Source organism: Oncorhynchus tshawytscha, linkage group LG01 (assembly GCF_018296145.1).
Source record: "Oncorhynchus tshawytscha isolate Ot180627B linkage group LG01, Otsh_v2.0, whole genome shotgun sequence".
NCBI classification, from domain to species: domain Eukaryota; kingdom Metazoa; phylum Chordata; class Actinopteri; order Salmoniformes; family Salmonidae; genus Oncorhynchus; species Oncorhynchus tshawytscha.
This window is the reverse complement of record NC_056429.1, coordinates 80892496-80964584: the sequence shown is the minus strand read 5'-3', so window position 1 is coordinate 80964584 and position 72089 is coordinate 80892496. Positions and strand designations below refer to the sequence as shown.

The 72089-nt window shown below is 41.3% G+C and overlaps 2 protein-coding genes across 2 annotated transcripts; both read left to right on the top strand.

Annotated features, from left to right (window-relative positions):
- Positions 1–12555: 12555 nt before the first annotated feature.
- Positions 12556–28233, top strand: kcnj16 (potassium inwardly rectifying channel subfamily J member 16). Its single transcript, XM_024431809.2, has 2 exons — positions 12556–12699; positions 25464–28233. The coding sequence occupies exon 2, from the start codon at positions 25474–25476 to the stop codon at positions 26674–26676; it is 1203 nt and encodes a 400-aa protein (XP_024287577.1). The 5' UTR covers positions 12556–12699; positions 25464–25473; the 3' UTR covers positions 26677–28233.
- Positions 28234–31914: 3681 nt separating this feature from the next.
- LOC112257877 (inward rectifier potassium channel 2) lies at positions 31915–40612 on the top strand. Its single transcript, XM_024431803.2, has 2 exons — positions 31915–32082; positions 36810–40612. The coding sequence occupies exon 2, from the start codon at positions 37089–37091 to the stop codon at positions 38364–38366; it is 1278 nt and encodes a 425-aa protein (XP_024287571.1). The 5' UTR covers positions 31915–32082; positions 36810–37088; the 3' UTR covers positions 38367–40612.
- The last annotated feature ends 31477 nt before the right edge of the window (positions 40613–72089 follow it).

Here is a 72089-nt window from a genome sequence, read left to right as displayed (position 1 = left end):
ACGGAGAGTGGTACTCAGTAATGTGTTATATTGGATTTGCCCCAAACAAACTGTATCACTTTGTATTCAGGACAAAACAGTTCATTGCTTTTTTTCATTATTACTTTAGTATTGCATGTTTTGTAATATGTTATTCTGTACAGGCTTCCTTCTTTTCACTCAGTCAATTAGGTTCGTATCGTAGAGTAACTACAATGTTGTTGATCCAAACTTATTCGGGATCTGTGTCCTTTCCACGGGACACAGATTGAGCTAAGGTAGGCTAATGCGATTAGCATGAGGTTGTAAGTAACAAGAATATTTCCCAGGACATAGACACATCTGATATTGGCAGAAAGCTTCAATTCTTGTTAATCCAACTGCACTGTCCAATTTACAGTAGCTATTACAGTGAAATAATACCATGCTATTGTTTGAGGAGAGTGCACAATGTTGAACACGGAAAGTTATTAATGAACAAATTAGGCACATTTGGGCAGTCTTGATAAAACATTTTGAACAGAAATGCAATGGCTCATAGGATCAGTCGAACACTTTGCCCGTACACTGCTGCCATCTAGTGGCCAAAATCTAAACCACACCTGGGCTGGAATAATACATTATGGCCTTTCTCTTGAATTTCAAAGATGATGGTAAAAAAACAAATAATGGTCTGGGGCTATTTTTCTTGGTTCAGGCTAGGCCCTTTAGTTCCAGTGAAGGGAAATCTTAATGCTACAGCGTACAATAACATTGTAGATGATTCTGTGCTTCCAACACTGTGGCAACAGTTTGGGGGAAGTCCAGTTTGGGGAAGGCCTTTCCTGTTTCGGCATGAAAATGCCCCCGTGCACAAAGTGAGGTCCATACAGAAATGGTTTGTCGAGATCGGTGTAGAAGAACATGACTGGCCAGCACAGAGCCCTGACCTCAACTCCATCGAACACCTTTTGATGGACCTCTCTGAATTGGAACGCCGACTGTGAGCCAAGCCTAATCGCCCAACGTCAGTACCCGACCTCACAAATGCTATTGTGGCTGAATGAAAGCAAGTCCCCGCAGAGATTTTCCAACATCTAATGCAAAGCCTTCCAAGAATAGTGGATGCTGTTATAGCAGCAAAGGGGGGACCAACTCCATATTAATGCCCATGATTTTGGAATGAGATGTTCAACAAGCAGGTGTCCACATACTATTGGTCATATAGTGTATTTATAACTAACCCATAATAGTTAATCTGTGTCGTTTACAGCGGGATTAAATTATTAAACATAGTGGGCAGAACAAGCAAAGTGGTGGGCAAAGCCAAGCACAAATTAGTGAGATCCATTGGCGCATTGTTTCACGTATTTGCACATTTCTGTTAGGGAACGCCTCCTCTGCGTACACAAGCTAAATTAAATATTGCACTCCTATTAAACCCAGTGCAGTGTTCGTAGCATATTACAGTTTTGGAAACAGAAAAATGTATTGACATCAGATGTTTCCCCAATGAGAAAATGTGCAGAATGTTGGCACCGTTTCACCTAGTTCCATCCTCTTCCACTGTCTGCAACTGGACTTCCTCTCACTACCATTTTTGGTAGTGAGAAAATAGTCTAAATTGATGCTTCAGCTTTATAGCCTGTGTGACATGTCTGCGTCACCCCTTCTATCTGTGCCTGTATCTTTGTAGTGACTGGGTGTATTGACACACCATTCATTGTGTCAATAATAACTTCACCATGCTCTACGGGATATTCAATGTCTGTTTATTTTTTTACCCATCTACCAATAGGTGCCCTTGTTTGAGACCCAATTGAAAACCTCCATGGACATTGTGGTTGAATCAGTGTTTGAAATTCACTGCTCGACTGAGGGACCTTACAGATAATTGTATGTGTGGGGTACAGAGATGAGGTAGTCATTATAAAATTATGTTAAACACCATTATTGCACAGAGAGTGAGTCCAAGCAAATTATTATTTGACTTGTTTCGCATATTTCTACTCCTGAACAAATGTGTTATTAATTTCCACATTATAGGGTATTGTGTGTAGGCCAGTGACAAACAATCTAAACGTAATCAATTTTACTGTCACCCCCTGATATTTATAACCTGTCTTTGTGCTTGTCTCCACCCCCCTCCAGGTGTTGCCCATCTTCCACATTATCCCCAGTGTATTTATACCTGTGTTCTCTGTTTGTCTGTTGCCAGTTTGTTTTGTTCGTCAAGCCTACCAGCGGTTTCCCCCTTGCGCCTGTCTGTTTCTAGTTCCTGTTTTCAAGTTTTCCCGGTTTTTACCATTCTGCCTTCCCTGAGCCTGCCTGCCGTTCTATACCTTGTCACATTACACTGGATTACTGACCTTTGCCTGCCCTGACCCCGAGAATTAAAACAGTATGGGGATGAGGTAGGTAGATTGGGTGGGCTATTTACAGATGGACTATGTACAGCTGCAGCGATCGGTTAGCTGCTCAGATAGTTGATGTTTAAAGTTGGCGAGGGAAATAAAAGTCTCCAACTTTAGCGATTTTTGCAATTCGTTCCAGTCACTGGCAGCAGAGAACTGAAAGGAAAGGTGGCCAAATGAGGTGTTGGCTTTGGGGATGATCAGTGAGCTATTGTATACCTGCTGGAACATGTGCTACGGGTGGGTGTTGTTTTCGTGACCAGTGAGCTGAGATAAGGCGGAGCTTTACCTAGCATAGACTTATAGATGACCTGGAGCCAGTGGGTCTGGCACCGAATATGTAGCGAGGGCCAGCCGACTAGAGCATACAGGTCACAGTGGTGGGTGGTATAAGGTGATTTGGTAACAAAGCGGATGGCACTGTGATAAACTGCATCCAGTTTGCTGAGTACAGTGTTGGAAGCTATTTTGTAGATTACATCGCCGAAGTCGAGGATCAGTAGGATAGTCAGTTTTACAAGGGTACATATGGCGGCGTGAGTGAAGGAGACTTTGTTGCGAAATAGAAAGCCGATTCTAGATTTGATTTTTGAATGGAGATGTTTAATATCAGTCTGGAAGGAGAGTTTACAGTCTAGCCAGACACCGAGGTATTTATAGTTGTCCACATATTCCAAGTCGGAACCGTCCAGGGTGGTGATGCTAGTCGGGCAGGCGGGTGCGGGCCACGAACGGTTGAAAAGCATGCATTTGGTTTTACTAAGGTTTAAGAGCAGTTGGAGTACACGGAAGGAGTGTTGTATGGCATTGAAGCTCGTTTGGAGGTTAGTTAGCATAGTGTCCAAGGAAGGTCCAGAAGTATACAGAATGGTGTCGTCTGCGTAGAGGTGGATCAGGGAATCACCCGCAGTAAGAGCGACATCATTGATATATACAGAGAAAAGAGTCGGTGCGAGAATTGAACCCTATGGTACCTGTTTGAATCATGTCTGTGACTATAACAGAACTTATTTGGCAGACGAAACTCTCAGATTTGATTTTTGAGGTCACACTCTTTTCAATGAGATTTCATTGGGAATCCAGATTTCTAAGGGACCTTCTTGCAGTTCCTATCGCTTCCACTGGATGTCAACAGTCTTTATAAATTGGTTAAGGTTTTTCCTTTGAGAAATTAAGAAGTAACACTGTTCAGAATGAGGGTAGAGGGAAGTGTACTCTTTGTTAGAGGCGCGTGACCTGAAAAGCACGCTATACATTGTTTTCCTCCGGTATTGAACACAGTATATCCCGTCTTAAATTTGATCGATTATTTAAGTAAAAAAATAACTAAAGTTGTATTACAAAGTAGTTTGAAATGTTTGGACAAAACTTACAGGTAACTTTTGTAGTCATGTTGCGCGAGTTGGAACCAGTGTTTTTCTGGATCAAACGCGCCAAATAAATGGACATTTTGGATATATATCGACGGAATTAATCGAACAAAAGGACCATTTGTGATGTTTATGGGACATATTGGAGTGCCAACAGAAGAAGCTCGTCAAAGGTAAGGCATGAATTCTATTTTTAATTCTGCGTTTTGTGTCGCGCCTGGAGTGTTGAAATATGATGGTCTGTGTTTGTTTTCTTGGGTGCTATCCTCAGATAATAGCATTGTTTGCTTTTGCCGTAAAGCATTTTTGGAATCTGCCACATTGGCTGGATTCACCACAAGTGTACCTTTAATTTGGTATGTTGAATGTGTGATTTCATGGGAGTTTAATTTGTATAGTAATTTATTAGAATTTGGCGCTCTGCATTTTCACTGGATGTTGGCCAGTTGGGACACTACTGTTCCACATATCCCAGAGAGGTAATCATAAGGCATACCCCCCCACCCCTCTTCTTACCAGAAAGATGCTTGTTTCTGTCGGTGCGATGCGAGAAGAAACCAGCTGGCTGTACCGACTCCGATAGCGTGTCTCGAGTGAGCCATGTTTCCGTGAAGCAAAGAACATTACAGTTTCTTATGTCTCTCTGGAATGCTACCCTTGCTCGGATTTCATCTACCTTGTTGTCAAGAGACTGGACATTGGCGAGTAGTATGCTCGGGAGTGGTGCGCGATGTGCCCGTCTCAGGAGCCTGACCAGAAGACCGCTTCGACTGCCCCTTCATGGTCTGATCGAAGGATTCCAGACCTTGGCCGAACGCCATGAACAAGCATTGAATGCATTACTGAAGCAATTCCACGGGTTGTCTGTTAGGCAGCCTACCATGATGGTAACCTCCCAGACCCTCAGTAAGCCGACTGTTAGCAGCACTGCCTCCCCAGCCACCTCGGTTTCCAGGGAGCCCGCTTATGCTCTCCCGGAACGCTTCGATTGAGAGTTGGGCACCTGCCGGGTGTTTCTCGCTCTGTATTCCCTCATCATCTAGCTGCAGCCCTCCATCTTCCCCTCGGACTGCTCTAAGATAGCGTACCTCATCACGCTAATGTCTGGGAAGGGTCTCGTCTGGGTTACGGAAGTATGGGAACAACAGTTGGCCATATGCTTCAGTCTGGAGGAGTTTGTGGAGGAGGTAAGGAATGTTTTCGATATTCCATTGTCCAGGAGAGAGGCCGCCTGGAAGTAGCTTCAGCAAGACCCCTGCAGTGTGGCAGACTGCGGTGGATTTTTGCATGTTGGCAGCTGAGAGTGCCTGGAACCTGGAAGCGCTATTCGACATGTTCCTGCACGGAATGTCGGAAGAAGTAAAGGATGAGCTTGCAGCCTGGGAACTACTGACGGATCTCGACTCCCTCATGCCATTTGACCATTCGGATTGATGGGCAACTAAAGGAATGAAGGAAGGAGAGGAGATTAGATTTCATTCGCCCGCCCAAGGATTCCACCTCGCCTCCGAGGCATCCCGGATGTCCCTGACAACTCTATTGCCAAAAGAACCCGAGGCTACCCGAGTTCCCCCGAGAGTCTCTGAAGACTGCCGATTCACCTCTTCCCAAACAAATGCAACTTGGCAGAGCTAGGCTGTCCCCAGCCGAACGGCTATACGGGCTTCACACTAAGAGTTGCCTGTATTGCGGGACTACTGGTCATTTCGCCTCCACCTATCCACTAAAAGACCAGGCTCACCGATAGGAGCGAGTGCACTGGTGGGCCACACGGATAACTTTTCCTATCCCCTTACTCACACCCATTTCCATGCCTTTTTGCTGTGGGGGAAACAATCAAAATCCTTCTGGGTACTCACTGACTCTGGGATGCCAATGAGAGCCTGAATGGATGCTTTCCTGGCATCTGAGCTGGGCATGCCCACTCAGCCCCTCTCCATTCCCATGGACGTTAGAGCGCTGGACGGGCGCTCTATAGGCTGGGTCACCCACAATACCACCCCCATCCACCGACGTGTGTCAGGGAACCACAATGAGACGATCCAATTCCTGCTCATTAAGTCTCTTCAGGTTCCCATGGTATTGTGATTCTCTTGCCTCCAGCAACACAATCCCCTTATTGACAGGTCAGCTGGTGCCATCATGGGCTGGAACCCGTTCTGCAACGCTCATTGCCTGAAGTCAGCTCAGCTTGCCCCGGGACATCTTCCTGGGGGCTTGGGGGCTCGAAAGTTGCCACGGACCTCTCCGCCATTCCTGCGGAGTACCAGGACCTCCGGGAGGTGTTCAGTAATGCCCGGTCCACTTCGCTTCCACCGCACCGACCCTATGACTGTGGGATTTACCATCTCCCAGGCACCACTCCTCCCCGGGAATGACTGTACTCTCTGTCGGGTCCGGAGACCAAGGCTATGGAGACCTAAATTGAGGACTCCCTAGCGGCATGGTTCATCCGTCCTTCTGCCTCCCCAGCATGCTCAGGGTTCTTCTTTGTGGGGAAGAAGGACAAAACCCTGCGCCTGTGCATTCACTACTGGGGCTTCAACTACATCATGGTGTCATGACTTTGGCCTGGGGGGTGGGTTTATGACAGTCATAAATACCTCTTTCCTACTTTTTTCTCTCTCTACCCTAGTGATGTTACATTTGCAAAAACCTTGGTTAACATAGAGATTCTGGGAACATCAGTAGGTGGGGGGAAATGAACTATATTCTGGTAATCCGAACAATTGAACATATGCGGTGGTACTTAATGAATATGATGTCAGTTCGGTTGTCATCTGAGACATTCTCATCAATGATAAGATGACATAAACTCTACAGTGGAAAGTCTACACATCAGAGTTATCGGATTCACATGAAATTGTTGTTCAATTTAAATGTTTGAATATGGAATTAATTGTGATGGAATTAAATGTTATTTTAGCTTCTAAAATGTGAGATGTGGGTTTTCATAAGATAGGGCTGCTCAATCAGTGGCCCGCCCTGTGTAGGGACATGGGCTATAAAAATGTTCAAACGCCATCCTCTCCCTTCCTATATAAGCCTTGACGACAATAGAACTTCCTGTTCCGGGGATGTAGGACGACGGTCCGATGTCAGAATGGTTCAGATAATAACTACAGAATGAAGCCAACATCATTGTGAGCTTTGGTTGCGAATGGTATGAACTTTGAACTCTTATTCACTACAGAAGTGATACCTCCTAGCCGTTGAGTTCGCAACAGCAGCTGCAAACGCAGGTTAGGAAGGAACAGACAGAGTATCCCGTCTATCACCCAATGACGTTACTACAACCTATCCAATTGACAACCAGAGACATTCTTCAAAGGACTCGGTTGGGCAACACAGCCTCCCATCTACGACCAACCTACCGAAGCGCAGCTCAGAGTAAATATTTATTGCATTTTCCTTTTCCAAATGGGCGGTAATTTAGAATGCATAAGATACTGTATTTACGATAGCACAGCTTCTTCCCCTTTTTCTTCAGTCTTCCCGCTCTTTCACTCAAACCCAGCCCTTTTCTTTTGTTGTCATATCTGTTCCGCCTGCTAGGGACATTTTCTTTCATGACGTAATTTGTAATCAAGTTATGATTTAATTATGTGTTTGTGTAATTCTGTGTGGTTAGTTATGTATTTAGTAAATAAATAATTAAACCCAATTTTGTATTGCTGATTCCAATTGTTAGCCAGGGTTCATGCAGATAACCAAGAATATACAACTTTCAGATGAGACTGAATTAAGATGATGATTGATATTGACTGCTATTGATGTAAAATATGACTAGGTCTTTAAGAGTTTATTCGGAAGATAACAGCTCTGTAAATATTATTTTGTGGTGCCCGACTCTCTAGTTAATTACATTTACATGATTAGCTCAATCAGGTGATATTAATTGCGGATAAATTATTTTATAGAATAGCATGTCATATCACTTAATCCGGCATAGCCAAAGACACGACAATGGTGAAGAACCACTACCCGCTACCACTCATCTCCTCGGCCTTCGAGCACCTCCAGAATGCCACTGTGTTCTCCAAGCTGAACCTACTGATCGCCTACCACCTGGTGCGGACACAGGAATGGGACGAGTGGAAGACTTCCTTCAACACGGCCAGCAGTCACCGCGAGTATCTGGCCATGCCATTTGGCCAACGCGCCATCTGTGTTCCAGGCTCTGGTTAATGATGGTCTCCGCATCCAACGCATACCTCATCTTCTCCCCCTCTGCCCAAATAAACGTGCTCCACGTCCAACATATTCTCCAATGCCTCCTGGAGAACCAGTTTTTTGTGTAAGCAGAGAAATGTGAATCCCAACGCTCCACTATCACCTTCCTGGGTTACATCATCACTGCAGGGAGTGTATAGATGGATCCCGGGAAGGTGAAAGCTTCAAACATTCCTGGGATTAGCCAAATTTTATCGCTGCTTTATCTGGGGTTACAGCCCTGGCTTCCCTCCTGTCTGCAATCACCTCTCCCAAGGTTCCGTTCACATGGTCCCCAGCTGCTGACCGGGTGTTCCGGGATCTCAAACATCGTTTCACCACAGCTCCCATCTTGGTTCATCCTGAACCGTCCCGCCAGTTCCTGGTGGAGGCCGATGCTTCGGATGTCGGAGTGGCGGCTGTCCTGTCCCAGCATTCTGCCATGAACCTCAAGCTACATCCCTGCGCGTTCTTCTCCCATCGCCTCAACACCAAGGAAAGGAACTACGATGTGGAGAATTATGAGCTTCTCATGGTGAAGATGGTGTTGGAGGAGAGGATGCACTGGCTGGAGGGGGCAGAATATCCTTTCATTATGTGGACCGACCACAAGAACCTGGAATATCTTTGCACTGCCAAGCTTCTCAATTCCAGGCAAGCTATCTGGGCCCTGCTTTTCACCTGGTTCAACTTCTCCCTCTCGTACTGACCGGGATCCAAGAATGTCAAGCCTGGATGTGCTGTCACACCGCTATAGCCCCATGGCTACTACCCCGGAACCCGAGACCATCCTTCCCACCTTGTGCCTGGCGACGGCACTCAGCTGGGGAATAGGGAAGCAGGTTCGTGAGGCACAGCATTTCCAGCTCAACCCCGGGGGGGCCCAGATAACCAGATATTTGTTCCTGATGCGGTCCGCTCCTTGGTCCTGGAGTGGGCCCACTCCTCCAGACTTGCCTGCCACCCGGGCTCCTGTCCGACCCTGGCCTTTGTGCAACAACGCTTTTGGTGGCCTACCATGGTTCCTGACATCTCTGCGTTCGTTGCCGCATGCATGATCTGTGCACAGAACAAGACTCCTCTGCAAGCTCTGACTGGTCTCCTTCAACCTCTGCCTGTCCCTCACCATCCCTGTTCTCACATATCCCTGGACTTTGTCACGGGTCTCCCCCCATCTAATGGCAACACCACCATCCTGACAGTATATTCCTCTCCCCAAGCTACCCTCTGCCAAAGAGACTGCCCAGCTCATGGTGCAGCATCAGGATCCATGGACTCCCAGTGGACATGGTCTCCGGCCAAGGTCCTCAGTTCTCATCCAGGTTCTGGAAGGCATTCTGCACACTCATTGGGTCATCAGCCAGCCTGTCCTCTGGGTTCCATCCCCAGTCCAATGGCCAGTCGGAGCGAGTCAAACAAGACCTGGAGACGACGCTTGGCTGCCTGGTCTCCGCCAACACCATCTGGAGCCAGCAACTAGTGTGGGTCAAATACGCCCGCAACACCCTTCCTTGCTCTGCCACGGTTATCTCGCCCTTTGAGTGTTTCCTGGGTTTTCAGCACCTGCTCTTTCCTAACCTTTTGTGACTAGGGGGCAGTATTTTCATTTTTGGAAAAATAATGTTCCCGTAGTAAACGGGATATTTTGTCAGGACAAGATGCTAGAATATGCATATAATTGACAGCTTAGGATAGAAAACACTCTAAAGTTTCCAAAACTGTAAAAATATTGTCTGTGAGTATAACAGAACTGATATTGCAGGCGAAAGCCTGAGAAAAATCCAATCCGGAAGTGACTCATCTTTTGAAAGCTCTGCGTTCCAATGCGTCCCTATTGAGCAGTGAATGGGCTATCAACCAGATTACTTTTTCTCCTTATTCCCCAAGGTGTCTACAGCATTGTAATGTAGTTTTATGCATTTATGTTGAAGAATACCCGTAAGCGGCTACATTGCGCAACTGGTCACCTGATGGCTCCCAGAGTGATTCTCGCGTAAAATACAGAGGTAGCCATTATTCCAAACGGTCCTACTGAAAAACCAATTGTCCCGGTGGATATATTATCGAATAGATATTTGAAAAACACCTTGAGGATTGGTTATAAACAACGTTTGCCATGTTTCTGTCGATATTATGGAGCTAATTTGGAATATTTTTTCGGCGATTACCAACTCCAGCATGCCGATCAACCAGGTATGCGCCTAGGTAGAGGAGGAGGGGGGGGTACTGTCACACCAGGATCTGTTTCACTTGTCTTTGTGCCTGTCTCCACCCCCCTCCAGGTGTTGCCCATCTTCCCTGTTATCCCCAGTGTATTTATACCTATCAAGGCGAGAGTCAAATGCAGACACAGGAGGCAGATGGTTGGAGTCTTACAATATTTATTAATCCAAAGGGGTAGGCAAGAGAATGGTCGTGGACAGGCAAAAAGGTCTAAACCAGGAGGTGGCAGACAGGCTCGTGGTCAAGGCAGGCAGAATGGTCAGGCAGGCGGGTACAAAGTCCAGAAACAGGCAAAGGTCAAAACCGGGAGGACTAGAAAAAGGAGAATGCAAAAAGCAGGAGAATGGGAAAAACGCTGTTTGACTTGGAAACATACAAGACAAACTGGCACAGAGAGACAGGAAACACAGGGATAAATACACTGGGACAATAAGCGACACCTGGAGGGGATGGAGGGGATGGAGACAATCACAAGGACAGGTGAAACAGATCAGGGCATGACAATACCTGTGTTCTGTCTGTTGCCAGTTCTTTTCATTTGTCAAGCCTACCAGCATTTTTCCCCTTGCTCCCTGTCTGTTTCTAGTTCCTGTTTTCTAGTTTTCATGGTTTTGACCATTCTGCCTGCCTGTCGCTCTGTACCTTTGGACTCTGATCTGGATTGCCGACCTCCGCCTGCCGCCTCTTGTTACTTCGACACTGTCTGCCTCTGGGTCTTCCCTAAAATGTGATATGTACTGTATATCCAGGTTGTAACACAACAAAATGTGGAAAAGTCAAGGAGTGTGAGTACTTTCTGAAGGCACTGTAGGTACACTGTTAGAATTAGTGGTACTCAAGAAATCCCTGGAGATCCTAAAGGAACTAATTTTGAAATGGTTCATGTTTGCACCTTTGGTCAGTTGAGGGGTTCATGGATGAACCTTAAAATGTTTCAATGTAGCAGAGGGTTCCTGGAAAAACCCTGGTCTAGAGGTGTGGCTTAGTATGGGCGTGGCAATCAGATAGCTCTTTTTAGGCCACCCATGATAGTAAATGTCATTCCTGTTAATCTGTTGTGTTGTATTGTCATGTTAAATGTTTTAACATTTATAATTTTGTAGTGCCAATGATGCTTAGAGGTGTATGAGTTCCTCAAGAGGCTAGGTTACTGTTACGTGAATTATGTTATCAATGTTCATAAACCAAACTTCAATTAAACTGCTCAGTCTGCAACCCAGAATTTGTAAGATTATGGTTGAATGAAACAGACAGAGTCCCATGACTACAAAGTATCTAATAAGTTACCTGTAAACTTGGTCCAAACATTTCAAACAACTTTCCTAATCCAACCTTAGCTATCCTAAAATGCCAATAATCGATCAAATTTAAGACGGAATAAACTGTTTCTAGTACCGGATAAAAACAACGTGAAGAGCGTTCCTGTTCACGCACACCAAAATAGTAGGGACCTTCAGAGTGACACATGGAATGAATAGCTTACCTTTCTCAAAAGAAAAACATCGAACAATTTCTAAAGACTGTTGACATCTAGTGGAAGCCATAGGAACTGCAACCAGGTTCTTCATAAATAGGGCTTCCCATAGAAAACCTTTGGGAAATCCTATGACCTCAATGTTTTTTCCCTGGATGGTTTGTCCTCAGGTTTTTGCATGCCAATTCAGTTCTGTTATACTCACAGACATAATTCTAACATTCTAACAGTTTTAGAACCTTTGGAGTTTTTTCTATCCAAATAGACCAATTGTATGCATATCCTAGCTTCTGGCCCTGAGTAACAGGCAGTTTACTTTGGGCACGCTTTTCATCCGGACGTCAAAATACTGCCCCTACCCTTAAGAAGTCAACATTAAAAAGAAAACCTTGTGTTAAGAATGGCAACACTGCCATTTGATCTGAGCCTTGGTGTTAGAAAACCACATTAGTGTCCAACTCTCAGCTGTCACAGATGCACCTCCAGAGACTTCATTCTTTAACTTTTGTCTCCAGTCGGCTGCCTTTGCCTTAGCACTCATACACGCCCAATATCTTCTGTTCTGCTCATGGCAAAGTCATCTCACTGAGTCTACCTTTAAATTATGAAGTCACTGTGACCCGCCATATTCAGAAGCTTGAATACCCCATTAGAATAAAAAAAAGCTTGATAACCCCATCAGATTTTTGCCCCCCCCCCCGAAAAATAAAAAATAATTAATGATGGTTTTTATTATATTTTAGTTAGTTTTGGAGTCAAACATAAAAGTTTTAGTATAGTTTTAGTTTTTCAAACAGATGTTATTTTATTTCAGTTTACTTAATCGTTTTTTTAATGATTTGTTTTTAGTTTACAATAATAACCTTGACACAAACACACACACACCTTAGGGGAGGTGTTATTCTTTACTTTGTGCAGCTACAGGTGGGTTGATTCATTCTTGCAGGCACGGACGTTGTTGCACCTGTGCCAGTCTCTGCTTTGGTAGCAGTCTCACTCACAGGTTGACGGACTCCGGACACTGACTCATCAACTACTTTTGTAACAGGTATGAAACAACCATGCATTCTCTCTCTCTTTCTCGTTTTAGTCCCATACGGAAAAAAATACAAGTCAATATATTTAACGTCACATAAATAAATACTTCAGATACATTTGCATCTTTGCTAATATAATATTCCAGAAATGCATGGCTATGACATTTAGTCTATAGTGTGGCCAAAGTGGTTCCTAATTTGACTTCTTAAATCAGACATGAATCCCTTTGTGACATGGGGAATGGAAGCTTGTTGTGTGCAACAGGGTGGGGCAATTTAATGCAATATTCCCAAAACGTTTAATTATTTAAACATTTCTGGCCTGTCTATCTATGGGTAACAGGGTGAAATGTTATGCTTAACACATTCAGGTTTTCACCACAAAACACCAGAAAATTGCCAAAAAGATTAGAATCAGCTCACCTGCTTTTACACTATGATTTGACTATCAGATATTTATTTTGAATGTTTCTTTTGAATGTATCAATATTTCTTTTGAAATAAATATTTAAACCATTTTAGAAGGAGAGTTCAGTTCCCGTAACAGGATTGACCTTAAAATGAGGGAGGGACAGACATAAATGAATTACTAACCACATTAAATAAATAACAATCTTCAGAATTAACTTTGTCAAAGCAACAAAATTACTTAGGCTTTACAATTATGTTGAAAACGTAAGAGCATTTAATAAAATAAATATATGATTTTTTTAAAATTCACATACACCGGGTAGGTGCAGTGAAATGTGTTGTTTTACAGGGTCAGCCATAGTAGTATGGCACCCCTGGAGCAAATTAGGGTTACGTGCCTTGCTCAAGGGCACATCGACAGCTTTTTCACTTTGTCTGCTTGGGTATTTGAACCAGTGACCAATGTTCTAACAGCTAGGCTACCTGCCACCCTATTTTGGGGGGTTAGTGAGTTCAAATCTTCCTAGAAGTCACAGAGTGTGCACAGAGGGACATGTCAAAATGCTGCATTTTTTGCACTTTAGCATGTCTTTATTCATATTGAAAATCCAATGTATTGAATTGTTCATGTGGTCTATATTAAAGGGCACTTAATTTCATTTAATAGTGTCAATTAAGTATTGGTGTCATGTATCTGTGCTTTACTACTTTTTCACCAAGAAAGCAAATCTATACACAGATTAGTGCTGGTGTTTGTTGGGTGTCAACATTTTGTTTTCAGATTTAAGTGTTGAGACACAACAGCTAAGTAAGGCTAAAGTGTAAACTGACAACTAGGATCTGACAACTACGATCAGCTGACAACAACAACAAAGGAAAACCTGAGAGAGAACATGTTGTAATCTAAGCTATTTAATTACAGACCTACCATGCATGACTGGTTTTACAAAAAAGGGTAGTTGCCAAGGGTGATAGGTAAAGTTTTGTTGATCAAACGTCTTCCTTTGAACTTTTATTCAAGGTTAAAGAAAAATCTATAGTAAGTATCAGAATATCAGCCCTACATGTTGTTGCATTTCTGAGATGTCAAAAAAAACAAGACAGACAGAAGAGAAGTAAACAGAATGATTACATCGAGGTACATACAGTAAGTACTTTGTCTGAATATCTACAAAGGTGTAAACAAGTATTTATGTTAATACCTCTCTGGGTGAATGACAGTAATTGCCATTTGTTTCTTTGTCACTAAACCACAGGAAAGACTTCACGCTTTATGAATACGGGTCTTGCACGCCTAGTAATATGATGTTCTAGAATGCTCTAGATTGCCTGGCCTCAGAGGAACTGAAGGTTAAAAGGGGTGACAGAGGGCCCAGGGCAGAATAGGGGGCTGGGGCCACCTGCATGAAGTACACCGTTCTGTGCCAGTGAACCCTGGATGGGGTGGCAGAATGTTATTAGTTGAATATTAAGTGAGCATGTAATGGAGTTGTAAGCAAGGGCCCTGAGCGGTACAGGAAATAAACCCTGTTTGTTGGCCAAAGTGTTTTCCCTTGTTTTATCCCTCTAGTCCAGTTGTCCCTGAATCGTTGACACGCAGCTGTGTGCCATTGTGGAACAGTGGATAAACTAGCCTGGTCCCCAAATCTTGCCATTGGTGTGACAATGACAGATCTGAGATGAGGCTTGAGCTAAGCTTTATGCAAGCTTGCTGCTTGCTTAGGATCTGTGTTAGAGGAAAGTTTACTGTAGGGCATAGCCTGCTTTGCTTTGGCTGTGTGTACTTTATGTAGGTGTCGAGTCAGCTGTGCTGTTTTGTACACAAAAGGCATAAGTTCCAGCAACAGGGTAGAGGCTGAATTGCAGGTGAATTGTGCAGGCATTGAGTGCAGTAAGGCAAAGGTTTTCAGCACAAACATGCATTCTGGAAGGGCACCAGCTTTACGGAATATTACTGCACACAAGCAAGCGATGTGTGTGTGCACTGTGCACAGCAAGGACAATCAGAGATGATAGGAGTAAATATGTGCACAAAATAAGAAAAAAAATGGTTTCAATATATTTAACATCATATAAAAAATTAAAAAATCTAACATTTGCATCTAATGCCTTAAAATGTCTTCCAGAGATGCATACAGCACCTTCAGAAAGTATTCATACCCCTTGACTTCCACGTTTTATGTTACAGCCTGAATTCGAAATATATATATATTTAATTCACCCACACAATACCCCATAATGTGAAAACATGTTTTTTGACATTTTTGCTAATTTATTGAAAATGAAATATCTCTTTTACATAAGTATTGACAACCTTGAGTCAATACTTTGTAGAAGCTCCTTTGGCAGCGATTACAGAGTTCTCTTGTGTATGTCTGTACCAGCTTTGCACATGCGGATTTAGGGATTTTCGCACAATGTTACGTGCAGATTTTATCAAGTTCTATTCATTTAGATGGGGAGCGGTGGTGAACAGCAATATTGAATTTTAAAAGCCTGCTATGTGAAATGAAGTCCCCTTCAATATAGACCACAGGGAGAATTCAATTAATATGGATATGGATCAATATGGATAAATACTAGCTAAAGTGTCAAAATTCAGCATTTTGAAATGTCCTTCCGTTCACCCTCTGTGACTTTTAAGATAACATTAAACCACTAACCCCCCAAATTACATTCCACAGATTTTCAATGGGATTCAAATCTGTGCTTTGGCTGGGCCACTCAAGAACTTTCACATTCTTGTTCTGACATGGTGTTTTGAATTCAGGACAAATGGTAAAATGTTTGTCTCATCAGACCACAGAATCTTTTGCCTTATGTTCTCAGTCTTTCATGTGCCTTTTCGTAAAACTCCAGGCGTGCTGTCATGTGCCTTTTTCTCAGAAGTGGCTTCTGTTCTGTCTGCCCATATATCCCAGATTGGTGAAGTGCTTTAGAGACTGTTGTACTTCTGGCAGGTCAGCCATGGAACTCTGTAGTTCTGTCAGAGTGATCATTGTGTTCTTGGTCATCTAAAAGCAACTACATTTCTTGGTCTTTACAATTATTGTAAAAATGAGTATTTTGTGGGGTTAGTGGGTTAATTTTTCCTAGAAGTCACAGAGGGTGAATGGAGGGACATTTGAAAATGCAGAATTTTGGCACTTTAGCAAGTCTTCATTCATATTGAAAATCTGATTTGTTGAATTCTCCCTGTGGTCTGTACTAAAGGGGATTTCATATAACAGGCTTTTAAAATTCAATATTGGTGCATAATTTCTACTTAACATATCAAAGGGATTCAAAAGAGACACATTTCGAGGAATGACCCAGTACAGGTTAAGTTCTACCCATTGGATGTTGGTTGCAATGCTCTTGTCAAATTGATATATGCATGTGAAAATATATTCTAAAGTACTTTCTTTAATGTATTTCAGAATTTACTGTATTTTGAAATAAAAAGAACAATTCATTCTGATGCATATAACATATATTATGATATACATTATTTTATTTTTTATTTTTTAAATAAGTTATTTGGACAATTTTATGTCCCGAACAGTAATTCGGATTCCCATGTAAAAAAGCCTTTTCAGTCACTGAAATATCACACATAATATTTGTTTTGGATCGAAATGTTCCAAATTCTCTCGTGGTTAACTCCCAGGAAGTTTGAAAACACAGGCTAAGTGGGCGGGGAACTTATATTCAGGAACTCACCTTGACTGACAGTTCTTTGAAACACCTTCATCAAGCAACTTGGAAGCAGTGAGCAGTGTTGCAGTAAAATCATCTCAAGCAGATTTGGTGACACACAATACAGCTAAAACACTGAAATTGCATTAATAATGTCAATTTTGTTCATATACATCTCCTGTTCTCTCGTGATGCATTTCCCAGCAGCACTGACAGATGTGTTGACATGACAACTGCATCAGAGTTTTGAACCCCCCCACCCACCCACCGCCCTTTTGTTCCATGCTGGCTGAAGACCTAGCTAGCCAGTAACTAGCTAACACCAGACACAGATGAAGACCTAGCTAGCCAGTAACTAGCTAACACCAGACACAGATGAAGACCTAGCTAGCCAGTAATTAGCTAACACCAGACACAGATGAAGACCTAGCTAGCCAGTAATTAGCTAACACCAGACACAGATGAAGACCTAGCTAGCCAGTAACTAGCTAACACCAGACACAGATGAAGACCTAGCTAGCCAGTAACTAGCTAACACCAGACACAGATGAAGACCTAGCTAGCCAGTAACTAGCTAACACCAGACACAGATGAAGACCTAGCTAGCCAGTAACTAGCTAACACCAGACACAGATGAAGACCTAGCTAGCCAGTAACTAGCTAACACCAGACACAGATGAAGACCTAGCTAGCCAGTAACTAGCTAACACCAGACACAGATGAAAGGGGAAACATATAAGCATCTTCACATACTGTAGATGAATAGGTTAAACTTTTAATTATATTTTCTGACGCCCTACAGTAAAGCTTTCACATCGGTAGAAGCTCTCTAGCTCTCCACGCCCCTCTGAAACACACCTTTGCAGTGTTGGTTACACGGCAGTAAGAGAAGTAAGAGAATATTATGTTACCATTGGTGTTTTAAAATGGGAGCGTTAGGGTGATGTCATCCTATCCCGTTAATAATCTCCTGAATCCAAGTGTTTGACATGGGGGAGGGGGACCAGTAACTTTATGATCAAACTTTATCAATGTAGAAGCAACAGTCATTTTTTTATCCTTTGGTCATCATACTTTGATCTGGTTTCACCCAAATATCATCCCATTTCATGAAAAACATGATTTTGACTGTTCAAGACCTTTAAATATTTCACATATCCTACATTTAAAAATAAAATATGGGTGGTGTGGAGAACAACGCCTTCCCGTGTCTTCTAAGGATAACCCTGAGACACGATGCTCTCTCTGTGTGTGTGTGTGTGTGTGTGTGTGTGTCTCCCTATACCTGTGGCCTAAAGCAACTACAGTTATGTTGTGAGTGGTGCCTATGTCCACAAGGACAACTGGGTTACTTGCTGTAAATGCATGATATATTATTCTATAATATTATTATTATTATGTTATATAGACTTATTGTATGTGATCTCTGATAAAATATAATCTAATTAACATGAACAGAAAAATAAACCTACTTGACATAAATGTCAGGCATTGTATATGGTTGGTAGTCTACTCGGCCTCTGTGGAAATACCCTATTATGACGCTTCATAGAGAACAGTGCAAACTGGATAGAAATCAAAGAGAAAATGTGAAACTTAATCTGACCACAGTGTAACTTGATTCAATTAAACTGAAATTAAGACCTTTATTCTGGTGCATAGGCGACTTATGTTTTATTGCCTATTTCTCACCAGTGTGCTGTAGATTCCTTCCTATATTCCTAGCTTCATCACTAAACATGTTTTCAAATGCAATACTAAACTTGTTTTAATAGATTTAGATGAATAAACAGATTTTACTCATGGAAATCTATTTGTATGAAACTATCAACATTGGGAGGGAACAAAACAATCTGTTAACATATTTGGAGGGGGCTGTTGTGAACTTCTTTCCTTGTTCACCATATTGTCTTGGGAGGTATGGGCCTTAATTAAGCAATATTGAACCTGACTGAGGGTTGCATCCCTAATTGCATCCTATTTCCTGTATAGTGCACTACTTTTGACCAGGGCCCATTTGAACAATGGAAAAGGGCTCTGATCAAAAGTAGTGCACTATATAGGGAATAGGGTGCCATTTAAGATGACTAATGGGTAATGTAGGTTGATCAAATTAGGGCTGGTCACAACATAACGTAGCTGGGGCTAAGTGTGTACACAGCTTACAACTGTCTTAACAGTGAGTTTATAGCAGTAAAAACCTTTTCGTCATAAAGCAATTTCAACCTCATTTACTATAAAGTATGTTGTGTTAAGTCCATTTGGATTTGTGTGTTTTGTTTTCCGTTTGAACATCTTGACTATAGTCAGTGTAAATATGTGTTGCTTTAGGCAAAATACATACCGCTGTGATTAAGAGTTTTATGACCTGTGAAATGTGATTAAAATTAGTGTTATTATACCGTATAACAGTCTAACAGAAGGAGGATTAACTTTCAAAAGGAGACAGTTGTGGTAATGTAAAGATGATGCTCAGAAATACAGGAGTTTCCATTCAATAGTATATTATTGTCAGAATTTTAACATTGTGGTTTCCAAAATTATGTTTTGTTTCCTTCTTTCATTTAAAGATATTAACATTTTGGAGAAGAACGGGTTATAGAAAGTTAGTAGAACCTTTTTTCTGTATAACCTTATATTCTGGCAATGGGGGCTACATTTTTAGCCAGGAGGAAGCTACATCTTTTGCCAGGAGGAAGCTGTCAAGATGTGTATGAAGGCGAAGTCAGGTGCAGGAGAGCAGAGTATGATAAATAAAGCGCACTTTATTGTAGTTCCAAACCGGGAGCACAACAAAACAAACTCGCTCAAAAGAACGTAACAATAAAGTAAAACGCTAAAGGACATCGCTTGACAATAAACAATTACACACAAACATGATGGGAAACCGAGGGTTAAATACAAGTAGATTGATTGGGGAAATGAAAACCAGGTGTGTATGGAACAAGACAAGACAAATGGAGATATGAAAAATGGAGCGGCTATGGCTAGAAAGCCGGTGACTTCGATCGCCGAACGCCGCCAGAACAAGGAGACGAGCCGACTTTGGCGGAAGTCGTGACAGAAGCAGAGTTTCAGACCATAAAGTCTGGTTGACTCAGATAGGCGGAGAATAGGAGTGATCGCACTCGGACGGAAAAAGAGAGAATGCTTTCAGTGGTGTTTGTGTGTGAGTAAAGAGGATGCGCTCAGTGGTTTGGCTGTGATGGAGCCTTCTTCTGCCCATGATTGTTCCAGTTTCCACATTAATTCTTCTCCTCAGCCTCAGTCTAACCTAGACCAATTCAGTCCTGTGGCGTTCCTTTACTGGCTTGTAGACAACACAACACTTTTGACTCCACCCAAATAAAAGTCACTTCAACAGTGGGCCATGCACTGCCTTGCATGCACAACCTCATCCATTTCGAGTTACAGGTTTAAGATGAGTACAGAATTATTTGTCCAAGTACACTGTAAAATCGAATTACCGTTGAGTTAGTAATCTGAAAGTAATACTATCCAACCACTGGCACTTGACTCAAAACGTGTATTTTAGCTGGTTCTACAAACAATCAACACGTCACAAAATTTAAACCACCCTAGTTACTGTAAGTGTTACGTGTTTCTCCTTAGATGACCTTGGTAAGACAAAATATATAAGTTACAGGAAGCCCTGTGAGTGGCAGGGCAATATAAACAAACTGCAGTAGGGAAAAATACACCTCTGCATAATCATGCCACATGATACTTCCAAGTAGCTGAAAACACCACAGAAAATTAATGGGGCCAACAGGGTCTGTTGCCATGGGTTTTTGCATCTCTAGGCAACTGCCTCATTATGATAAACGGTATTGACACAGTGCATGGAGGCAGGGAAAAAGGGAATCATAGATGGTAAACATTCCCAGATTAACATTTTAAAATAGCATCTTGAGAGAAGAAAAGTGTGCCATGGGAGAAAAGACAAAATATGAGGAAGAACCAATAAGAAAAAAAGAAAACCACTTCCATGAAATTATGAACAACCAGCTGTGGAAAAAGGTAGGCAATAAAGTGTCTGCCACTCCCTTCCTCTCTCTCTTCCCCCTTGTCAATATGCCTTGTCTCAAAGTTTTCACTGTCAACAAAAAAGCATCCTTAGCTTTCTTCTCTCGAGCACTAATCACAAACGCAGGTACACTGAACAAAAATATAAACGCAACATGTAAAATGTTGGTCCCGTGTTTCATGAGCTGAAATAAAAGATGCAAGAAAAAAAAACTTATTTCTCAAAAATGTTGTGCACAAATTTGTTTACAACACTGGTAGTGAGCATTTTTCCTTCGTCAAGATAATCCATCCACCTGACAGGTGTGGCATATCAAGAAGCTGATTAAACAGCATGATCATTACCCAGGTGCACCTTGCGCTGGAGACAATAAAATGTCAGTCTAAAATGTGCAGTTCTGTCACGAAACACAATGCCACAGATGTCTTAAGTTTTGAGGGAGAGCGCAAATGTCATGATGACTGCAGGAATGTCCACCAGCACTGTTGCCAGAGAATTGAATGTTAATTTCTTTACCAATGTAATTTTACAGAATTTGGCAATATGCCCAACCGGCTTCACAACCGCAGACCTGTCACGGCTGTCGTAAGTACGGGACCAAGGCGCAGCGGATGTTGAGTTCCACATATTTATTGCAAAGTGAAACTTAAAGAAAAAACAATAAATCAATAACCGTGACTACGTGGTGCACATGCACAAACACAAAACAATATCCCACAAACACAGGTGGGAAAAATAGCTACTTAAATATGATCCCCAACTAGAGACAACGATTACCAGCTGCCTCTAATGGAGAATCATACAAAACACCAACATAGAAAGTATAAACTGGAAAACAACATAGAAATGATAAACTAGAATACCCCCTAGTCACGCCCTGACCTACAACACCATAGAGAAACAAGGGCTCTCTATGGTCAGGGCGTGACAAGACCATGTGTGACCGCACCAGCCCAGGCTTCCACATCCGGCTTCTTGACCTGAGGGATCATCTGAGACCAGCCACCTGGACAACTGATGAAACTGTGGGTTTGCACAAAGAATTTCTCCACAAACTCGTCATCCTCACCAGGGTCTTGACCTGACTGCAGTTTGGCGTCGTAACCGATTCCAGTGGGCATATGCTCACCGTCGATGGCCATTGGCAGACTGGAGACGTGTGCTCTTCACGGATGAATCCTGGTTTCAACTGTACGGGGCAGATGGCAAACAGTGTGTATGGCATTAGCTGATGTCAACATTGTGAACAGAGTGCCCCATGGTGGCGCTGGGGTTATGGTATAGGCAGGCATAAGCGACGGACAATGAACACAATTGCATTTTTTCAATGGCAATTTGAATGCACAGAGATTCTGTGATGAGATCCTAAGGGACCATTGTCCTTTCATTCATTTGCCGCCATCAACTCATGTTTCAGCATGATAATGCACATCCCTATGTCGCAAGGATCTGTACACAATTCCTGGAAGCTGAAAATGTCCCAGTTTTTCCATGACCTGCAAACTCACCAGACATGTCACCCATTGGCCAGTAAAATCATTGAAATTGTTTCATGTTGCGCTGATATTTTTGAAATGTTAGGACTTTGTCAAGCTGCTCTATATCGACGTGTACAACAGTGTGCCCCAGTTCCAGCAAATATCCAGCAACTTCGAACAGCCACTGAAGGGGAGTGGGACAACATTCCACCGGCCACAATCAACAGCCTGATCAACTCTATGCAAAGGATATGTGTCAAGTGTGCATGAGAATAATGGTGGTTACACCAGATACTGACTAGTTTTCTGATCCATGCCTTTTTTTTAAGGTATCTGTGACCAATAGATGCATATCTGTATTCCCAGTCATGTGAAATCCAAAGATTATGGCCTAATTAATTTATTGATATGAACTGTAATGCAGTAAAATCGTTGAAATTGTTTCATGCTGTGCTGATATTTTTGTTGGACCAATCTGAAATGTTACGACTTTGTCAAGCTGCAGTAACCGACAAAAAAACACAATTGACAATGATTTCTGTGTCATTTGGAGAAATGAAAATTAATCTAACTTTTGTGCACTAGTGGGGCGACTAAGCAAAAATACTAAATTGTGCATTTCGTGATAAAAGCACCAAAGTTGGCACAGAGGTAAATGCAAGCAGACTGAAAAGATGTAGCCACCCCAGATTTGGCCCCTGGGGGGCATTGCAGTCACTATAACAAAAAAAGAACTAAGGAATTGAAATACATATTTTGCCTTAAATCAATGTATGTGGTGAGAGTCTCATCTTTGAGATTCAATTGGAACTGACCTGATAGCCCATAGCATTCTAAAGTTAGAGCTACAAGTCTGTTGGCACCGGTGCCCATATCACCCATATTAGAAGCCATCTTTGGTCGTACCGGTATGTCAGATTAGCTCAATCACCAATATCTCAGACTCTAAGTATCACTGAAAAACAATACTTTGAATAAATAACAGACATGCTCATGAAAATAATTCACTAGAAACTGTTAGAAACATAACAAAACATACAAAAACATATGTTTTTTTACATCACATTTGACTATAAATGTGTGAACAATTTTTAAAATCCGCTTATTTTGGAGCATTTAAACCATTTACTGTTTTATAAAAGGTTAACTAGAGTCGATGTCTGTGCCCCGAGAAAATCGAATTAGCATTATACAAAAAAAGTCATTTTGCATGAGCTGCGTCTCAATCCACCGATGGCCTTCCACATCTGCGTTGGAAGGTGGCCGAGCTACAGTGGTGTAGATGTAAGATCTTTCTTATATCTCTCAGATATAGGACAGACACTTTAAAACAAACTTCCTTTTGATGTATTTTTTGACTATCTGTTTTTCCATGTATGAATCTGTTATTCAATATGTTACTATAGGCTAATAAGAGTAAGGCAAAATTCTTACTCTCTTTTTCATTTTTTAAATACATTTCACTGCATCAGAGATAGTGTACACAGACATTTTAGCTTTGCAGCCTTCTTCAGTGTGTATGTGCACGTTTTTTTGTCATTCAAAACAGCATTTATGGGGAACTGGTTAGCAGCAGGTGCTTCTAATCAGAATAGATATATATATTTTTTACATCTCAGTCGACCTGACAGGTCATACAGGCTCTAGTTTTGTCACACCTGGACTACTTCCCAGTTGTTTGGTCATGTGCGGCAAAGAGGGATATACAGTGAGCTCCAAAAGTATTGGGACAGTGACAATATTGTTGTTGTTTTGGCTCTGTACTCCAGCACTTTGGATTTGAAATTATTTGATGACTATGAGGTTAAAGTGCAGACTGTCATCTTTAATTTGAGCAAATTTTCATCCATTTCGGATTATCCATTTAGAAATTGCAGCACTTTTTGTATGTGGTCCCTCCATTTTAGGGGACCGAAAGTGCAGTATTGGGACAAATTCACGTATACATATGTGTATTAAAGTAGTCAAAAGTTCTGTATTTGGTCCCATATTCCTAGCGCTCAATGACTACATCAAGCTTGTGACTACAAACTTGTTAGATGCATTTGCTGTTTGTTTTGGTTCTGTTTCAGATGATTTTCTACCCAATAGAAATTCATGGTAAATAATATATTGTGTCATTTTGGAGTCATTTCTATTGCAAATAAGTATAGAATATGTTTCTAAACACTTCTACGTAATGTGGATGCTACCATGATTAATGATATTCCTGAATGAATCGTGAATAATGATGAGTGAGAAAGTTACAGATGCACAAATATCATACCCCCCCCCCCCAAATAAATGCTAACCTCCCCTGCTATTGTAATGGTGAGAGGTTAGCATGTCTTGGAGGTATGATATTTGTGTGTCTGTAACTTTCTCACTCATCGTTATTCATGACATACTGTACATCACATTTCACCAACATGTTTGATAGATTTCTTTATCGTTCGTAGTTAAATAAGTGTGGATTCTGAAAGTTAGAATTTAATGAGGTGTCTGATGATAGTATAAGCCAGTGATGACAATAGACTTGATGCTTTTACAGCTATCATTGAAAGTAAATATATTGAAAAAATGAAATAAGCTTTACCGCTACTCCTTTTTGAGTGTGGACCATCACCCCTTATTGCTTCCAAAACTTTCATAAAATAAAAATGTTACTGCTTGATAATGTCTCTTTGAAATCGTTACCAAATTGGGGTCAGAGAGAGAGAGCGACCACATTTCAACTCAACTGCTTTCCATCTAAACATTCTTTTGCCAATGAATCTCAGAGAGAAGTCTCCCAAATCACCATCAAGTTGATTCCAATCGCAGAAATGTTCCATCATAATGATGGAATTGCACAACCTCTCCACATAAGTGTTCTCCTCCCTAACACACAAACACCTAACTCAAATCCACACACTCAAAATGACCATGACCCACCAACAAACCATGTGAATGTATCTGGATGGAGTGTGCTGTTGTAAAACTGTTGTCCTTCAAATGCCACCATACTCTAGTAAATATATTTGTTCAGATATTTTGTAAATTATGTTTGTTTAATTCTTAATTTATAATCTCGGAACCCAGAACCAAATCTCAGTTTGGCCACCAGTTTTAGAGACTACGATTCATAACAGTAACATGTTCAGTGTTATACAGTAGATAATACATTCATTAAACATTATTTTCTTGTCTCTCTTCTTCCCAGATCTTACAGGATGAACAAAGAGTACACAGAGGTCAGTCCCTCTGATCCCTCCGTTAACGCCTACACCACCACCCTGTCCGCTGTGAAGGCCGAGATCGACTACAAGCGCAAGAAGTGCCGCTACGTCCGCAAAGATGGCAAGTGCAATGTCCTGTTCCGCCATGTTCCTGAGGAGTGGCTCATGTACATCACTGACATCTTCACCACGCTGGTGGAGATCAGATGGCGCGTCATGTTCCTCATCTTCGCCCTCTCCTACATCTTCTCCTGGCTCTTCTTCGGCATCATCTATTGGGTGATTGCCATGGCTAACGGCGACATGAAGGACCCGACTAACGCCCCCTGCGTGTACGAGGTGAGGGACTTCACTGGGGCTTTCCTCTTCTCACTGGAGACCCAGACCACGATCGGTTATGGTTTTAGGGGGATGTCGGAGAACTGCATGGTGGCGATTATCGTTGTGACTGTGCAGGACGTCATCAGCTGTTTTATTGATACATTTGTCATCGGTATCGCTGTGGCGAAGATGGCATCGGCACGGAAACGAGCGCAGACGGTGGGCTTCAGCAACTGCGCCGTCATTAACTTGCAAAATGGGCAGTTGTGCCTGTCTTGGAGGATTGGGGACTTCCGCCGGCACCACATGGTGGAGGGGAAGGCTCGCGCCCAAATCTTCCGACCCAACATGCACGCCACAGGCTCGGAAGATGTCAACTACAAGGACCTGGAAATCAAACAGAGTGATTTAATTTTAGCGATACCAACCACCATCTTCCACGTTATTGAGCCAAGTAGTCCACTCTACCGCATGAGCCTAGAGGAGCTTCGGAAAGATGACTTTGAGTTGGTGGTGTCCTTCACCTACACAGACGACTCGACGGGCATCCTGCACCAGACCCGCACCTCCTACACGCCCGACGAGATCCACTGGGGACATCTGTTCCAAGAGATGCTGAATGTTAACCGGAGGTACTACAAGATAGACTACTCCATGTTCCACCACACTGCTAAGGTCCTGGTTCCGGAGGTCAGTGCAGAGGAGTACGAGCAAATGAAGCTTGGGCATTACCCACGCAACTCGCCGCGCCCCAAGCGCCCATGCATTAATCGCAAACCCCCGACTGTGACTGTAGAACTGGTGAATGGCACCCCAGAACCAGAAGAACATGTTGCCACGGTTGCCACTATTGCAGCAGTTTGTGAGGATCACTGACATTTGTGTCTTACAAGGAACCCTAATCTGACATAGATGTTCTACTGATATGATGATGCCAACACAGTGATCAATGGCCCTTCAGAAACATATGAACTCATGGACAATTTGATCATTTCTTCACAGGCAACAGTAAGAGCAGGCTGTGTACTTAGTGGAATGTCTTGCAGGAAGTAACCCCCCCAACCCACACAAATGTGGAAACTGCTGTCGTGTTGCTTGCTAAGTTTTTTGTCAAACTTAGTATCTATGGTGGAGTCACAATATAATACAAACAATTATACAATGTCTGCTCCTCAATATGATAGATAGGCTACTGAAATCAAAGAGATACAGAAAATGAATAAAAATAAGATATTCATGATTTTTATGGAGAGGTTATAGTAACTTAGTACTGTCATCTACAACAGAAAGTACTATATAGAGATTCATTTATTTTCAGAATATGTTTTGAGGTGTCAGATAAAATGCTGTTTTATTTTGCTTTGTAAAATATGTACAGTGTCTTCAGAAGTACCCCTTGACTTATTTCACATTTTGTTACAGCCTGAATACAAAATGGATTAAATATGTTTTACTCACCCATCTACACACAATACCCCATAATGACAAAGTGAAAGCATGTATTTAGAAATGATTGCAACTTTATTTAAAATGAAATACAAAAATATCAAATTTACATAAGTATTCACATGCTAGAATCACCTTTAGCTGCGATTAGAGCTGTGAGTCTTTCTGGGTAAGTCTCTAAGAGCTTTGCATACCTTATTGTACAATATTTGCACATTATTCTTTTTAAAATTCTTCAAACTATGTCAAGTTGGTTGTTGATCATTGCTACACAGCCATTTTCAAATCTTGCCATAGATTTTCAAGCCGATTTAAGTCCAAACTGTAACTTTGCTAAATAGGAACATTCATTGTTGTCTTGGTAAGCAACTCCAGTGAATATTTGGCTGTGTTTTAGGTTATTGTCCTGCTGAAAGGTGAATTTGTTCCCCAGTGCTTTGTACCCCAAAGCAGACTGAACCAGGTTTTCCTCTAGGATTTTGCCGGTGCCTAGCTCTATTTCGTTAATTTTTCCTAAAAAACTCCCTAGTCCTTGCCGATGACAAGCATACTCATAACATGATGCAACCACCAACAAGCTTGAAAATATGAAGAGTGGTACTCAGTGATGTGTTGTGTTGGATTTGTTGAAACAAAATGCTTTATATTCAGGACATAAAGTTAATTTCTTACAACTTTACAACTTTTTTTACAACTTTAGTGCCTTATTGCAAACAGTATATATGTTTTGAAATCGTTGTATTCTGTACAGGCTTTCTTCTTTTCACACTGTCATTTAGATTAGTATTGTGCAGTAACTACAATGTTGTTGATCTATCCTCAGTTTTCTCCTATCCCAGCCATTCAAATCTGTTTTAAAGTTAGCATTGGCCTCATGGTGAAATCCCTGATCAGTTTCCTTCCTTTCTGGCAACTGAGTTAGGAAGGACGCTGTATCTTTGTAGTGACTGGGTGTATTGATACACCATCCAAAGTGTAATTAATAACTTCACCATGCTCAAAGGGATATTCAATGTCTGTTTATTTGTATTTTTACCCATCTACCAATAGATGCCTTATTTGCGAGGCATTTGAAAACCTCCCTGGTCTTTGAGGTGGTCATTCAGAAATCATGTTAAACACTATTATTGCACACAGAGTGAGTCCATGCTACATATTATGTGACTTGTTAAGGAACGTTTTTCCTCCTGAACTTAGTTAGGCTTGCTGTAACAAAGGGGTTGAATACTTTTAGACTCAAGACATTTCAGCTTTTAATTTTTAATTACTTTGTAAAAATGTCTAAAAACATAATTCCACTTTGACATTATGGGGTATTGTGTGTAGTGACACAATCTCAATTTAATCCATTTTAAATTCAGACTGTAACAGAAAATGTGGAACAAGTCAAGGGGTGTGAATACTTTCTGACGGCACTATATGTGAGTATGTTGAACACAATGATGTACCATCACATTACAGAAATGTTGAGCACAGTGGAATGAAGTGTTTTGCTTGTTGTGTGGTTAGTTTAAAACATGATACTTTTGCGCACGCTGTGTTCAATACACATTTACATCTGTTGCTTTTATAAACTGATCATTAAAATGATTCACTGCACAGCAAATTGGCCAGTGTTAATTAGTGTTGATTTTTCAATGTAACATTTCTAGTGTTGATTCAGAAATTAAAGTAACGCCGTAAGAGTTCAATTAAAACTCAGTGGTGTAAAATAATCCCAGTGTTTGTGTTAATAACCAGAGTTGAACAAAAAACACATCCATCATTATAATATTTACCAGCATGCCCTATTGCAGGTTGATTTTTAGAATAGTTTGTTTCAATATCTATGTTTGTGCATGTACATTGATTGATTAATTTATCTTATGCTACTCAAATATAAATAACATACATTTTTTAAAACTAATTCATTCCATAACTTAGATTTATTACACATATTACTGAAATGTTTGTTCCAGTTTAGATGCTTTAGGTAGTCTCAGACTGTAGCTCAGTCTCCTCAACCCTGGCAGTCATTCTGAATGTGGGTTACAGGTGAATAAACATTGGATATCCCCACTCTAGCTGGCTTGAAATTTGCAAGCCAGCATAATGTGACATGCAGGCCTGATTTGGACTGAAAACAATTAGTTTCAGGTCACTGTATTAAGGTAAAACTAGGCCCTTCAAATAAGGCTCTATGAAATATGTATTGTCTTAAAAATAAAATTGGAATGATAACACACTTGCTTAGGACGTCACTTGGTGAAAGCCACAGGACTGAAAATGAATGAACACAACAACCATGTCTCTGTCACTAACAAATATAGTAATGGGTGATAAACTCTACATTTCACCCGAAAGGCACACTGGAATATATGCAAATATATGGGCGGCAGGTACCAATAGATGCCTTATTGTGGTTAGAGCATTGGACTAGTAACCAAAAGGTTGCAAGATCGAATCCCAGAGCTAACAAGGTAAAAATCTGTCGTTCTGCCCCTGAACAAGGCAGTTAACCCACTGTTCCTAGGCCATCATTGAAAATAAGAATGTATTCTTAAATAACTTGCCAAGTTAAATAAAGGTAAAAATAAATAAGGCTTTACACTAAGCAGTGTGGTAATTTAACACTGGAAAGTGTGGACCTGTATAGACTCTGGAACATTGTTAAATTGAACACTCTCGATTTGTATTTTTACTATATGTAGAAGCACTGAAGGTGGGGGTGTTTTGTTGTTGGTAGTTTCATCATTGACAAATCAATCATGAGTGTATCATGAGTGACTAAATGTATTTCCTTGAATATGCAGAAAGTAGTAATAATCACAACTCATGTTACCTTGTCTCTTAATACGTTACTGAAGAATCATCAGTGTTATTTAACTTGCAATTGAGTGGGTACATTTTTATTTGGAGACATATTGTGGTCACTGTGGTGTAAACACCTGTTAGTCTGTAACTGGCATGCCTATTTCCACTGGACCCACACTGCAGCCCAATACCCTGAAGCACAATACCTGGCATTTATAGTATCCACCTCCGTGTCATTGGTGGCAGAGCAGCACCTGGCATCTGATGAATCTGGTCCATGTCTGTAAGTACAAAGGTGAGGAACGACAAGGGAACTTTGATGTGAAGGAAGCAGATTACACTGTCTCTGTGCCTTTCAGTTGCTTTGATTTTACAGGGATGTTTAAAGCCATAATGTCATTAAGGCAGTATAATGTTTTTTAAGAGGATAATAAATCTGTCAAAAAACTATAATATTGTCCAAGATATACAACACATGTGGTGTAACATTTAAAACAGTTACTGTAACTACACTGTCATGATGGCTCATATACAGCAAGCTGAACATTGAGATTAATAGGCCTACTTACCCAACATCTTCTTTAAGTCATAAGACAATCATATGAGAGGTCATAGGGCACAAACATGAACACAGATATGGCACCATGTCAATATAGAGTGAATGCAAGTTGATGGACATCTCTCCATGTTTCTCACTCATACTTCCTCCCCACAGCGTCACAGGAGAGCTCATGTGGGGACCAATCATGTTCCAATATCAGTCTCGTGCTCTCCACCTTGTGGCCCTGAGCAGCATGACTGTTTCTTCTGACTCCTGTAGTTGTAAATTGGGCATGAAAAGCAAACATGCGCTGAGTGCCGATGGCCAACTCAGAACTCACACAGCAAGTTCGGGTAGCTAAATATATGACCTGCTATTAATAGAGCCACTGACATATAGCACAAATAAACAGTTCAATATGTGCAGAAAAGGAGGTAGGATAAGGGTCAGAGCTTATCATTAGTAAGCATCCTGCTCTTATGGCATCCAACTGAAACAGCTGTGGAGCAAGACAGACAGATCTGGACCTAAAATGAAACTGTTGAGGCATAAACATCCTCAGAACTTTTATAGTGGAGGAAGATAACCAAAATATAACATTGGAAGTTAGAACAACTTTTTCCTACTAAATACATTTGCATTTTACCATAGGCTCTAGATACCATGGAAATATCCTAGATAAACAGATCAAGAATAATGTATATTTAAGTGTATTTTATTGAGAGGGTCAGATTTAGGGGAATATATTCAGATGGGATAATGTGAAGCAGCAGGCAAATAGATCAACTGTTTCAACTTGTGTATAGGTAATGGGCACTTTTGAAGCCAACAGTGCATAAAAAGTTTAATTCATTCTTTTAATTTCTAACAACTCTTTATTCTTTGACAGTAGCCTAACATTATTGCCTGAACATTGTAGAACATTTAGGAGAGTTTTATAACTTGTCCCGGCGGAGGGGTTTAGAGTATAAAAATGTACCCTTTGGGTGAAATTATGTTCCTGTGTTCTGCTTAAAATGAACCCACCATCCCCGGCAACTCTAAAACGAATTATCGATAATCAATATTAATTAACACCACTAAACTACCAAATTGGTGTTAAGCACGACCGTCCTTATCCAAACTCCTGACATGTCTCCCCAAACACCACTTTCATTCTATGGTCTATGGAATTTCTCACAAGTTTCAAACAGCAGTGTCCGTGTATCAACCGACTTTATTAGCGCGTTTTCGTCTCTGTAATACTATTGGCTGGGTATGGACCAGAAGGCGGAGCATGCCGGTATACTCTATTTAAATTGCTCTGGCGAACTATTTGCGAACCACATTGTCAAGACCAGTCATTTTAGTGACATGAGGGACTGTCGGTTATCGCTGTCATCGTAACAAGGCAACTACTTAAAAACAGAAACAAACGGTTTGAAAAGTGTGGATACCAGAGAACATAACTTCTGGAATATAATTTAAACTGTCCGTTGATCCGGTCTACAAATGAGCAACTGGTAGGTTTAAAAACCTCTTTCTAGCAATTCGTATCAAACTTTTGGGGAAGTTGATGATGCTGAATGCATGACATGGAAGAATACTGGAGTCTATTACATAACTATTAGCCAACTCAATAGACTCCGTTTTATTTTATTTGATCTCTAGGCCTATTTGAAAAGTGTGGAACAGTGGCACTTGAATGGATGCGCGGCGCAGGGGAGTAGGGATACGGGCGATTTACACGACACAGTCATATCCACTGTGGCTGATAGCTTGCAGAGAATATAACTGCTATTCATCATTGTTTATGAATTTAAATCATTTGATCAAACGATTTAAACCCAGCATAATACGTTTAAGTGCGATAAACATGTCATGTTTATGGGTGGGCTGATTCATGCATGTATGATGCAATAGGCTACACTTCTTGCAAATATATGCAATACAAATATTTTACATTCATAGGCCCTATAGGCCCCCAAGTCATAGGCCCTGTATTATCAATGTAAACATATATGCTTGTAGGCCTACAGTTCTAACTTGTCTGAATTGAATGTTTGAAAGACGCAGTTGGTTCCCATTTTTTTAGGCCGCACCTGTTCGTATTTGTAGATGGCATTTGCCTTATTTTGAGTGCCGCTTGGAGCCTGGCTGTAGATACATATTTTATTGTATGTTCAAATGGTAGTCGTAAATTAAACATTGTAAAATATATATTTTTTGTGTGGCTGCAGAGGTATAGTAGCACTGTAACAATTGCAAGACCATCCCTTAGGCACTCGTGAACAACTGTGCGCTGGCAGTAGCTCAGGGTTACCGTAAATTCGGTAAATTCTGTTTCTGCAGAACAACTTCAACCATGACATTGTTTCCAGTGAATGTTGGCACTATATATAAATCTCTCAGATTAGGCCAGTCCATGAGTACTGTGATTCAGTTTTCCACAGAGCATAATTATCCCACTGATCAAAAAGGGTCTGTAATACTAGAATAATAGACAGTTATACTTTTCCATTCTGTTACCATGGTCCCATAGAAACAAATAGGAATATCGCTGTTTAGTATCTATTGATCTTCCTAAAAAGCAACACAAAATTAAGGATCCTGTCAAACCACAAAATCTAAATAAACAATGGAAACAAAACAGCCTTATCTATTCAATTTTGACACTAAACTTCCTATTAATCAAGTACTGTCTAAACCAGACAATCATCCTAATTGATATTCATTGAGGAGAGGTTGTAATGCTGACTGACTTTGCATGTCATATTACTGATTACTGCCAACAATGCAAACTTCCCCAAATCATGCCCAAGTTTGATGAATGAGGTGCTCTTAACTCCACTCATCACCAACATGCTATTTGAGATCCAATTTAATAAGATATTTTAGGACTAATTCTAGGAGCTGATACTGCAGATATCACACAGATCGAATCCTTAATAGTGAAACGTCCACATCCTTTTATGATATTACAACAACAAAGAGGTTACTGCAAACAGTGAACAATATTTTTTCCCCTCAAACAGTCATTGCAAGTGTTATAGAACAGCAGCATTTTTATTTATTCGTTATTTTACCAGGTAAGTTGACTGAGAACACACTCTCATTTGCAGCAACAACCTGGGGAATAGTTACAGGATGAATGAGCCAATTGTAAACTGGGGATTATTAGGTGACCATGATGGTTTGAGGGACAGATTGGGAATTTAGCCAGGACACCAGGGTTGACACCCCTACTCTTACAATAAGTGCCATGGGATCTTTAATGACCTCAGAGAGTCAAGAAACCTGTTTACCGTCCCATCCGAAAGACAGCACCCTACACAGGGCAGTGTCCCCAATCACTGCCCTGGGGTATCGGGATATTTTTTTAGACCAGAGGAAAGTGTGCCTCCTAATGGCCCTCCAACACCACTTCCAGCAGCATCTGGTCTCCCATCCAGGACCTGACCAGGACCAGCCCTGCTTAGCTTCAGAAGCAAGCCAGCAGTGGTATGCAGGGTGGTATGCTGCTGGATAAGCATATGTACTGCAATTTTTTTTTCTTGATGCACAACGCCCCCACCTCTGTTTCGTCAACAAAAACAATAACATCCATGGGGCGGACAGTGGTGCTGTTTCCCCTAGTGCGGATTCCATCTTTAAACTTACTTAGAAACATGAAAATAAATATCTGAAGTCAGTCTACACACTACAGAAACGTTTGTAAATTAACTAAAGAGAGACTGCAGTCTAATCATAGCTAAACATCTCTGATGTGTTTACTCTGAGTAAAAGTAATTCTATTTGGGGATTTAAGTATTGCAAACAAGGGAACACAAAGAAAATATATATTTTCCTGACGCACTCATGTTCCTTTTCATCATTGACTCTCATATCATAAAATCTCCCAAAAGTCTTTACTAAATTCAATACATTTCTTGTAAATGGAAAAACCCCAACCAAACAAAACAAAAGCGTTCACAATGTCCGTTGCAACCATGGCTAGGACATGTATAACAGAGCAGACACAGGCAGGAAGGGCTCTCTTTTAATGAGTGGTGTTACAGTAGTGCCAGAGTTAGAGCCCTCACAGGACAGCCATTTTGCTGCTGAGAGAAGATGAAGTCCCAGAGGACTCTGTGTCAACAAGTTACGTTGATGCCCTCAAATGCACACATGAGCCAGAGAAAGAGGGATACTGTGTACATTTTCATGTTCACATTTCCCCACTAATCGGGAAAGTTTCCACAAACATTTGTGTAGTCAAGTCACACAGCAAATGGAATAACTGTTATTTCTGTACCACTGACACCCCATTTAAAATGCATCATTACTACCTGAAAACACCAAGCACCACTACACGGTGCCAAAAGCCCTGGTCTGCCCTAGAAAGCCTGTGTAAATTATGATAGCCAGAACAGCCAAACAATAAAAAATGTTGACGGCCATTTTGGCCTGTAAAATTTGTTTATTATGATCAAGTTCAATCCACACAGTTAATTATTAAAACGTTTGCTACAAATCAAGATATTTAATTAAATGGTGATCCATTCTGACTACACTTGTTGTCATTCAGGATCACGTGCTGGCACAGACCAATCACAGACTGGCATGCTACGAGGAGGCTTGTGCCCTTATGCACACTCGTTGCACGTGCACCTCAGGGGTTGTGATGTGCTTTCCCGATGAGAGCGCAGATTCAACGAGCCTGTCAAGTGGAGATGGAGGTTCTAACCAATGTCTATGGGGCTTCCGTTATTGACGCCGACGTCATCTAGCAGCGTGGAGTTGACTCTCAGGCATGATGAAAACGATTACATCGACCATGATCCATTGTTAGTTACGGCCACTTTCTCTATGACCCTTAGCAATTTTTTTTGTTTTTGTTGGTGCCACTCAGCCCCATTCAGCCATATGACGAACTTCAAATTCAAATACTTCCGGCTTCATGAGCCGTTGGGAGTTTTCAGTTGGAATGCATGGATGAAGTCAGCGCTATCAACATCTACTGGTTTTAATGGGTATGGTTGTGATTAGCAAGGTATGTGAAAATGGACATTAAGAATGCACCAGTGGGCAATGAGTCAGGAAGAGTGGTGCATGCACCGTGCAACGTGACAAACAGGCTGGTGTGGCCGTCTTCACGGTAGGGTTGTCACAGTAAAAGAATTGCGATACTCAGAGGTATCGTGGCAAGGAAACAAAACATGAAGCGGAGAACATTTCCCAAGGAAACTGTTCTAATGATGGAAACGAGCAGCCTTATGTTGCCAACCAGAATCACATGTTTATTTTTCCAAGGTATAGCACACAATATGTTACCTACAGTAGGTTTCTTAAAGGACCAAAGAGTTTTATCCATGGAAAATTAGATTTCGTAGTATCACGATACTGGTATTGAGACAACCCTACTGTCGTGACAACCCTACTTCACAGAGTGGAAGTGACGGGCCTACTTGACAGGTGACGGGCCTACTGACAACCCTACTTCACAGAGTGGAAGTGACGGGCCTACTTGACAGGTGACGGGCCTACTGACAACCCTACTTCACAGAGTGGAAGTGACGGGCCTGCTTGTTAAGCAATATTAAACCAATCATTCATTTTCTGCTTTAACAAGACTGTTATTTCCTCTTCCATGTTGCAACAAATGTGCTGGTAAATATAACATTTTGAAGGTACATGTGCATCCGACGATGATCAGTCATCAGTTAACAGTAACGGTAGGTCAAGAACTTGAAAAAAGTCCAAAGAATCCCGTCCATGGGATCCCGTAGAAACACCGTAACCCACAATCCAACAAGAAATTATCTTGTCGACACTGAGGCCAACAAAAACAAGTATGCTTTGTGAATGACCATCAGTGGGACCTTACTCCTATTACTCTGTGACCTCTCTCAGTGGAGAGTGGAAAAGCCAGGATCGGGGTTGAATACGGTTGTTATTTTGTCATAACTGAATGAAATATTGTTGGCTTGAGGAGACGTACTTGTTCTTGCTCTTGGGTATACAGTATTTGATGGTATTCTCAGGCTGCACACACTACATGGTATTCAAATGGATAATGATATAATAATCCATGACAGTTGGTGACTATTTCATGTACAGAGTTCAGATTGGAAGCTGTTACCATTAAATAAGGACATTGAGTTCATATTGCTTTTATCATGACTCATATCATTACTAACAGATTTTTACCTCTGTATCCGTTCTTTGACACCGTCAGCAAGTCTAACACCTTTCTCTCTTTTTCCCTCAGCATACGTCATTGCTGGGGTCCGGTCGCCCGATGAGAGAGCGCTGATCAACTCATCATCCTCAGCCCTGTGGATACCAGAGGCCGTCAAGGACCGAGAGAGAGAGAGGCTTTGTCTCCTCCTCCCTCTGTCCCCCTGTCCGCCTCACTTCACCACCCCATTTCCTGCTTGAGTTGGTCCCCCTTAGCGTTTCAAAACTGTTTCTCCAACGCTTTTTCCAAAAACTCAGACTGTTTTCCAAAGCAGAAGCAGCGCCACAGCCCTCCCACCAGAACGAGGTGATGGGAAGTGTGCGAGCCAACCGCTACAGCATAGTGTCAACCGAGGAGCACGGCATGAAGTTGGCCACTGTGGCAGTGCCCAACGGGTACGGCAAGGGCAAGGTGCACACGAGGCACCAGCCCCAGAGCCGCTTTGTCAAGAAGGACGGTCACTGCAACGTGCAGTTCATCAATGTCTCTGAGAAGGGCCAGCGTTATCTCGCCGACATCTTTACGACCTGTGTGGACATCCGCTGGCGGTGGATGTTCGTCATCTTCTGCCTGGCGTTCCTCCTGTCGTGGCTGTTCTTCGGCTGTGTCTTCTGGCTGGTCGCCATCTTCCATGGGGACCTGGAGAACGACGCCCAGAAGTGTGTCTCCAACGTTAGTAGTTTTACCGCAGCCTTCCTCTTCTCCATCGAGACCCAGACCACCATCGGCTATGGCTACCGCTATGTAACCGACGAGTGTCCTGTGGCGGTCTTCATGGTGGTCTTCCAGAGCATTGTGGGCTGCATCATTGATGCCTTCATCATCGGCGCCGTCATGGCCAAGATGGCCAAGCCCAAGAAGAGGAACGAGACGCTGGTGTTCAGCCACAACGCTACAGTGGCCATGAGGGACAACAAGCTTTGTCTAATGTGGCGCGTGGGGAACCTGAGGAAAAGCCACCTGGTGGAGGCCCACGTTCGGGCACAGCTCCTCAAGTCGCGCACCACTGCAGAGGGGGAGTTCATCCCTCTGGACCAAGTGGACATCGACGTGGGCTTCGACAGTGGAGTTGACCGTATCTTCCTGGTGTCCCCCATCACCATCGTCCACGAGATCAGCGAGGACAGCCCATTCTATGACATGAGCAAGCAACAGCTGGAGACGTCCGAGTTTGAGATCGTGGTGATCCTGGAGGGGATGGTGGAGGCCACGGCTATGACCACCCAGTGCCGCAGCTCCTACCTGGCCAGTGAGATCCTCTGGGGCCACCGCTTTGACCCAGTGCTCTTCGAGGAGAAGAGCTACTACAAGGTGGACTACTCTCGCTTTCATAAGACTTACGAGGTGCCCAGCACTCCGCTGTGCAGTGCCAGAGACCTGGCAGAGAAAAAATACATCCTGTCCAGCTCCAACTCCTTCTGTTACGAGAACGAGGTGGCGCTGACTAACAAAGAGGAGACGGACGAGGGGAACGGGGGTAGCGTGGGCCCAGACGTAACTCACACAGACAATATCTCAGACTCTGCGCGTCACCAGGCCACTGTGCCACTAGAGCCCAGGCCCCTGAGGCGAGAATCTGAAATATAACTGTGCAGAGACTTCAAACCACCTCACAGAGAAGAAGTTTCTGATTCTAGAATCACGTTTTGTTGTTCCAAAAGGCACATTGAGCTGAGCTGGGCCTTGTGTAAAGGACAGATTCATGCCGAAGGTACTGCTGTGGGAACGGGGTAGCCGGGGACTTGTATGTAATAGTTTCTTAAAACAATGTAATTGCATATTACAACAAAAACAGCACTATGAAATGTGCATAGATGAAGGAAAATGTTCTTGAAAAATGGTTCCCACAAGAAAATGAAAAGTATACATCTCTTTAGCATCTATGGATAGACAGGAACATGCATCCATATAATATTGGAAGGGATGTTAGATATAATGACTTGAAATTAGCAGACATGTCTCTGTGTATCTGTCCAGCAAATAATGAACAAGATGGTTTTAAGAACTATAGTTTTGATTTCTATTCACTGCCCTTAAGTTGAAAAGAAAAATGCTGCTATATGCAAATTCTCTACTTTCTCGTTTCAGAGGAACTGGGGAAAAACAAACAAAGATGTCCACCCATAGAGTAAGAGAGACATTTTGAAAGTTCTGCTCTTTCAGAGTGAAAACCAAATATGTTTTTATTTAGCTAATTTGCACTTTTTAATTGATCATGGGCAACCATCTCCAAAGTACTATAAAGTTATTTAATGTTTATCCAAACAATTAAGCTGTAATTCAGCCCTTTTTCTTTATAATAAGATTGGAATTTATCACCAATTTTCCAGTGAATGCACAACTGATTTTGGCTTTGACTAGAGCCTCATGTTGCAGTGAACTGGGCGATCTTTGAAGACTTTAGTGATTTGCACCAAAGGAAATGTAGCTCAATGTAGCTTTAACCTATTGGAGAAAATACTATGCAGCTGTTGTAAAGTAGAGGAACAAATCCTTAAAAAAAAAAAAACTAAATGATCAATTTGATACCTTTTTATATGAACTGCTACTTCAATACAGTACTTATCCAAAGCAGATATTTGAACCTGTATGGACTTTTGTTATTTGAGCTGGTCTCATAACAGACATACAACATAACATACTGTATATGTAAGGGCCGTTCAATGCTGGTCAATTCAATAGAAACATGCCTGTTTTGTGTGAAGGAAATGAGCAGGGTGGTATTAGTATTGAAATTTAGCATAACTGAATTAATGCCTACAAGACAAGGGGGAGTGAAAATGAGCATACAAATGTTCTCAAAAAGTGCTGCTATGTTGTTGCATTTTGTAGGGTTTGATAACAGAAGAAGCCAAAGAGTATTATTATCATCATAATAATTGTTGAGTGTCTCATCCATTTGTTAATGGTAGAAGTAGAGCATTTTTCAAAAGTAAAAAAAAATGTAGAGGAAATATTTATTTTCCAACACTCCTTTTAGATGTGTTCACAGCACTTAATTGGAACTCATTCAGCATAAGACTTAATCAATCTCACTGTGATACAGTCATGATACGCAAAGTTATGATGAGAGGCTTTCAGTAAAGTGTTACCGTCATTTTCATATTCATATTCAAAGCCAAAGATCTAAGCCAGACTAGACTAGATCAGCAACATGTTTTAACAGTTTTTCTTAGGTGTTAGCACATGCTCAGAAAATAACTCAAGTTACAATAGTTATTTTTCAGTAAAAAATATGTTTAAGCAAAACAACAAAACATCAGTTTCGTCTTAGTACTTAGGACGTCCACAATTCTGCCATCACAAAAAGCAAATATCTTCTCCTAAATTCTCTTTAAATAAGGAGAGTATAAAATACAATGCATCTACCCCTCTATCATACCCTATCAATGTCTTTGCTGTTCATGAACGTGTACTTATATCCAGAGTATGCCTAAGGATTACCATGCCTTGATATCAAATATTATTTTATTTTTCATTTTAAGTTGTTTATTGTTTTACTTGGGATTCTTGGATTGGAAAACATGGTTTAAACTAAGCCAACAGTACTGTAACCTAGGCATATTAATAAGATATATTGAAAGCCTATAGAGTTTGCATTATGGCAAATCTATCTCCTATTTCTTTGACTGAAGGCCATTCGGCTAAAATGTTCCTTTTCTTGTACATAGACCCCCTCCCTCCCTGTTGCAGTAATTTTGTATCAGAGTCTTCCAGTTTTACTGCAAAACAATGGAATGTAAAGATTTTATATTATTAATAATGTTATTATTGTTATTGTACATGCTATTATATTGTTACTTTTTTCAATAAAACCTCAATGAATGATCAAATGATGTTGTGTTCATTGCCATGGTAATAATGATTATAATAATTTAAGATATTGACATACAATAACACAGTAAACCACCAATGATTTAAAGTTACCTAAAAATCTGTTATTGAGGTCACGTAAAAACAAAAGTATTTTCTTCCATCAGGGAAATAATATGTTAAATATCTATCATCAGGCTTCTGGGGTTACTGTGGGATGTTGTGAAACTCCCCCCTTATCTTGTATCTAGTACTAAGGCAACAAACCATTGAATAAACCAGACAAAGTTTGTGATATATTTATGAGAACATCTCAGTGTCCCTCTTTGAGAATATGAACAATCCTCAAGACAGATATGTCCTTGCCAAATGGCACCCTATTCCCTACATAATGCACTACTTTTGACCAGAGCTCTGCTCCATGGTCAAATGTAGTACACTATATAGGGAGTAGGGTACCATTTGGGATGCAATATGGAAAAATACAGAATTGGCCAAGGGCCAGTGGATCAGCTCTGGTAGAGTATGTTTTGAAGGGACCCTGTACATGTGCGTCAGAAGTCTTACCTTCTACAGTAGTGGTTTAGCTTGTGATACTAAACAGCACCCCTGTCCTACGTCTTGTCGACTTCCTAGAACGCATTAGGGATTATTATTAAACCAATAGGGATTAGCAGCACCCCTTTCTATTTCTCTCACTCTGACACACTCCACCTACAGTATATGCATCTATTTCAGTTTCTCTTGCTTCGACACACTTTCCCCGGCACTTTCCTGCTCTGTTCATCGCTCATCTTGTCTTCCAGTCCACTGTAATTGTATTGATCTTTGTGCTGCTCATAATGAGTGTTCCAATTCTTCACAATTAGCCTATTATTCATAGATGAGTGTCAATCTGTGGTTTCCAATCAACTTCAGCTACTGTAACTCCCAAGACCATGAGAATGGATTGCTGTATTTCAAGTATGACCAGAGTATGGTCAGACTTTGGGCTACTTTTCAATCCTCCATGGTTTTGAGTGTTTTTATCACTGTTTTATCTCTACATCCCGTCATTTACATGTATCTCAACTGTGACATTGAGTGAAAATGTGGTTTTATTCTCCAAGATATTTAACAAATGTATATAATTTAAGTTTCTAACATAGTCCATTTCTTTCAATGATCTCTGCACAACAGACAGTCTTATAGTGTCAGGGAAATGTGCAATGATACAAAGCAATATTTCATTAGTGACAGATATTATGGTTAAACAGGGAATCTATAGGAGTGCTCTAAATCACAGGTTGCTCTGAATACAAAATTAAGAGAAAAAAAACATGGTTTGACACTTTTTAACAGTGTCTTGTGTAATTGCCCTGTCATCATGTCACAAAGACAAAATCCAGTATTGGAAGAGAGCAAAAAGAAACAGATGACAATAACCCTCCACCCCTGCACGTGTGTTCAAGAGAGAAGAGGGATGATGGAGAAAAACAGGAGAAAACCGAGCTCCATGGAAAATTCCTAAGTGTACAGTTTATGAAGATTGACACTAATGTCAACTTCTGGAGTCTTGACTCTGGAGTCAGTGTGTGTGTGTGTGTGTGTGTGTGTGTGTGTGTGTGTGTTTGTGTTTGATGTATTCTGGCAGCTAAGTGATCTGATTCACTTCCTATCAAACTGGCAGAGGAGAGAGAAATGGAGTCAGATAATAACTCCAGTTCTGTTCTAAGAATCGACTCATTTGTCAAGAATTACTCAAAAACCCCATGGGCCCTGGTCAAACGTAGTGCACTATATAGCAAATTTGATGCTATTTGGGATGAAGACACTGCCCAGCAAACATGAAGCTATTGGCCACATGTGGGTATTTGGTGGGCGCCAAAAACACCAAGCCCACACCAAGCCCAGCACCGGCTAGCCCACACCAAGCCCAGCACAGGCTAGCCCACACCAAGCCCAGCACAGCCCAGCTACGTCATAATGTAGAGGCGGGTTCTCATTCGAAAATTTGAGGCCGTGGTTTCAGCATATACTCCAATTCATGTTGTTAAGTGAAAAATATCCAAATGTCAAAACACCATTCAAGCCAATGAGTGTTCCAAATGATCTTGGAATCTTATTTTTTAGATATGACTTTGTAGCTCTAAGGTCACAAGCAATTTTTGTGTGAACATCTCTTGGAGTGTCGTTCCAGTTGAAGTGTTTTGTTGTGTGATGTCAAAAAACATATAATAATAGCAATAATTTAAAACCCAAAGTGGACTTGTGATGTTTGTTTGTTTCTTCAGATCAGAGGGAGCAGGTGCTAAAGTGGACTTGTGATGTTTGTTTGTTTCTTCAGATCAGAGGGAGCAGGTGCTAAAGTGGACTTGTGATGTTTGTTTGTTTCTTCAGATCAGAGGGAGCAGGTGCTAAAGTGGACTTGTGATGTTTGTTTGTTTCTTCAGATCAGAGGGACAAGGTGCTCCGTGCGACTCAACTTGGGGAAATACCTGTTTCTTGCTTTGCTCTGTTGAAGGGAGTGATTTTTGTGGTAGCGTGTGTGGAGGAGCAATTTAAGCTGAAATTCCTGGTGTTTGTGATTCCCGCTATTTGGTGCAACCGATATCCGGTGGGGAGCATGGTGAAACCGAGATGACAGTCTGTTATTTTGAGCTTCTATTCAGAGTCTCTTTATGAGTTATGCTGTTAGAGCTTTTGTACCGAATACACTGCGGTATTATAGGTGTCATGTATATGGTCATGTCGCAGCAGTGTGTAGGAGGTAGATTCCAAGATGTGGGAAGTGTGCAGGAGGACATGGGACAGAGGAATGTGTAGATTCGGTGGGAAAAGTTGTGTGTGTCAACTATAGGGGTGTCCATGTTGCTGGAGATCGGAAGTGTCTGGTGCGAGAAAGGCAGGTTGAGGTGGCCAGGGTCAGAGTAGTGCAGAAGATATCTTATGCTGAGGCAGTGAAGAAAGTAGAGGAGGGTGGATCAAAGTTGAGGGACTCTGAGAGGATCCCTGTGAATAGTAGATCTGTGCCAGAACACAGGGATAGGCCAATGAATGATATATGTTTCAGTAAGGTTAGCTTCTCAGTAAGGTTAGCTTCTTCTTGTTCATAGCAATGGTTATCAACTGTACTGCAGAGATGGAATGTATGTCACAGAAAATAGATTTTGTGGTGGCAGCTGCAGAGAAGTACTTAGGTGTACGATATTTGACTTCAGAAGAGTTACAGGGTGTGTGGAGTGGTAGTGTTCCGTCCTCTCAGGCCATTGGCCTGGGGTAGGATCAGATAGGGTTAAAGTAGTGTAATAATGTGCTGGGTTTTAATATTGGATGCCAAACGCCGTTAAACTCCACCGAAGAGGATAAACACTGCCATTGATGAAGTCTGTAAAAATACTTAGATAAGTGCATGTCAAATAAGATAAAAGTTTAAGTGGTAAAATTATCTATACAGCAACATCTCTCTTTTCTTTCTGATGCAATGTAATGCCCACAATGTGCCACACTGGGCCAATGCCTTGGGGGCCAATGTGGAGCCGTACGAGCAAAGGTGCATCGGCCCAATGTGGGAAGCCTACGTGGGGGCCAATATTTTAGCCCTTATTGGGCCCACATCATGCCAATGTCATGTTGGCTGGGTATGTACCGCCAAGGGAGGAGGGCAATAAAAGTGAGACATGGAGGGGGACATTGGTGAGAAAGTATAGAGTAAGGAGTCAATCCATTTCTGGTTACACCATTTAATAATCCATTTATTCATTGAATTATTAATTTAAAAGTAGTGACTAGGAAAGGCACATTGAGGCTACTTCCTGTTCAAAAGGAAATAATAGTCCAATATTGTTAAGTGCCTTGCAGTGTTGCAGTGTAGCAGGGTAGCGGTTCTGGCTACTGTTGGTGAGCTTCTGTTCTTCTATGCCTTTCAACCCTCCACCTTCCACCTCCGCACCTCCCCTGTTTATGCAAACAATAAAGTTGTATATGAGCAAACAAACATCCCAATAAGAAATGTTGGACTAACTTTCATTATGCAAACCCATAAGAGACAGAGCCCAGGTGTTAGCAGCAGTTTATAGTTCGATAATCTTTAATCTAACAAAATTGGACACTTTTTTTGCTCAACCATTTATCAACGTTTTGAATATTTGTGATTTTCCAAATCTGAATCCAAGGACAACAATTTAGAGCTATAAAATGGGGGCAACAACACAAAACAATCCACCTCCCTCCCCATGCAAAATATGACCAGAAAAAACCTTTCTTGCTATTGAACCTGAATGGGAACTTAGCTTTTCAGACAGATCCAGCTCTCTTCCAGACCTGTGATCCCTCCGGTGTTTGCTGGATTGAACCTGCCAGACAAAACCTGCCTCAGAAGAGCAGCAGGGTTAGCTAGGTTCCCTTTTGCTTTGGGGACGTCAGGGTCAAATCGAAATACTTTTTGGCAGATTTGTTTTTAAAAGACAATGTGATGCCGTTACAACCAGATTACAAAAGGACCAAAAACTGGTTTTAAATGTATAATGATGTAATTTTAACCAGTTTTAACCATGTATCATTGGTATGCCCCAATGGTAAGTTCAGTTAGTGCTCATGTTCTTGGACCAGAGTTCCTGACCTGTTCTGTCTGAACGTGTTGACAGTATGTGACAGTGTCGAAGGTTGCAGTGATTTATAATACAGTTGAATGACGGATGTTAGAAAATAGGGGTTAGAAAATTCCTGCCCAGTTGAAAAATAACTGCACCTCCAAGTATGAGGATACCTCAGGGTCTACCAAAGAGGGAGATGGGGCAAGTAAATACTGTACGTACCTCACAATGATAGACAACAACAAGATGATAGTTGGGCAACTGGCCTCGGAAAACTACACGCAGTGGATAACTTTGTTTATCCCTTGGCATCTAGCATTAAAAATGTTTTATATGTGGACATAAATGTCTGTATATTTGATCTTGATGATCAAATGTGTGAAATACGCCTGCTCATACCAGCGGTCAATAATACACTGTTTTGTGATGCTACCTATCAGAGCCATTCAAACAACTTAGTAAGGTGGTAGAGGACATTTTCAAGAACCGGACAGTCCAGGGGCTTCAAAAGCCTAACTAGCTCTGACTCCTCAATGCCGACTTTGAAGCTTTGCCAGATACAGTTGACTTCTCTTTGGTGTCATGCCAAGCACAGTCACCATCAGAGACAAGCCACTCTGTAACAAGACAGCATGCAACACATTGCTCTTGCGCTAAAAACTTTTTTGTCCTCTTTCAAATTGTAGAGCAGCAGTCAGAAACATGACAAACCACATCACAAAGTCTTGTTCTTTTCGTACTAGCACTTAAGTTGCTAAATGTACTTACTACGACTGTCATATGTGGATATGTGGTCGTCTCATCTAGCTACACTATATATACAAAAGTATGTGGACACACTTTCAAATTAGTGGATTCGGCTATTTCCGCCACACCCATTGCTGACAGGTGTAAAAAAAAAAATCGAGCACACAGCCATGCAATCTCCTTAGACAAACATTGGCAGTACAATGGCCTTACTGAATAGCTCAGTGACTTTCAATGTGGCAGTATCACCTTTCCAACAAGTCAGTTTGTCAAATTCTTGCCCTGCTAGAGCTACCCCGTCTACAGTAAGTTATTGTGAAGTGGAAACATCTAGAAGCAACAATGGCTCAGCCGCGAAGTGGTAGGCCACACAAGCTCACAGAACGGACCACAGAGTGTTGAAGGTCGTAACACGTCCAAACTCCCTCTGGAAGCAAGTCAACACAAAAACTGTTTGTCTGGAGCTTCATGAAATGGGTTTCCATGGCCGAACAGCCGCACAATGCCCACGTTTAGGGAGTCCGCTTTCAGAGTGAAATTGAGCTTGTGTCCCAGAAACCTTTACGCCACCCACATCATTCCATCTTTCAATGGGTCGGTCATTGATTGCCATTGTCGATTGGGAGCAATAAGTTATAGAGCAAGTTATGACATTTATAGCTCCAGAGATATGATCTGTGTAATGCATTAATTTCAAATAGGAATGTGCACACCATGGTTGTACCTGGTGGAAAATAATCTATTATGTTTTGTATTGACTTGCACCATGAATTATGCATAATATTACATAATACTTTTCACATAACAGTGTAATGTGTTAGATACTTGTAGCTTTGTACTTCTATAACTGGGCAAAATCAGTGAATACATTTTTAAAATTGTTTTACTGCTATTGTATCACACTGCATAATTCATCATTATCTCTCTTCCCATTGAGTTAGTTATCCTCTATTGGCTGAAATAACTATCCGGTACTGTGGAGCAGACCAGCTGAATACTTTTCTTAATACCCAAAAGACTTGTTTCCATTTCCTGCATCTGCTGTTTGACAGCGGCCCCAGGCAACAGACACACACACACACACAGAGACATAAGACTCAAACCGCATAGCACTACAGCACATGCCCCTGTGTAAAACCGAAAATCCCAAGTATGTCTTGATGGTAACTCTACCCAGACCTGAATGAGCGAATAAGCCACTACCCTGGTAGCAATCTTGTTCAAGATCTTAGAGGATCTTGTAAGATCTTGGTACTCTTGTCCTACAGTATGTATAAGGTACTATCAGCTGGCAAAAAGTATAAGAGAAGACTAGTTGAAACTAGTCCAGATAAAATTTTCTTTGAGTCTGAACAATCAACCCTCCAATCAAATCACATTTTATTTGTCACATGTGTGGTAAACAGCAGGTGTAGACTAACAATGAAATGCTTACTTACGGGTCCCTTTCCAACAATGCAGTGTTAAAGACAAATATGGTTTTGTTTTTTAAAGCAATCATTATACACGTAAGGGAAGGTATTGTAAACATGGTATATATTTGGTTCATGTCCTCTCCTCTCCTTTGTCCTGCAAAGGACCTGGATTAAAGGATAAAGATACACTCAACCTGGCACATGCAGGCGGACATACAGGCACAACCTAGACCAGACAGTGGTGAGGGGCCAGATATAGGGGTTAAGGGAGGGTTAGGTACAGGGTCCAGGGTGGCACTGCAGCTGGTCACAGCAACCTGAGCCCGTAGAGGAGTGACAAATGGTCTGTTCACCATTTATATCCCCCCTCTCTCTCCCTTTCTCTCTCCTTCCTTCTCCCCCCTCTCTCCCCCCTCCCTCTCCCCCTCTTTATCTTTATCAGCCCAACTAACCGGTGCCTGTATTTAGCCTCGCTACTGTTATAGCCTCGCTACTGTATAAAGCCTCGCTACTGTTATTTTTCACTGTCTTTTTACTGTTGTTTTTTATTTCTTTACTTACCTATTGTTCACCTAATACCTTTTTTGCATTGTTGGTTAGAGCCTGTATGCAAGCATTTCACTGTAAGGTCTACACCTGTTGTATTCGGCACACGTGACAAATACATTTTGATTTGAGTTATCTCTCTCTCTCTCCTTTCCTTCTCTCTCTCTATCCCTCCTTTCTCTCTCTCTCTATCCCTCCTCTCTCTCTCTCTCTCTCTCTCTCTCTCTCTAAATTAAATTCAAGGGCTTTATTGGCATGGGAAACATATGTTAACATTGCCAAAGCAAGTGAAGTAGATAATAAACAAAAGTGAAATAAACAATACAAATGTATAGTAAACATTACACTCAAAGAAGTTCTCTCTCTCTCTCTCTCTCTCTCTCTCTCTTACCCTCTACACTCCACACTGATAGATTACAGAGAATAAGGAGCAACTAGTTGGTGCTGCAAAGATTTTCCTCATAGGGCATTCTGCTAAAGTTACTGCACATAGAAAAGACGGTGGTGCTGGGTGATACAATTACTTCTACAGTATGTACTTCAGGGTCAAGCAAGAGAGAAAGCCATCAGGCAAAATCTGAATGGACAACACACTGGATTTTGTTTTAGACCATGCAGCCGCAGGTAATAAACAAGAAAATAAATAGCAGGGTGATGATCCATAAATGAGGAAGCTACTGAAAAACTGAGGAACAACTCCAGCTACTGAATGACTGAGGAACAAAACCAGCTCCTGAACGACTGAGGAAAAACATCAGCTACTGAACGACTGAGGAACAACACCAGCTACTGAACGACTGAGGAACAACACCAGCTACTGAACGACTGAGGAACAACACCAGCTACTGAACCACTGAGGAACAACACCAGCTACTGAACGACTGAGGAACAACACCAGCTACTGAACGACTGAGGAACAACACCAGCTACTGAACGACTGAGGAACAACACCAGCTACTGAACGACTGAGGAACAACACCAGCTACTGAACGACTGAGGAACAACACCAGCTACTGAACGACTGAGGAACAACACCAGCTACTGAACGACTGAGGAACAACACCAGCTACTGAACGACTGATGCTGTATTTATTGAAAAGGCCATTTTAGTACAACTTTTTAAAAAGCTTCTGAAGCCTGTATATGTCTAATGAGAGATGGTGTTCCCGTGTGGCTCAGTTGGTAGTCTGTGGCACAACAACATCATGGATGTGGGTTCACTTCCAGTAGGAGCATTTATAAAATCACCCTGGATAAGAGCATCTGGTAAAAATGGGATGAATGAATCATCAGACTGAAAGGATTATACAAACATTTCAGTCAAATAGATACAGAGAGGGTGGCCTCTTTCCTCTCTTTGGTCAATGAGAGAAAAATGACCCATTCATGATAGCCTATTTTGGAAACAATTTCATTCTACTAGTGGCGTTTAAGCACACACAAACATGACAATGTTATTATGGCCCTATAAAGTCCTCTTGGTTTATGAAGTCCTCGGTTTTTGCAAAAGTGAGTTTGTGAGCTTTACCCAGCACTGGATCAAATGCTTTCGAGGAATCAAGGAAATTGTCTTTGAGGCCCAAAGCCCAACCCAGTGTTCCATTGCACCACACCAGATGGCACGTGGAGGGAAAGGGAAGAGAAAGGGGAATATCTAGTCAATTGTCCAACTGAATGTATTCAACTGAAACGTGTCTTCTGCATTTAACCCAACCTCTCTGAATCGGTGAGGTGCGGGGGGCTGCCTTAATCGACGTCCACGTCTTTGACAGGAAACTGTCATACATCTCATCATGGTTTCACAAATTATTTGTTTATTCAACTGTTTGGTTATTGTAACAGCATCAATATAAACAAAATGTTGGCTGCACATCTTAGCTAGCTAGCTCAAATGGAATTGTCTGCACTGTTTATCAAGCTAGCTAGCCAGTTCATCTTGAACAATTTCAGTGGAAACTTTACAGGGGGAAGTCTGGGCACATTACATTCAGTGCCTTCAGAAAGTATCCAGAACCCTTGACTTCTCCACATTTTGTTACTTTACAGCCATATTCTAAAAAGGTTTAAAACAAAAAAGAACATTTTGCACACCTGTTTTTGCTTTGTCATTATGGGGTATTGTGATGAGGGAAAAAATGTTTTTCATCCTTTTGAGAATAAGGCTGTAACCTAACAAAATATGGAAAAGTAAAGGGGTCTGAATACTTCCCGAAGGCACTGTATACACAGGTAACTGCCAAAATAACAGCAACATAAAGTGTCTAGGGCGTTGGGCCACCACCAGCCGAGAGAGCCACCAGAACAGCTTCAATGTGCCTTGGCATACATTCTACAAGTGTCTGGAACTCAGAGGGATGCAACACGAGAAATTCCACAATTCAGTGTTTTATTGATGGTGTTAGAAATGCTGTCTATTGTGCCGCTTCAGAATCTCCCATAAGTGTTAAATTGGGTTGAGCACACACCTCTTTCAAAGTCACTGAGATCTCTTCTTCTAGCCATAGCAGCCTAAATAATGGGCGACTGGGTATTTTCATTTATGACCCCAAGCATGATGGGACGTTTTTACAAGCATTACGCTACACCCGCAACAACATATGCTAGATATGTGTATGTGACCATTAAAATTTGATTTGATTTAGATTTAATTGGTAAATTAAGTCAGGAACCACACCTGTGTGGAAACACCTACTTTAAATATACTTTGTATCCCTCATTTACTCAAGTGTTTCCATTATTTTGGCAGTTACCTGACAATGTTTACAACTCATGACTATTAATGACGTCTAGAAGTTTGTACATTATGAATTTCCCATTTGGCATGTCTCTTGATGTAATGACATGACAACTGCAACCCTTCCCTTGCTTTTGTTCCACGCTGGCTGAAGACCTAGCTAGCCAGTAACTAGCTAACACCAGAGACAGATGAAGACCTAGCTAGCCAGTAACTAGCTAACACCAGACACAGATGAAGACCTAGCTAGCCAGTAACTAGCTAACACCAGACACAGATGAAGACCTAGCTAGCCAGTAACTAGCTAACACCAGACACAGATGAATGGGGGAAACCTCTAATTGTATTTGCTGACACGTTGCAGTCAAAATATTGGCATCATCAGTAGATTAGCTACCTAGCTATGTAAACAACACCCCTCTGTGAACATGCCTTCTGCAACGTTGCTTAATCCCAACGCCATCCCACCTCCAGAATCCAAGTGTTTGACATAGGGGAGGGGACCAGTAACTTAATGATTTAACTTTAGCAATATAGAAGCAACAGTAATTTTTCATACTTTGGTCATTATACTTCGATCTGGTTTCATCCAAATAAATGTCCAATTTCATGAAAACATGATTTTGACTGTTCGGGACCTTTAAAGTGTACTCTGAATTTGTTCCTTGGCCTTAAAATATACCCAGACAGAGCTGGAATCCAGTCTGAAGTTGAACCCCAGACCTACCAACCTTCCATTACAACACCATGAACTACAATTGACAAAACAAATTTCAAACTCTCTAGTCTAGTTAATTCAATGCATGCGTCCCATGGCACCCTATTCGCACTACTTTAGACCTATAAAGGGAATAGGGTGCCAATTGGAACACAACCAAAATGTTCAGGTGCAGGTGCATCCCTGAATTCCTGGCTTTGTAAGAAAATACAGTCACAGAGCCGGCTCCAGGCATAAGCCCCAGAAGCGTTCGTTTAGAGCCCCCGTCCAAAATCATTCTGGGTCTCAACTTACTTTTGAGAGTTAGAACACTAAAATACACAAGGTGCAATTTAAAAATGTGGTTGTGCATCAGAAATTACTATGTTGTTATGTCAGTTACTGACATTCACTCAATTAGCAATATCAGCTAACGATTATTAGATTGGTAAGTTAGTCTAGCCAGCTATCTAAACTTGTGGTAATCATGGCCGAATACCGACCGGCATGCTGGGCATGTGTCCATGTGCTCTGACCTTTGGGGGGCCCCATTGATTGTGTTAGACACTCTCACTCAGATATCATTAACATCAGTGGAGGCTGGTTGGAGGAGCAAAAGGAGAGTGGGCTCATTGTAATGAATGGAATGGAATTAAATGGAACAGAGTCAAAAATGTGATTTCCATATGTTTGATGTGTTTGATACCTTTCCATTTATTCCATTCCAGCCATTACAATGAGCCCATTCTCCTATAGCTCCTCCAACTAGCCTCTACCAATTAACATGACATTAATCTTTGCAAAATGTGTAGAATTGCAGAAAATGTGCTTTGAAACTGCTAACATTTATCTCCATGTCATGCCGAAACGGGTAGAATTTCAGATAATTTGCTTTAAAACTGCTAACATTTATCTCCACCCCATGACAAAATGTGTAGAATTGCAGGAAATTAAGATTACAACTAAAAACGTTCTATTCGTCATCAAGAGGGGTCCACTTAAAATATTTTCCTGTGAGGCGGGGGCAACCAAATCTCGCTTAGGGCCCCCAAAAGGCTATGGCTGATCCTGTACATTCAAATTACCTTGAGTAAAATTACCTTGAGTAAAATTACCTTGAGTAAATATATCATAATATTATCAGCAATGTGCACAATAAACTAGCTGTTGAAGAAAGTGCTATGGTTAACTGTAATCATAATCTTGAATTAATGATACCGATTCTATTCTAATTATACTCTAATTAGCATAATAGACAGTACATGAATGTGGAAAAGGGATTGCAATGCAGCGCTGTAATAACAAAATAATTATGTGGTTTAATGTGGAGTACCACATCTAAATGACATTGCATCAGGGAGGGTGACGAGTCCATGGTTTGTGCCTAGCTGCTTCGTGGTCTGAATCAGACCAGAGTGGTATAGTATAAAGGAGGATCAATGAGTTAGCCAGCTAACTTTGATAAACAACCAAAAATAACTATTTATTTCAGTTATTTAAGAAAGCTGAACTTAAGTATACGTTTTTGGTTGTTGAGTCAATTAGACCATACCCATTTCAAGCTTATCTTCAAATATATATATTTCAGAATATTTAGATGTTAGCTGACTAACTCATTAATCCTGCTTTGTAGTACACCCCTCTGTTTTAAAATAGCATTTGTTTTCACTTCCAATACTTTATCTGCGCTTGATTGAGATGCCTGATGCGATGGAATCATTAGAATAATACCAAAAGTGCAACCCCCACCCATCAGGCAGGCTCAATAAAAGGCTGAAAAGTGTTTAAAAGGAAACAAATACTGGTCTGGATACCAGGATACGTTGCCTCTCCTCACTGACAACCATAAACAATAACACCTAATTAGGAAGCATTCATATCGTCGTCATCATCATCATCATTACACGGCTAGATCCTCTGGTTAATTCAATCTTATCTCACTCACCCTTTTCTTAGAAACATGACATAGCCACTACAAACATGAGTGATTAGTCTGCAAATCTAATGTAATGTTTTCCTTCTGTCATTTCTATCATGTAAAACTAGAAAGGAGCAAGAGAGTAATAGCAACAACAGAGAAAACAACATAGCCTTGTTGGCGAGTGCTGCACACTCATGTAGGCCTAGTTACATATTTGATACTAGTGCAAAGAGTAAAAAATAATAGGCCTACATAATATTGTTTTAGTCTACACACCAAGAAAAGAGGATTCCTCAAGGGTTCTTTGGGAAGGATGATGGTTCTTTTCAGAACCATAATGACTCAAAGAACCCTTTGAGCCCTTTAATGGTTCTTTACCATTCAGAAAAGGGGTCTGGTTTGCTCACAGCTCTTTTTGTGGAACTGTGAGTGAGTGTCATTACAGTTTATCTAATCTTTTGTGTTATGTCATTACTTGTCAAATATAGCTATGGCATTGTGTGAGGCATTGTGTCAGTTGAGAACTGTTGACTAAATCAGTAGTTCTCAATTCTCTCATCAGGGACCCCAGCCGTTCCAGAGCTAGCACACCTGATTCAACTTGTGAATTAATACAATTACAATTTTTACAATATGGCTAACCAGAATTTTAAAAAACTGTTCTTCAAAGGGTTGTTTCTTGAACATTTGCGATTGAGAGAAGTTCTTTGTAGAAACATTCTCTGTAAAGATGATATTAAAAACCAAAAGAAAGTGTTCCATACAGCACCAAAAATAGGTTGCTACCATAGCTGAACCCTTTTTGGTGCTATATAGAACCTTTATTACATTCCTTTGTAGAACCTTAGGAAAGGTTTATTTATAGCACCATAAAGGTTCAATTTAGAATTTTGTGAGCATGTTTCTTGATAGAACCTTCAAAAAGGGTTCTATTTAGCACCAAAAAGGGTTCTGCTTTAGTTACAAGCCAAATAACCCTTATTTGCCACTATATATATTTTTTTTGTGTGTGTTATTGAATTTTGTTTTCAAATCTGAGAGGACTATCAGGCCTATAGGAAAGGCACCTATTAGACAGATAAATACAATTATGCAATATCGATGGCTCAGAGTAAAAAAAAGCAAAGCAGGTTATTATACAACAGTACCTGTCTTCTTCCTTAATTGACTAAATATTTACCAAGCCTTGTTGAATGTTTCCTAGGAGACCTTAGAGATTTGACGAGCAGGGCTGTGGTTGAAAATATCCACTCTTCCCATTAGCTCTCCAGGTGGCAGACTTTGTTACCCAATACCATCCATCTAAAGCCAGCAACATTCCCAAAAGCAGCACCCAGGGCTCGGACAGCTGTTAGCGTCCAGCTTAGACAGAGTAGGGGTGAGTAGAGATGCCAGGACCAAAAGAAGAAGAGGTACAGACGGATATGAAAGGTTAGGAATGTCAGACACATTAGCCTGGGATTTTTCCATCATCAGGAGCTTGTCCTGTCTGTCTGTGAATAAAATGTAATAGTATGCTGATGTGTTACTGTTTACCACAGCAATTGTTGTGGTTGTTGTGGCTGTGCTAGTGCCAAAGACTCACGTCCATTCTTAAAATGGTATAGGGCTCTGCTCAAAAGTATTGCACTATATAGGGAATAGTGTACCACTTTCCCAGACTCAGAAATGTCTTGGCTTTTTGTAGGTCAGTGGTGTTAGCGGTGCTATTGGAGGTCATTGTGTCATGCATGTATTCGAATCCCAGATCCACCATGTTAGAGATGGACTGGCTGACGTACAGTATGTCTTGTTCCACACGAGAAAGAAGAATAGAATAGGGTTGTGAAAATCACGCCATTAAGCTTTGAAGTAATATAGGCATGTACAATACAATGGCAACCCAATAAAGCATATAAATAGAGTAGGAGAAGATCCATGGGACCACAGGGATGTAGTCCAGTGGCATTCTAACACATTAGATGCTTTACAGAGAGGCCTTGACCTGAACCTGTCAGACTTTCCATGGGGGATTGGAGAGGGGCTGAAGGGGGGCTGGGGAGACTTGGAGGGAGCAACTGGGAGGGCTATAGGGGGAGTAGGTGGCAGGCTGTCACATGCCATGGCATGCTCTACCAAGGCACACACACACACCAACCAACCCTACTGCAGCATGCTGTGCTGAGTGCACACTGCTGGCAGATCCACATCCTTCACCTCGACAGACTGTGATGTTTACACACGCTCATGCACACACACAAGGGATGTTCTCCCCCTGTATCGATTTGTTTCACATGTCCTATGACACCAGCTCCCGCACCACATCGTCTCACAGCCATGGGGTGTTATGACAGTTTCCGGTTCCTATGATAAATGGGACCAAGCTTGATATCCATACGGAATTTGGTGACAGCGTTTGCCTTAGACCTCACAAGAGCTTTCACAATCATTGTGTGGTGTGGCCACGTGCGGGAGGTCAAGTGTGTGCACTCTTCAAAAAGAAAGTTGTGAATTGTACTTAAAAGGGTACAAACACTTGTCACTGTAGTGGCACCCAGTAAGGTACATCAATTGTAGCTTTAGTTAGAAGTGCAGAGATAGTACCTTAGTTACATATATTCCACAGATACAAAAGCATACCTTTAGAAAAGGTACAAATGTGCCTTTTTAGGGTACCACCACAGTGACAAAGCCATATGTTCCTTTTTAGTGGCAAAAATGTACCCCTACTCTATATATTAAGTCCCTCACGTGTACACAGCTTTTTAACATCCCACTCCTGACACCAATATAAGGAACTTGGTAGGTAACCCCGCCTCGGGCTTGAACCTGGTCCAGCGACTGACCCACGGTTGACCAAAAATAGCTAACTGAAAGCCACACCCCCACTAAGCCATCCAATATAATTCCCCAGTGTGCCGTGCCTTTTTGCGTGAATTGTAGAGTTACCACCAATGACTGTATATGTTAGTGACAGAGACATGGTCATTGAATTCCTTCATTTTCAGTTCTGTGGCCTTCACCGAGTAAGTTCCTAAGCTAATAGTATCATAAAAAGTTAACCTCTTTCTAACAATACATTACATATCTCATGAGGCCTTATTTTACCCTAATACAGTTGCCTGAAACTCACCCCGACAGAATTTTCAGATGCCGACTAGACTACTACTACCGCTGCTGCTGACATTACCTTACTTGACCTGTTAAAACAATTCCTTCATTCATTAGGCCATGTTGTTGTTGTTTTGTTTTTCATTAAGCACCTGATAATGTTTCTGAATGTAAGGGATAGAATAGCACCATTTCAGATTCAAATCAAATCAAATTTTATTTGTCACATACACATGGTTAGCAGATGTTAATGCGAGTGTAGGGAAATGCTTGTGCTTCTAGTTCCGACAATGCAGTAATAACGAACAAGTAATCTAACTAACAATTCCAAAAAAACTACTGTCTTATCCACAGTGTAAGGGGATGAAGAATATGTACATAAGGATATATGAATGAGTGATGGTACAGAGCAGCATAGGCAAGATACAGTAGATGATATCGAGTACAGTATATACATATGAGATGAGTATGTAAACCAAGTGGCATAGTTAAAGTGGCTAGTGATACATGTATTACATAAGGATGCAGTCGATGATATAGAGTACAGTATCTACGTATGCATATGAGATGAATAATGTAGGGTAAGTAACATTATATAAGGTAGCATTGTTTAAAGTGGCTAGTGATATATTTACATCATTTCCCATCAATTCCCATTATTAAAGTGGCTGGAGTAGAGTCAGTGTCATTGACAGTGTGTTGGCAGTAGCCACTCAATGTTAGTGGTGGCTGTTTAACAGTCTGATGGCCTTGAGATAGAAGCTGTTTTTCAGTCTCTCAGTCCCAGCTTTGATGCACCTGTACTGACCTCGCCTTCTGGATGACAGCGGGGTGAACAGGCAGTGGCTCGGGTGGTTGATGTCCTTGATGATCTTTATGGCCTTCCTGTAGCATCGGGTGGTGTAGGTGTCCTGGAGGGCAGGTAGTTTGCCCCGGTGATGCGTTGTGCAGACCTCACTACCCTCTGGAGAGCCTTACGGTTGAGGGCGGTGCAGTTGCCATACCAGGCGGTGATACAGCCCGCCAGGATGCTCTCGATTGTGCATCTGTAGAGGTTTGTGAGTGCTTTTGGTGACAAGCCGAATTTCTTCAGCCTCCTGAGGTTGAAGAGGCGCTGCTGCGCCTTCCTCACGATGCTGTCTGTGTGAGTGGACCAATTCAGTTTGTCTGTGATGTGTATGCAGAGGAACTTAAAACTTGCTACCCTCTCCACTACTGTTCCATCGATGTGGATGGGGGTGTTCCCTCTGCTGTTTCCTGAAGTCCACAATCATCTCCTTAGTTTTGTTGACGTTGAGTGTGAGGTTATTTTCCTGACACCACACTCCGAGGGCCCTCACCTCCTCCCTGTAGGCCGTCTCGTCGTTGTTGGTAATCAAGCCTACCACTGTTGTGTCGTCCGCAAACTTGATGATTGAGTTGGAGGCGTGCATGGCCACGCAGTCGTGGGTGAACAGGGAGTACAGGAGAGGGCTCAGAACGCACCCTTGTGGGGCCCCAGTGTTGAGGATCAGCGGGGAGGAGATGTTGTTGCCTACCCTCACCACCTGGGGGCGGCCCGTCAGTAAGTCCAGAACCCAGTTGCACAGGGCGGGGTCGAGACCCAGGGTCTCGAGCTTGATGACGAGCTTGGAGGGCACTATGGTGTTGAATGCCGAGCTGTAGTCAATGAACAGCATTCTCACATAGGTATTCCTCTTGTCCAGATGGGTTAGGGCAGTGTGCAGTGTGGTTGAGATTGCATCGTCTGTGGACCTGTTTGGGCGGTAAGCAAATTGGAGTGGGTCAAGGGTGTCAGGTAGGGTGGAGGTGATATGGTCCTTGACTAGTCTCTCAAAGCACTTCATGATGACGGATGTGAGTGCTACGGGGCGGTAGTCGTTGGGAACAGGAACAATGGTGGCCCTCTTGAAGCATGTGGGAACAGCAGACTGGTATAGGGATTGATTGAATATGTCCGTAAACACACCGGCCAGCTGGTCTGCGCATGCTCTGAGGGCGCGGCTGGGGATGCCGTCTGGGCCTGCAGCCTTGCGAGGGTTAACACGTTTAAATGTCTTACTCACTTCGGCTGCAGTGAAGGAGAGACCGCATGTTTTCGTTGCAGGCTGTGTCAGTGGCACTTTATTGTCCTCAAAGCGGGCAAAAAAGTTATTTAGTCTGCCTGGGAGCAAGACAACCTGGCCCGTGACTGGGCTGGGTTTCTTCCTGTAGTCCGTGATTGACTGTAGACCCTGCCACATGCCTCTTGTGTCTGAGCCGTTGAATTGAGATTCTACTTTGTCTCTGTACTGGCGCTTAGCTTGTTTGATAGCCTTGCGGAGGGAATAGCTGCACTGTTTGTACTCAGTCATGTTACCAGACACCTTGCCCTGATTAAAAGCAGTGGTTCGTGCCTTCAGTTTCACACGAATGCTGCCATCAATCCAAGGTTTCTGGTTAGGGAATGTTTTAATCGTTGCTATGGGAACGACATCTTCAACGCACGTTCTAATGAACTCGCACACCGAATCAGCGTATTCGTCAATGTTGTTGTCTGACGCAATACGAAACATCTCCCAGTCCACGTGATGGAAGCAGTCTTGGAGTGTGGAGTCAGCTTGGTCGGACCAGCGTTGGACAGACCTCAGCGTGGGAGCTTCTTGTTTTAGTTTCTGTCTGTAGGCAGGGATCAACAAAATGGAGTCGTGGTCAGCTTTTCCGAAAGGGGGCGGGGCAAGGCCTTATATGCATCGCGGAAGTTAGAATAGCAGTGATCCAGGGTCTTTCCACCCCTGGTTGCGCAATCGATATGCTGATAAAATTTAGGGAGTCTTGTTTTCAGATTAGCCTTGTTAAAATCCCCAGCTACAATGAATGCAGCCTCCGGATAAATCGTTTCCAGTTTGCAGAGAGTTAAATAAAGTTCGTTCAGAGCCATCGATGTGTCTGCTTGGGGGATATATACGGCTGTGATTATAATCGAAGAGAATTCTCTTGGTAGATAATGCGGTCTACATTTGATTGTGAGGAATTCTAAATCAGGTGAACAGAAGGATTTGAGTTCCTGTATGTTTCTGTCATCACACCATGTCACGTTAGTCATAAGGCATACGCCCCCGCCCCTCTTCTTACCAGAAAGATGTTCGTTTCTGTCCGCGCGATGCGTGGAGAAACCCGCTGGCTGCACCGCTTCGGATAGTGTCTCTCCGGTTAGCCATGTTTCCGTGAAGCAGAGAACGTTGCAGTCTCTGATGTCCCTCTGGAATGCTACCCTTGCTCAGATTTCATCAACCTTGTTGTCAAGAGACTGGACATTGGCGAGAAGAATGCTAGGGAGTGGTGCACGATGTCTCCGGAGTCTGACCAGAAGACCGCTTCGTTTCCCTCTTTTTCTGAGTCGTTTTTTTGGGTCGCTGCATTTAATCCACTCCGTTACACTGGTTGTAAGGCAGAACACAGGATCCGCATCGCGAAAAACATATTCTTGGTCGTACTGATGGTGAGTTGACTCTGATCTTATATTCAGTAGTTCTTCTCGGCTGTATGTAATGAAACCTAAGATGACCTGGGGTACTTGTGTAAGAAATAACACGTAAAAAAACCAAAAAACTGCATAGTTTCCTAGGAACGCGAAGCGAGGCGGCCATCTCTGTCGGCGTCGAAAACCGTGATTGCTTACTTGCTTACTGCACTGTGTTGTGTGGTATGCTGTATGTGGAGATTGGGTATAAATGAAAAGTATTATGATGCAGGGTTTGTAATGAAAGATAGCAATAAACAATTAATGCTGGAGAAATAAATATCCCTGTACTTCTTAGCGACATGAAAAAATACAATAGCATACTATGGTATGAATAGTAATGTACAGTAGTCACTGTAGTGTTTTGATGACTTTACTGTAGTATTCACTGTAGTGTTTTTGTGGACTAAAGTCTGTTTTTGTGGACTGTAGTATTTAATGTAGTATACTGTAGTATTTACAGTTAACTATAGTATAACTCCATTAATACAATTAAAATGTACTATATACTATAGTATTCATTGTAGTGTTGCAGACTAGTATACCTTAGTATTTACTGTAGTGGTTTATTATCTTTGACATCAAAGTGAAGGCTTTCACCTCCAGGAAACCTACTGAGAAAATACTAAAAGAGCAAATTTCTCATAAACTGTAAATGGAACTGGGGTCTTCTGCTCTTTTCTATAGCCTGTAGGGAACACATTATATGGTTGCCATGGAAATTATTACACAGGGACACTCAAAGTCAATCTTAAATGAATCATTGTTTATTTGTCAGCACGCTGGAGATGTTCCAACCAACTCAATGCACCATAGTACACATGTCAATCAGGAGCTCTCCCTGGGTAGACTCAGTAGTTGTCTTATATACGGCTATACACAGACAAGTTATATTTGCATGATTTAGAATAATTAATTCATCAATACCGTTTTGTTTATTCATGTGACTGACCAATACTGTTTCATAACATGTGACAGACCAACACCTCACGAGGCTTCTACCCTTTAAGCTGAGACCTTGAAACTGAGATATCTTTTGTTTGTTCGCAAAACAAGGTCTGGGCGTGCTGCCAAATTGCAGCTACTGATAAGAGAAGGATTTGTTCAGTCAACCACTTGCACAAAGACATAAATTGGTCTATAGAACAGCACAACTATTAAAATTCCTATTACATTCCATCCTCTTATCATTATGTGTGATTATAATCATAACATTTTAATGTAAGCATTTAGATTTTATAGATTCAGAGGTGAATAGATCTATCAATGTTAACCATTGTTTCCATATTTCTTACCACAGTCGGGTTGCATTGACCTATGTTTTCACTAACTGTCCCTGGGACATCAATCTAGTCAAAATATAAACCCCTGTTGTTTAACAATTCTGCTAAGACCTTCAAAAGGTTGGTGCTGGCTCATGAGCTCAGTGTTCCACATAATGTAAACAGGTTAAGGGTTTAGATGACCGAACCTCAAGTTGTTAACAGAAATAAACCTTCAATCATTACTTATCGTCTGTAACTACAGAGGGCAATGGGGGCTCATCCAGACTTGGCATTTGTTTCACCATCTTCTGGAGGAGTAGAAACAAGTTAGCTGCTGAAATCATATCAGCCAGAGAGGCACATTGCCTTACAGCATGTTAATAACATTTCACAGGGAGGAGAAAGTGAACACATGTTATTATAGTTTCACACCAACCTTGCTAAGAATGAGATTGCTGCAAGGTTAGCCCAAGCTATAATCTTGTGTCTCTCCTCCTTTTGGGGGGGGGGGCAGCTCTGTCTCTAGAAGCCTTGCCTTTCCATATCATAATTATAACTATTGATAAATTATCTAACCCAAATTTAGAATGACAGTTCTTAGTGCTTCACGTTGGTTCTATCATTTACATTTAAGACCTTCACTTTTCTCATCACTTGTGGTAATGATAGATTGAAATACCAATGCCTTCTTGGTCTAAATTTACTATAATTCTTGCAGTGTGCAGACCTTCACAATCAACCTGATACCTCAAATAAACAATTTTGGATAAGCTTAAATAAATTACAGGCACGGTTGACCACCCCCTTCAGGGCACTCATTCTTCCTTTCCTGGCGTTTCATGTTCTTCTTCAGGTAGTGTTTCAGTTTGTCCTTTTAATGGCACATGTTCAAAGTGGATGGCTCTTGATAATGTATTTTACCTTTACAGTCATTATGTCCATTTTCCTACCAGTAAACCAGCAGCATGAGAGAAGCTTGAACTGGATCTCTCTCCATGCTCACTCCACATGGACCCAATGTCGCACTCCTGAGAGAAAAAGCATGAGAGAAAAGGCAGTTGATAGCTTCGACTGTTGTGTACTTGTTGCAGGCTGTTCATCGGCCGAATCATCTTCCATGCATCTATATACCATCTTTGCCATTACCTCGAGAGAGGACAGACCAGAACAACAGTTTAGTTTAAAACAACAACACACCATTGAAACCATCCCACCCGCCAAATTGGCTTATACTCCCTTATCATCTTGGCGATCTCACTGCAGAGTTACAGGTCAGGGAGTCAGAGGGCTAATCCTTAGGGAGAAGTCCCAACCATCCAGCAGACCCAATCTGGTGAGATATGTTATTGAAGCAGGACAAAAACAAAGAAAAGAAAACAACAGCAATACAAACAAAACAACAACAGCAATACACATATATCACTCTAAGTGGGGAAAACTTCCATTCATTTGGAGTAGCTGTCATCCATTACTATCATCTATTTTTTCCTTTTGCAGGCAGACGTGAAGAAATCAATTTGCATATTTACCAAAGGGCCCCAGGGGACTGGTAATTCCCCCTTTGGACTCACATTGTGATTCATACATCTGAAAAAACAACAAAACTGCCTTAAATCAAAAATAAACTAATTAGAATAAATCAAATTACATGATCTCTTGATAACTCCATAAGGAAATAATTGTATCGCATAAGGTAATGGTAAAATAGACTAGAGACAGCTCTCACTCTCTGTCCTTCTCGTGGTCCAAATCACACACTACTGATAAATAATAAACTTCTTAATTATTTGTTTTTACATATACATTATATTATATATTATATTCAAAAAATATATCTCCTGTCTTCCTATTAAGGGTGATCAGGCCTCACCAGGAAGTCAGAACAGAGGTCAGAGGTCAGTCAGCCCTATTAAGTGAGTGTTTGTTTTCCTGTACCTTAGACATTATTTTAAGATATTTCAAAAAATGTTTAAACATTTTGTGTATCAGGTTTACATTGGGTTTTTCAGTACATTTATTCTAATGAAGAGAATTGACATGTGTGCAAATAAAAAATCTGAGAATGGAAACTTTAATTTGTGTACAGCATCATTTCTAACCCGTGAAAAACCCATTGAAACAAAATAAAAAGACCCCACACATCTAAATCAAACAGAGTATTAACCACTAACAAATATTCATTAACAGGTGGGTTGTGTGTGGGTGCTGGCATGTGTGTAGCAAAAAACATAGGCTAAACACAAACAAAATGGTCAGGCCTTGCTTAATTTGGGTCACCAAAAGCACTCACAAACTTCTACAGATGCACAATCGAGAGCATCCTGGCGGGCTGTATCACCGCCTGGTACGGCAACTGCTCCGCCCTCAACCGTAAGGCTCTCCAGAGGGTAGTGAGGTCTGCACAACGCATCACCGGGGGCAAACTACCTGCCCTCCAGGACACCTACACCACCCGATGTTACAGGAAGGCCATAAAGATCATCAAGGACATCAACCACCCGAGCCACTGCCTGTTCACCCCGCTATCATCCAGAAGGCGAGGTCAGTACAGGTGCATCAAAGCTGGGACCGAGAGACTGAAAAACAGCTTCTATCTCAAGGCCATCAGACTGTTAAACAGCCACCACTAACATTGAGTGGCTGCTGCCAACACACTGACAATGACACTGACTCAACTCCAGCCACTTTAATAATGGGAATTGATGGGAAATGATGTAAATATATAAACAATGCTACCTTATATAATGTTACTTACCCTACATTATTCATCTCATATGCATACGTATATACTGTACTCTATATCATCGACTGCATCCTTATGTAATACATGTATCACTAGCCACTTTAACTATGCCACTTTGTTTACATACTCATCTCATATGTATATACTGTACTCGATATCAGCTACTGTATCTTACCTATGCTGCTCTGTACCATCACTCATTCATATATCCTTATGTACATATTCTTTATCCCCTTACACTGTGTATAAGACAGTAGTTTTGGAATTGTTAGTTAGATTACTTGTTGGTTATTACTGCATTGTCAGAACTAGAAGCACAAGCATTTCGCTACACTCGCATTAACATCTGCTAACCATGTGTATGTGACAAATATGATTTGATTTGATTTGATTTAGGTCCCTTAACTTGTTATGGCTGCAGGGGCAGTATTGAGTAGTTTGGATGAAATGGTGCCCATTGTAAACGGCCAGCTCCTCAGTCTCAGTTGCTAATATATGCATATTATATGTATTGGATTAGTATTGGATAGAAAACACTCTGAAGTTTCTAAAACTGTTTGAATTATGTCTGTGAGTATAACAGAACTCATATAGCAGGCAAAAACCTGAGAAATTCCACTTCCTGTTTTTTTTTCTGGGGGTGGCAGAATTTCAACCAAGCTCTCATTGAAATTACAGTGAGATATGAGTTTTCACTTCCTACGCCTTCCACTAGATGTCAACAGTCAATAGAACTTTGTCTGATGACTGACATGTGAAGGGGGGTCGAATGACACAGGAAATAGTCACCACTGCCACAAGTTGATTATGCATTCACTATGCGCGTTCACAGATGAAGGACCTGCATTCCATCGCTCATCTGAAGTCATTCTAATTATCTGGTTGGAACGTTATTCAAGATATATGTAAACAACATTCTAAAGATTGATTCAGTGCATCGTTTAACATGTTTCTACTGACTGTTACGGACCTTTTGGACATTTCGTCAAGTTATAATGGACGCGCTTTGTGACTTTGGAATTGTTTACCAACAAAATAGCTAATTGGACATAAATAACAGACTTTTTCGAACAAATCAAGCATTTATTGTGGACCTGGGATTCCTAGGACTGCATTCTGATGAAGTTCATCAAAGGTAAGGAAACATTTATCATGTATTTTCTGGTTTCTGTTGACTCCAACATGGCGGCTAATTTGGCTTCTGTTCTGAGCGCTGTCTCAGATTATTGCATGTGTTGCTTTTTCCATAAACTTTTTTTGAAATCTGACACAAATCTGACACAGCGGTTGCATTAAGGTTGCATTAAGGTTGCATTAAGGAGAGGTATATCTTTAATTCCATGTGTATAACTTGTATTATTACTCATTTATGAGTGAGTATTTCTGTTGAAACAATGTGGCTATGCAAAATCACTTGATGTTTTTGGAACAAGTGAATCTAATAAGCCAATGTAAACTCAGATTTTTTAAATATAAATATGAACTTTATCAAACAACACATGCATGTATTGTGTAACATGAAGTCCTATGAGTGTCATCTGATGAAGATAATTCAAAGTTAGTGATTCATTTTATCTTTATTTCTGGTTTTTGTGAATGCTATATTTCCCTGGAAAATGGCTGTGCTTTTTGTGGTTTGGTGGAGACTTAACATAATAATTTGCAGTGCTTTCGGTGAAAAGCCTATTTGAAATCGAACACTTTGGTGGGATTAACAACAAGATTACCTTTAAAATGATATAAAACACATGTATGTTTTAGGAATTGTAATGAGATTTCTGTGGTTTGAATTTGGCGCCCTCCATTTTCCCTGGTAGTTGTCATATCGATCCCGGTATTGGGATTGCAGCCATAACAAGTTAACAGCTGGATCCGGATACAATTAACTGCTCTCCCAAGGCCTTGCCTCACCATAATTTGCAAATAAATTCATTAAAAATCCTACAATGTGATTTTCTGGATTTTTTTTCCCTAATTTTGTCTGTCATAGTTGAAGTGTACCTATGATGAAAATTACAGGCCTCTCTCATCTTTTTATGTGGGAGAACTTGCACAATTGGTGGCTGACTAAATACTTTTTTGCCCCACTGTATATAGTATGTTAGTAACCCATTACACATTTGTGTTACATCACAAATTCCTCCTCTAGACTAGTGTTCTATTCATACAGGGGTTTAAATATTTACACTAGTTCTATTTAACAGTATATTCGGGAAATAGTTCTCTCTTCTTTCATATCTCCATACATAATAATGTTATACATTAAACTCCACTGATGAGACACGTTGTCCTCACATAATCTAAAGTCATGTTATCCTCAGAGACATGTTAACCTCATTACCAATGAGACGTTATTCTCGACATTAACGAGACATATTAACCTCTTTACTAATGAGACATGTTATCCTCTGAGAGATGTTACGTATCTGACTTCTGAGACATGTTATCCTCTACCTGTAGATCCAACGGCGGTGTTGGATAGACCCCTATATAACGTTACTAATCAGCTCACGCAGAACTGGAAAGCTCAGCTCAAAGAACTGGAAAAAACAGCTTACACAGAACTGGTTGTAGCTTTCATTCACCTCTTTCACGCGTAAGCTCTCATTCACTCAATACTTAATAGTTCAATTGCAATCCTATTATTATCCACATTTCAATCTCCTTATCCAAATTCCAATCGTAACAGTAATAATTTCAATCTATTTGTTATTCAAATTTCAATCAGCTAAATTGCAATCAGCTTAATATGTCATATCTCACAACTTTCACATCCACATTCACTTAGTACTACTCCCAAACATACTCGGCAATCTCCTCATTACTCAAGTGTGTCGTCAATAATTCTCTGTCGTTACTTCCTATGCACATAAATAACACCCCGTACTCAAAAATTGCTCGTGTTATTTTTTTTGTGGCTGCAGACCACATAGACATTTCTTAGAAATGGCTACAGACAGTTGTCAGCAGGCATTCCATGGTACCGTTACGCACTCGCTCTAGTCTTCTCATAGGACTAGTGAATGGCATTCTATCTATATGACTATGGGTATGTTTTTTCGCGTTACTCACCTTGATTTTCTTCTTTATAATTTTTTTACATCTTTTTTTACAGATTCATTTAAATTTACTTACTGAAATCAGTTGCCGTCACTTAATTTTTCGTGGATGATTTGTTTTCTCCTGGGCAACTCACAATAAGGGTCTGGTCTGGGCAGGTCCTCGTACTCTTTTGGTCAGACAGGAATTTCCCTCACGCTTCATAAAATGCGCAACCGGTTTTCCTCGCAGACCCCCACTGGAAAGCTCCGCAGGCAGAATCAATCATGCTGTTCGTTGACGCCAAATAGTTGTGGAAATTCTTACACAAGAACATTCAAAGTCATTCTTAAATGAATCATTGTTTATTTGCGCGCTGGAGATGTTCCAACCAGGAGCTTTCCCTGGGCAGACCCAGCAGTTGTCTTATATACGACTATACATAGACAAGTTATATTTGCATGATTTAGCATAATTAATTGTTGCCATTTTGTTTCATTCATATGACCGACCACTACTGTTTCATAACATGTGACAGACCAACACCTCACAAGGCTTCTCCTCTTTAAGCTGAGACCTTGACACAGAGATCAATTTAGTTTGTTCTCAAAACAAGGTCTGGGTGTACTGCCAAATTGCAGCTACTGATAAGAGAAGGATTTGTTCAGTCAACCACTTGCATGAGCACAGAACTAGGTTTATAGAACAGCACAAACATCAGAATCCCAGAATCAGAAGGTTTCTCACTCATCAGTACATACACAATATCTAGGTCTAGTATATAGTACAATGCAAATTACAATACAATACATATAAAATTGTATCTTCACAGTCCCCTTTGTGCAGTAAGGTGTTATTTTATCTGTTTTTTCTAGCTTGAGTTACCTGGGGTGGCAGAGAGTTCCATGTAGTCATGGCTCTATTTAGTATTGTGCGTTTCCCAGCCTCTGTTCTGGACCTGGGGATTGTGAAGAGACCTCTGGTTGCATGTCTTGTGTTGTACCGATGAGTGTCTGAACTGAGTGCCAACTGCTTGAACAGACAGTTTGGTACCTTCAATACATTAATACCTCGCACCAATAGTAATGCAGTCAATCTCTCCTCAACTTTGAGCCAGGAGAGACTGACATGCAGGTATATGCAAATGAAATACTGTTGTATTTACTATAGTTAAAAAAGTGTATTATTTTTGCGGACTGTAGTGTTTATACTACAACATTCTATAGTAAGTAATGCACATAATCGAGGGATACTAGTGTGTAGTGTATTATTTTACAGAATTCTATATTACTATAAGTACCGTAGTATTCTATAGTAGTAGTAGTATTCTATAGTAAACTGTAGTTTTTTTATGTGGATACAGTCACGTTTGACATTTTAGTCATTTAGCAGATGCTCTTATCCAGAGTGTAGTACAGTTAGTGCATTCCTCTCCCCTAGTGCATTCCTACTCTTTGAAGAGGTAGGGTTTCAGATGTTAACTTAAGTGTTCTTTAAGAGAGTAAGGATGAGGCCAGACTGGCCCATTGATTTAATCCGCATCTGTGATTTTCAATGCTCAATGTAACTTATTCATCATGACGGATCATTTAGTCTGCTTTAAAATGACATCGCTACTAAGCAAGTCAGCCCACGCTAAGTCAATAAAAACATCCAAAACGTACCATAGCCCCTCTCCCTCTTTGAATGTGTCCCAATTGGCACCCTATTCCCTATACAGTGCACTACTTTTAACAAGAACCCTATGCGAATAGGGCTGCCTTCTGGGACATATCCTCCGTCATTCATTTTCATTTGGTCAGAGCGAAGGCTCATAGCATGATTTTATCAGGCAGGATGAGGGATACACAAAGACATTGTGAATGATTAAACTAATGCCACAAAAGGCCCAGGATAGGGTAGGCAGGGCTGCCACTGCTGTGTGTGCCAAATATCAGCAGATAAATAAAGAGAGGATTAACTTCTCCTGGGTGAGGGCGAACTGGATGGATAGAGGGATGAGGAGGGAGTGGAGTTATTCAGTGGTCAGTGTGGTTGATGGGGGGCTACTAACTGGAGGGATATAGGGGACTGGGGCAGGACTGGACTGGGCTGGTCAAAGAGGGGAAGAGAGAAAATAACAGCTGTGGAGGGAGGATGAAAAGGATGGAATAGATTCAGAAAGACGTGAAGTGAGTCCTGGCTTATGGTGGCAGAAGTCTGGCAAACACCTCTCTGCTCTCAGTTATTGTGTCCAGCAGCGAGACACGTTCTAGATATAAGGCTTTGGTTTAACGCTTGACCTCCAAAACACGAGAGAAAGGGGAGGATAAAAAGGACATGAAATTGATTAAATCTTAGATAAAAGGGTTTCATATATGGCACTCCTAAAAGTTTCTATCAACTAACCACAACTAACCTTTTTTTCTAAGAGTTTAGGGAAATGTGTTCTAACATATGGGGCATATAAGATACATCTGGTAAGAGGGGTGATTAATAGGGTGCATGAGCAATGCATTCATACTAACACCTAGCATGCTCTGGTGTATTTGTATTTATTAGTTCCTGCCAAGGCAGCAGTTACTCTTCCTGGGGTCCAGCAACATAAAACAGTTACATACATTTTAAAATACTACATAACATTACATTTTATAACACCTTACCAACACATTCAGTGTGATCCCTCAGGCCACCACTCCACCACCAAATATTTACAATACAATATCCATGTGCATGTGTGTGTAGATTGTGTGTCTTATCAGGTGCATGTGTGTCTGCGCCTGTGTGTGTGTCTCTTTACAGTCCCCGCTTTTCCATAAGATATATTTTTATCTGTGATGTATGTCTAAATCTACTGCTTGCATCAGTTACCTGATGTGGAATGGAGTGTCATGTAGCCATGGCTCTATGTAGTACTGTGTTCCTCCTGTAGTCTGTTCTTGACTTAGGGATTGTGAAGAGACCTTTGGTGGCATGTCTTGTGGGGTATGCATGGGTGTCCGAGCTGTGTGCCAGTAGTTTAAACAGAGACCTCGGTGCATTCAGCATATAAACACGTCTTACAAAAACAAGTAATGATGAAGTCAATCTCTCCTCAACTTTGAGCTATGAGGGATTTACATGCATATTTTTTATGTTAGCTATTTATGTACATTTAAGAGCCAGCCGTGCTGCCCTGTTCTGAACCAATTGTAACATTCAGAGGTTCCTCTTTGTGGCACCTGACCACACGACAGTAGTCCAGGTGTGACAACACTAGAGCCTGTAGGACCTGCATTGTCAAATGTTTTGTTAAAAAGGCAGAGGAGTGCTTTATTATGGACAGACTTCTCTGCATCTTAGCTACTGTTGTTTCAACATGTTTTGACCATGACAGTTCACTTCAGTTTGCTCAATTTCACATTATTTATTAAAATATTTAGTTGAGGTTTATGGTTTAGTGAATGATTTGTCACAAATACAATGAATTTATTTTTTGAAATATTTAGGACCAACTTATTCCTTGCCACCCATTCTGAAACTAACTGCAGTTCTTTGTTAAGTGTTGCAGTGATTTCAGTCGCCGAAGTGTATAGTATTGATTCATCCACATACATAGCCACACTTCTTTTCTCAAGGCAAGTTAAAAATTAATAAAGATTGAAAAAGTAAGGGGCCTGGACAGCTGCCCTGGGGAATTCCTGATTGTACCTGGATTATGTTGGACACCATCTGTGTTGTGTTGGACAAGTAACTCTTTATCCACAAAATAGCAGGGGTTTAAATCCATAACATATACATTTTTCCATCAGCAGATTGTGATTGATAATTTGTTGTCAATTTGTTTACAGTAAAATAGTAATTGGTCATTTAGCAGACACTCTTATCCAAAGTGATTTACAATCAGTGCATTCAACTAAGGTAGTTAAAAAAACAAATATCACAGTTATAGCAAGTACAAGGTTTCTGTAACCGTTACAGTTGTTGCTATTCAGGCCAGCTACTTGCAAATGTAGTTTTGTATTTGGAATATAAAGTACATGTATTTTAATTTAAGGTTATGAACAGTCAAAATCATGTTTTTCACAAAATGTGATGATATTGTAAAGAAACAAGATCAAAGTATGATGACCAAAGTATGAAAAATGACTGTTGCTTCTACGTTGATAAAGTTTGATCAAAAAGTTACTGGTCCCTCACCCATGTCCAACACCTGGATTCATTATTAAGGGTACAAGGTGAAATCCCCTTAACTCTCATTTTAATACACCAATGGTAACCTGATATGCTCTTACCTAATTTAAATAGGTATCGCCTTGTAACCAACATGGTTTATATAGCTATATAGCTACTCTACTGGTGTCACAATTTCACTGTAGGGTGTCAGCAAATATAATGAAAAGTTTGCCCTATTCATCTATGACAAAGGTACTTATATGTTTCCTCTTTCATCTGTGTCTGGTGTTAGCTAGTTACTGGCTAGCTAGGTCTTCAGCCAGCATGGAACAAAAGAGGGGGAAGGATCTCCACATCTGGCTTCTTCACCTGCAGAACCATCTGAGACCAGCCACCCGGACAGCTGATGAAACTGTGGGTTTGCACAACCAAAGAATTTCTGCACAAACTGTCAAAAACTGTCTCGGGGAATCTCATCTGCGTGCTCATCATCATTCACCAGAGTCTTGACCTGACTGCAGTTTGGTGTCATAACTGACGTCAGTGGGCAAATGCGCACCTTCTAAGGCCACAGGCATGCTGGAGAAGTGTGCTCTTCACAGATTCATCCCATGTACCGGGCAAATGGCAGACAATGTGTATGGAGTCGTGTGGGTTTGATGATGGCAATGTTGTGAACTGTGTGCCCCATGGTGGCAGAGAGGCTTTGGTATGGAGAGGCATAAACAATTGCATTTTATCAATGGTACTTTGAATGCACAGAGATACTGTGACGAGATCCTGAGGCCCATTGTCGTGCCATTCATCAGCCGCCATCAACTCATGTAACAGCATGATAACGCACAGCCCCATGTCGCAAGAATCTGTACACAATTACTGCAAGCTGAAAATGTCCCAGTTTTTCCATGGTCTGCATACACACCAGACATGTCACCCATTGAGCATGTCTGGGAAACTCGTGATCGACGTGTATGACAACGTGTTTCAATATCCAGCAACTTCACATAGCCGTTGAAGAGGAGTGGGACAACATTCCCAAGGCCTGATCAACTCTACGCGAAGGTGATGTATAGCGCTGCATGAGGCAAAT

Coding starts and splice junctions, on each gene's coding strand:
- kcnj16 (XM_024431809.2), top strand. CDS start 25,474: ATGAACAAAGAGTACACAGAGGTCAGTCCCTCTGATCCCTCCGTTAAC.
- LOC112257877 (XM_024431803.2), top strand. CDS start 37,089: ATGGGAAGTGTGCGAGCCAACCGCTACAGCATAGTGTCAACCGAGGAG.